General features: G+C 41.7%; 1 protein-coding gene across 2 annotated transcripts; it reads left to right on the top strand.

The window, feature by feature from the left end:
• The first annotated feature begins 9,961 nt into the window (after positions 1-9,961).
• RIOK1 (RIO kinase 1) lies at positions 9,962-33,156 on the top strand. Of its 2 annotated transcripts, XM_063298870.1 has the most exons (19): positions 9,962-10,213; positions 10,263-10,518; positions 11,273-11,434; positions 13,040-13,235; positions 14,542-14,632; positions 17,528-17,597; positions 18,582-18,624; positions 19,911-20,003; positions 21,466-21,578; positions 21,669-21,749; positions 23,270-23,356; positions 25,967-26,104; positions 27,564-27,667; positions 27,972-28,078; positions 29,750-29,815; positions 30,439-30,558; positions 31,651-31,704; positions 32,579-32,743; positions 32,929-33,156. In XM_063298870.1, exons 3-19 carry the CDS (start codon positions 11,352-11,354, stop codon positions 33,037-33,039), a joined length of 1,722 nt encoding a protein of 573 aa, XP_063154940.1. In that variant the 5' UTR covers positions 9,962-10,213; positions 10,263-10,518; positions 11,273-11,351; the 3' UTR covers positions 33,040-33,156. The 2 variants fall into 2 exon arrangements, with proteins under 2 accessions (XP_063154940.1, XP_063154939.1); XM_063298869.1 differs by lacking the exons at positions 9,962-10,213; positions 10,263-10,518 and having other exon boundaries at positions 10,830-11,434.
• The last annotated feature ends 26,208 nt before the right edge of the window (positions 33,157-59,364 follow it).

Consider the following 59,364-nt stretch of genomic DNA (forward strand, 5'->3'; position numbering starts at 1 on the left):
AACAAAAAATGTTCATTGACTGACACTAGATCAAATATAGACCCTATTTATTATACAAGCTGCTCAGTCACCAGGTCTCTTTGATGTGGGAGATCTGTTCTTGGACACTGTCAAGCTTTTTAAATTCCAGAAACAAGCTTGCAGAAACAAGCAAAAGCATATGTGCAATAAAACGTCCCAAGAAATGCAAAACAACCATTAGTTTAGCTTATGAAAAGAGGGGCTAAATAACAATTTGAAAGTAAGGTGGACTCCAGCCTTACCAAGAAAAATCAACCAAAGTTTTGTAATAATATATATGGCTATTACAACTACTGTAGGTCCTATGTTTCATGGAAAATTCTTGTGGATACCCATGCCATTGGGTACCTCCTTGGCTTGCACTCCAGTCTGCCATCCAACCTGTGGCTTAGAAAAGTTGCATCCTAGCTGATGCTGAGGATCACTTGCAGTTATCCATTCTCTGCTGCTCTGCAGGCTGCTTTCAGAAAACAGAAGGATAAATGGGGTCCTGCTGAGCCATTATCATTATTCCCTCCCCCCAGTATTAATGCATGAGACTGAGCCCTGCTTTTTGCTGTCATGAAAGCCTTCCTCATCCTGATAACCACTTCTGTAATAATGGTGAGATTGTCAGGATGGCTGACATCAGGCATGTGATTCCCAGGAAGAAGAAGACAGCAGTACCTAAGCATGGCTAGAAATGGTGCCACTGCAGAAGAAAGTGGGGGCAGAGGTGTTTTGAAAAACTGCTCCTTGCTCTGGCTCCTTCTTCTCCTCCTTCTCTTGTTAATGCTGGGAGGAGGGCCCTTGGCTAGTTGGGTGGGGGATAGACTGCCACTGACAAGCCTATTTTTGCCCTCTTTTCTCCACCATCCCAACTCAATTGTCTAGGGTAGCGGAAGGGCACAGTATGTGGTGGAAGAGGGAGAATCTCACTTTGGGACTCTTGGCTAGAGGAGGAAGGGGTAAGGGCTTCAGGCTTTGCACTAGCAACAAGGAGATATTTCTGGAGGAGAAACTTCATCACCTGCACACATAACCCTGGTGCCTGTCTTCATCACCATAGTCCCTGGGATTGCATGGCACTGCTAGTATTACCTTCTCCCCCTGTACTGGCCTGATGCCCAGGTCATGATCGTAACACCTTATAAGCTGTCCTCAGGGCCATGGATAACACAAATAGTTCCCCTATCCCAATTCTGTGGATATGCGTATGCGTGATCTGCAGGGGAGACGCTTTAGAGCTCCAGCTACAAAGCACACAGGATCTTCATGAGAGTCAAGACTATGCTGACAAGGTTGAGTAGAAGCTGGGCTCTCCTGAGAATTTGTAGCAAGGTGAGGCTTGTCTCAGGCTCTGGGCAGTGGCTCTGGGCAGGGCGGCTGGGTCCCTAATAAGCAAGCAGGGCCCTTAGAAGCCTATTCCCCAGGCGAGAGAGGGAATGGTTGCCACTGGCTGATTTCATGCATCATATGAAGCCATCATTTGCTGAACCTTGTTCTATGAAATAAACTACAGCTAGCTGGGTTCACTCTACCCAGTAGAGTGAACTTTACAGCAGATTAAGCCAAAAATACAAGCAATATTATGTTACATCTCAGTGTGTTGAGTGAACACAATTGGGGGTGGGGGACATAGAGAGGGGGACTGTGGAAAGAAAGCCTACACTCTGGGATGGGAGTTGGTATCCTGGATTAAACTGCTTTTCTGAAAATAGCCTAGAAGTTGTATTAACATTCCTAGCACTTGGTGAAGCACTCTGCTTTGGTCCCATGGAAACCAATGGACAAAAAGCACTTTTTAAGGACTGGATTAGCCTCTGTGGATGCCTAGGATTTTTCTTTCATCTGCTGACCATAACCTGTAATTTTAATAAAAAGACTCCTGCTTGCTTCTAAAGCAACATCTTTTCTCCAATCTGCCCATCTTAGGTTTCTCAGTTTGCTTTCCATTAGGCACCGCTGGCGCCAAAGCTGTCTAGCAAAAGATGGCTTTCTCCTTTGCTTTCTAGCTTTGCAATTGCTCTGGGGTGTCTGATAGTTAGAGTTAAGCGTGCAGTGGGATACAGTAGCTCTGCGGGGTTCTTCTCCTCTGTATTCTTGATATTAACAATTGTGCATAGGCCTAATGATAATAATGCAGATATTTTCCTGGCCTCCTGAACTCTAGAGGATTTGAAGGTTCCTGATACTTACAGAAAGGTGGGCCAAATTGGAGTTCCTTGTAACAACTGTATTAGAAGACCATGCCAGCACAGTAAGGAACATTTTATGGCAGAAGATTGTTATATTGCATACTTCTGACATTTTCTATGGTCAGCTGGAATCAGCATAGCAGGTGGATCTTGGACTGTAGATTAATTCACCATCACTGTCTTCATCTACCTGACTAAATTGTGCCACCTAACTCTAGACTGCAAAAATCCAAATAACCATTAAATGGTGAACACAGAAGTATTGGAAATTTTGCTACCATCTAGTCCAGTGGTTCTTAAATTGAGGATAATATGTGCCTCTCCTGGAGATCATGGAGTAATTTGTAGTTGTGCTTGTTTCTGAGTTGAGGATCCAGTTTGGGGCTGCAGCTGCTGAGTGACTTATGTGAAACAACAGAGTCTAGGGTGTGTGTGTGCGTGCGGGGTGGGGGTAATACCATTATTCTGGATCAGGGAAAAGGGGTAATTGGCTCAAACAGTTTACGAAACACTGATCTAGTGTTTCCTGTTTCTTCTTACAGCCATCTAGTCTCATCCAGATTTTTGCACTCCAGTTCTGGTACCTATGCCGGAGAGAGCTTTTTTAGGCAAAACCACATCCAGGATGAATTCTGGAACTTGCAAAAGTTTGAACCGAGGACAACAAAGGAATAATAAGAAAGAGAAATAATTAAAAGCAAAACATGCATTGGAAGACTTTTTTTTTTTAAATGAAATGTTAACAACTGTAGAAATGACATATTTATGGGGTAACTTTTCATAAGCAGAAACTCCTCTGGAATCCCCAGTCCCTGTTTTGATACTCTTTCAGGTAATCTGCAGACTATCATTGCACAACAAGAAAAATCTGGGATTACTTGGAGATGGTGGGCAATTTTGCCTTTCAATCAACTAGATAGAGATTATGCCTACTAAACAGGAAAAGGGAAAGCAAAATTGCTCATCAGGAGCAAGACTAAAATGATTTGCCCACCTTCATCAGGCTGGAGTTGGTGAACCCAGCCAGTTGTGGCTTAGTCAATTAAACCATAGTTAGTCATAATGTAGTTTGCACGTTTCTATGGATTAACATTTTATGTGGTTTATAAACTATGTGTTAGGGTTACTGCACTGACTGAAACCAGCCAATTGTGGTTTTTATTCAGTTAGGCAACTAGGTCTAAACCTGGCTGGTGGCGTCCATTCCTTCTTGGGCCTCCAGCAGTGAGAAAGATACTTCCAGGCTGCTTATCAATGGCTCAGTTGCCCCACCCAGAGCCACTGCCTGGGAGTAACTCTGAGCCAGGTTCCTGCAAAGTGCAGATAAGAGAAGGAGCCTCTCCCCCATTTCTTGTCAGCTGCTCCAGTGGGGCATCTTTGCCATGAAGCAGAGGCCCTAATAAGGCCACCACTTTTACTTTGAGAGGGCTTCAGGGTGAGATTCTCCTTTCCCCCAATAGTATTAGGGCCTAGGCTTCGTGTTCAATCTAGAGATGATGCCAACATTGCCTACCCCACCTTGTGGGAGTGGGGGAGGGCAGGGGAAGGCAGATCCCATCCTGAAATAGAAATAGCTGAAGTTAGTACATATTCTTGCAGAACTTTAAAAGTCAATTTGAAGCATAGTACATAACTATTTCTCTGATCAGGACCTTTTGCCCTTCAAAAGAAACAATAATGAAAGATAATAAAAGCAATTGTTCTCTGCACAGGAAAATCTCATTTCAGTCAATCCCTAGATCAATTAACCTTTAACAAAGTGTTGCTTCACACAATTAACTTCGGGGCCCACCCCAAATCATATACCCAGAAGCTCTGTAGATCCTCCTGAATGTGATGGGGCTGCATTTCAGCATAAATTATACTCATGACAGTCTAAGTTTTGATGCACTTAGGTAATTTTGCTCAAAATACATTGAAGTAAATACAGAGGCTCTCTGCCAAAAAAACACCTTTGGCCACCCAAATCATCTGCTCAAATATCCAGCTAACATCCTGAGTACATCCTGTATTTCATCCAGGCCAAACATTTCTGTGCAGCAAAACGTGACGTACCAGGCTACTTTTCCTCCAAATAAATAAAGGAAAACTAAGGATGCCTTCTAATCAAATTTGATTCCTTACGACTTCAACTCTGTTGCTGCTTCTGGATCTATGTATTTTTTTCTGATTTCCCAGTCTAGGCTGTAGGTTTGGATTTTCCTGGTGGTCTCCTATTCACATACTACTGAGGCCTGACCTTGTTGAGCTTTTCAGAATCAGCCGAGGTCAGCTGGATGCTATCAAGAAATGGGTTACTGGACCTCAAAACATCTTTGTAGTGCAGCTTGGATTATATAAACATTACAACTGTATTCCTTTTACTGACCAAGCTGACTCTGAAATTTTTCTGTGAATAAGGGATCTGAGCCTCAGCTGAAGCAGAAGCTGTAGGACTTGTAAAAACAACATAAACAGTGCCCTGCTGGAGCAGTGCCTATCTAGTCCAGAAGTCTGTCTCACAGTGGCCAACCAACTACACAGGGATGCCCACTAGTCTCCCAGCAGATGGCCTTCAGAGGCAGTCACGCTGCCTCTGTGAATTGGCCCAACCCTTTTTTGAAGCCAGCCAAGCTGGTAGCTAGCACCACATCTCATGGTAGTGAATTCCAAACTTTGATTATGCTGTATGTTAAAAAAAATTTTTTTTGTATGTCTGGATTCTTCCAGGATTCAATTTCATTGGGTGACCTAATGTTTTGGGAAAGGAAAAATAGCTTGTCTTGTCCATCTTATCCACACCCTGAGTTCCTTCTCATTCACCTCCTTTCTTGACTAAAAAGCCCAAATGTCGCAAACTTAACAGGAGAGATTTAGGGAGGTGTTCTGATACCAACTCAATATGATCTCAACCCTCCATTCCTCACCCAGCCCACCATTAGCCATGCTTCTGGGAATTAAGATTAGCAACATTTGGAGTATAATAGGTTGTAAGGGTAAAGGTAAAGGTTTCCCTTGACATTAAGTCCAGTCGTGTCCGACTCTAGGGGGTGGTGCTCATCTCCGTTTCAAAGCTGAAGAGCCGGCATTTGTCCGTAGACACTTCTGTGGTCATGTGGCCGGCATGACTAAACGAAACGCTGTTACCTGCCCGCCAAAGAGGTACCTATTAATCTACTCACATTTGCATGTTTTCGAACTGCTAGGTTGGCAGGAGCTGGGACTAGCAACGGGAGCTCACCCCGTCACGCGGATTCGAACCGCCGACCTTCCGATCAGCAAGCTCAGCAGCTCAGTGGTTTAACCCGCAGCACCACTGCGTCCGCCACAATAGGTTGTACTCCCCTTTAAAATTGAATGTTATTCACCATGAAAATATAACCCCATTCCTGCAATAAGATGAGCAACATACAGACCTCAGTGGTAATAAAAACAATTACCCTTTGACTGTAAAAGGGAACAGATGTTGACCTTGTAGATACATTGCCTTATTCAGAAATGGATACTTAACCAAAAAGACTGCATTACACGGTAAGGATTCAGTTTTGCTGGACATTTACATTGCAAATCCCTCCCTCCCAAGTTTTGTCTGGAAATAAACATCTGGAAACCAGAACGGTGAATGTGTTTGTAGTTTAATTTTTGAGGTGCTTTTATAAGGCTACCAGATTTGGACTGCAACAATCGAACCACCATAGATAAAAGAAAAGTTTAGAGGCTTCTGTAATCTGTATAATTTTCCTGCCATCTAGTATTTGGAATTTCTGCACCACAGATCTGCATCATCCTAGCTTCTATTTTGGCTACAGCTGTGAAATCTTTCCCTTAACCCCTACATTTAGCTGCCGGGCTGTCTCAGTTAAGAAAGAGCTTATTCGGAATCTAAGTGGGGGAGGGAATTGACAAAGAAATCAGCTTTAAAAGGGTAGTAGCATTTCCACTGTTGGACGGTCCGCAATCCTCCATTCCTGTTTACCTGCCTTTGCCACTCCAGTTTGGCCTCCTTACCAGATAGGGACACAGGTTTTTTAAACAACTTAAAAAAAAATAGTTTTGGTGCTCGGCAATTTGTACTGTATAAGAGGGTGGACTCCTCTTTGCGGGCAGTTGCACTAGCCTCAGTGCTCTTGCACTTGACAGGTGGGGATTTTGCCGCCTTAGTCCCAGGCTTTGTGGTTGTGGCCGAACCCACACGAGGGCCATCTGAGTCTTGATGTCATCTTTCCCACATTTAAAACATAGTTCCTTTTTAACTCGCTGCTCTCTTTCTTCCTCCCATGGCCAGCTTGGTTTTCTCGTCACCGCCTGTATGTTGGCTGGAGCTCCAGTGTTCTTCCCCATTGCTTGAGCTCGTACCTGTCGTCTGACTTGGAGTTGAATGTTTTCCACTTCTCCTGCTAAGCAGATCCATTCTCTCACTGTGCCAGGGTCTCCTCGTCCCAATGCCCAGCATAGCAGCTCTGGCTGCAGCCCATCTTTGAAGTAATCCACCTTGGTAGACTTCGACCAATCAGTCACCTTCCCTGCCAAAGCTTTAAATTCCATAGCATATTCAGACACAGTTTTGGACCCTTGTCTGAGTTGCTGGAGAGCTGTTTTGGCCCGTAGCTTTGCCAGTGGGTCTTCAAAGCATTTTCTCAAGGCTCTCATAAAGTCATCTAAGTTGCTGAGTTCCGGGGCCACCACATCGTGCAACTGCACCAGCCAGTCTGCTGCTGGCCCCTTCAGCCTGGCCCCTACTAAATTCACCTTAGAATATTCCATGGGAACAGCCAGGCTTCTAGATTTTGCATTTGGTCCAGGGTAGTGCCTTGTTCAGGTTCAGAGTCCATGGAACTGGACCTCACAGTCTTTGGTCACATGTCTGCTGACTGGCAAGGAGTCGGTGTGATTTCACCCTCCATCCCTTCTTCCCAGTTTCAGGTACTTCGTCGTTGATCTCCAGGTGGTGTCCATTCCACTCCCTTGATATCTGGGTGACCTGATGGCTGGAGCCAAGATGCTGTCACTTTGGAGTCTCGAGTGACATCCAGCATAATCAGTTCCATGTCTAGCTCCACTATATGGCTTTGTGGAGGTAAGGAGATTCCCACAGCTCCTTCTGTTTCCGAATCTCCATCAGATCCAGCCATCGATCCAGCCACCACCTCTGGTTCGATCGGTTGCATCATTGTCCCTTCTTCCTCCAACAGTATAGCTGGATCTCCAGATGTTATTTTCAACATAATTATGGAATCTGGACTCTCTTCTGGGTACGTATGTCTCCAGGTAGAGTCAGACTGATGATTCACAACTTTATGTGATGAACGCCCACTCAGCTTACCATTAAATTTGATTCATATGTGGTTAAAGTAGAAATCTCTTTAATGGAGTGTAGTGTGCAGTACAGTGAAAAAGTTGCTAATAGAAATTCTCACACTTTCCCCAAGTTAAACAGCCCAATGAGCTCAATCCCCTCCCCCTTGTTTGGTATGCAGCCCCCTTTTTTGTGCCAGTCTGTCCAGTTCTGTGCAGGTGTCTGCAACGGCTCTGCTGGCTGACCCTGAATGCCAGAGATAGTCCAAACAAGATGCTTTCACACTCCTGGCTTGTCCCACTTCCCACTTCTACTGACTCGTAAATCTCAACATGTGTTGACTCCATTCATGCATGTGATTCGGATCAGATGTTCTGGGAACGTTTAATCTGGGACCATGACAACTGTACTGTTCTGTACTGTAAAGGTAAAGGTTTCCTTTGACATTAAGTCCAGTCATGTCCGTAGACACTTCCGTGGTCATGTGGCCAGCATGACTACACGGAACGCCGTTACCTGCCCGCCGAAGCGGTACCTGTTAAACTACCCACATTGGCATGTTTTTGAACTGCTAGGTTGGCAGGAGCTGGGACTAGCAACGGGAGCTCACCCCGTCACGTGGATTCGAACCGCCGACCTTCAGATCGGCAAGCTCAGCAGCTCAGCAGTTTAACCCGCAGCACCACTGCGTCCCTTGTTTTGTACTGTACTATACTATATATTCACCTCTACTCTACTGGGGCCATCTAGTAACTCCCAGGGGGAAAATGAAGGCTTTCTAGAAGGTGGTGTGTGTGTGTGTGTGTGTGGATTTCTTAAATTGTGCTGAGAAACTTTTCCAGGTTGTGGGTCTCCAGAGATTTCTGCAATAGCGCTCCAGGAGATAGTATGGTGAATTATGTGGGTAAGCAACTGTTGACTGCTTCCTATTCCTAAAACAGAAGTGTCAACATCCCTTTGGCTGTGACTCCCTGAACTACAAAGGAGCCAAGCACACATTAGCCTAGCTTGTGGTGTGAATCCAGTCTATCAGTGTTGTCAGTTATGATTCAGGGTGTCATGCAAACCCCACAAATGAGATTGAGTAAACTATGGCTCAGTGCACCATCAGTAAGGGTATTAACATCTCAGATGACCTTTTCCACAATGGCCAATCTATTGTTGACAAGAAAAAAGAACATGAGGAAAGTTGTAGTGAAATAGTGGTTATGAAATATATATACAGTATATATTTATATTTATATATTTATTATTATTAATTAATTAATATATTTATTATTAATATTATATATATTTATATATACGTATGTGTGCACGTGAAAATATATATATATATATATATATATATTTCACACAGCACCTGCACCCAATGCAATGTAATCCTATGTTTACTTGAAAGTAAGTTCCGTTGAGTATACCAAAAATTAAGCACTCGAAGTTTCAGAATGTGTTTCCGTTTTTTATTTTATTGAAGTGTCTTTATAATAGTATCAGGCGTCTACATTCTTCAACCAATTTACGTCGGGCTGCAAAGCTCCAGATGACCACGAGATGGCAAGAAATAACTCTTTAGTCTATTTCGCGCTCCGTCGGATATTTGCAGTCCACATATGGGGGAAGCTCCCGAATGTTAAGTAGTATTCAGGATGAAGCATCTTTCCAAGCTCTCGCCAAAACCAGTGAATTTGTCATCCTCAAATTCAACGAAAGCATGATGTTGGTCCCTGCACCGGTTCGGGAAACGCGTTCTAAGACGACTGCGCATGACCCTCCGAGGGAGCCGTACTTCGCAGCTTGTGACGCTTCGGGCAGGAAAAGCGTGTTGGTTCCGACCTCGTGGGTCGGAAGGTTGGAGTACCCTCCCGCGCGCGCTCGTCCCCGGGCAGGTGAGTAAAATGGATTAAAACATTTGGCAAGTTCCCCCCTTGGCAGTGCGAGAAGCGCAGGAAGTCCAGCAGCCGAGCCTGCTTTTAGGGAAAGGTTGCGCTGGCTTTATGCTGCTGCTTTGGACTTCGTAAATTCCTGTATTCCGATGGACTGGAAAGTATTTTGGATCGCTATTAGGGTTTTCCATTAACTCGAAATGAATGGCTCTTTGTGGTTAATTTCATATGCAAACTGCCTTGGAAAGTTTTTTTTTTTCTGTCCTGAAAAGCGGAATAAACGTGATATCCTCTTGATCAAACTCGATTCTTGGTGACAGTCTTATTGGCGGAAGTGATTTGCTGTCTTCCAAAATGTTTTTTCTGCTTCCCAATCTAGCCTATAGCCCTGGGGTTTCCTGATAGCCGTCCATCCAAGTACGAAAGATACTGAAGCTATCCACACCAGTGAGATATAGAACCATCCAGTCATCGCTGTGGTGCTAAGAAGTCTGGCTGTGTTAATTATATGTCACAGCCACAATGGTGCTATAAATCACTAGTGCAGATAACCTCAACCTCCAAACCTTGTACAGGGCTTAACTCTATGCCATATATAAGTGGAATGCATTTTATTGGAACTCAGGTAGAAACAATACAAATGGCATACAGGCATTTGGTTTTATGATACAACTCTCTATTGTACACTGCTGAACTATTTAGCATTGGCTCGTATTAAAAGGAATGACAAGAGTGCCTTTGAGAAATAATGCCAATTCTCTGAAGACCCATGTTGAGTAATGGGAGCAAAGAATGGCTATTGACAAAAACTGGACTCTGTTGAAATCAGTGCAAGCTACGTATGAGCTACAAATGCAGTATGGAGTAGGTTTGGAAAGGAAAAAGAAGAGGAGGAGGAGGAGGGAGAAATAACAATTTTTGAAAAGATGGTTTATGTTGCTTCTCCTCCTACTTTACCTGAAAAATAATTCTTATGCTTGCTTTAGTATGATTTCAGTATATTCCAGCACTGAGACAGAAATGTGTGATCTTCCTGAAGAAAAGATGTGGAAGACCAATGAGGGGGCTGAAGAAAATGAGAAGGATGGACCTGGGGCTGAAACAAGGGTCCATAGAGAACGAGAGGTCTGGGAGTAAAATGTCAGATAGAGCAGACCAGCAAGTATGTGACAGGAATGATGCCACAGGCTAGAGAAAGAGTGAGTCTTCAGGAGAGCTGAAAGACTGAAATGGTGGCACCAGAGGAATGATTATGCAGCAGGAGGAGCAATATAAACAATGTTATTGCCCTTTTTGTGCTCATTCAAAATCCATCCCATGCTTTTGGGAAGGCCATGTATAGAGTTCAAGTTTGCTGAGATGTAAAGGGGAAGCAAGAGGACATCGCTATGCCTCTCGCCTGACAGCAGATTATTATTATCTCACCCAAATGCAATGTGCACTGAAAAACTGGAAGTCTTATTATCATTTCCTGCCCACCAATCTCTGCTGTGCTTTCTTTGGAATAGCTTCCAGAGTCAGAGGTTCCTGACCACAGAGGCTGGTAGCAAGGAGGGGGGAATTTGATGTTTGATTTTTCCCCTTGAAGGTTGGAGCGACATCAGACAAAGTTTAAACATAGCCAGGGGGAGTGATTTTATGTGCTTGCAAAAATGCCTGAATTTTGCTCACATAAAATCCTCTTCATGTCTCTAAAGGTGCAAATTGTAATGCATGTGTATCAATCTTCATGCATAATAGGACAGCTTATATAGCAAGTTACATTCTACAGGTTATTCACAGATATTGTGTTGTAGTTACACATAACTCAGAACATGCAGAATTAGGATATGCTATATCAAGCATCATTTGCAATGCCTGTATAATGAAGTTTACCATATATACACTATAATGTGCAATATGCTGTCTCTTTATAGCATCCATATATATAAATATTTTATAGAAGACTGGGAGTACAGCACAGGCGGTGTGCATCAAGATCCTTTAACAACAGTAATGAATTACAGAGAAGAAATTATGAGCTTGATAGTCCCAGGACAATTTGATGATGCTGATGCTGATGCTGATGCTTCAGACAGGTAATGTAGAAATGAGCAGTTTAGATGATTTTCAGATTACACAAACCAACTGAGTTTTGCTAGGTAAATCTTGCTTACTTTCTATTCATCGTTCTTGTCCTTTATTATCAGAGACTGGTCCCAGTTGTCTTCTACACATTTAAGAAAACAATTACTTAATTTGCTATGTTTGCAAAGAGTTATTACAGTGGCGTTAAAACAGTAGATAAAAACAGTAGTATTATTGAAACATTAAAGATTCAATAACCAGAAATGCTTGCACTTGTCATCTTGGCATTTATGCTATTTGCCTCCTGCATCCTTATGGTGAGGAAGTTAACTATTATTCTGTCCTTTATTAAATCTATGTTCTGTTTTTCATAAAGAATCAGAGACAATGCATACAAAAATAAAATCCCTTAAACCAGTGTTTCTCAACCTCAGCAACTTTGAGAGATGTGGACTTCAACTCCCAGATTCCCCAGCCAGTAATTCTGGGAGTTGAAGTCTGCATCTCTTAAAGTTGTTGAGGTTGAGAAACTGTGCTTTAAACAAAGCTCTTAAAACCCTAAACCACCAAAAATCCAGTCAGGTTTGAGCTATAAATGTAATGAACTGTTCAGGAAAATGAGGAATAAAACTTCCCTTTCCACTAGAAGGACCCAGAAACCTGGGTGAAGAGATATGTGTCAAGTGGTCATCTGAACTGAATTCCAATAAGGAATTATGTAAAGAGTATGTCATTAGATCTTGGAGTCAACAACAATCAACAATGCCTCCATCTTCTCAGAATTCAGTTTTAGGTTATTGACTCTTATCCAAATACTAGTCCAGTCCCTGTACTGTCTTACCTGATTCAGGTGGAATAGATAGAAAGAGAGAGATGGCTATTATAGCATACAAATGGTCCCTTGTTCCAAATCCTGAAATATCTTCCTCCAGCAGTTTGTTATAGATCAACAGGGCACAAATTGAAGCCTAGGTCTGCCTATAGTTTCTGAAAACCTTGGATACATCCACCAAAGCATCATTAAAAGTTGCCACCAATATATGGGTGGCTATGCTAAATTAAATGAAAAAATATACGATTTATATTAGTATGTACCATAGAATTGCAGATTGTGTCGCACTCTGACTCCAATCAGACCTAGCCAATATGATTAAAGGTTGGGGAGTGAGACCTAGTGTCCAGCAATGGAGAATTTTTACATCCCCCAACTTTTAACTTAGGAAAAGGAAGTTTAGACAGATAATTGTGTTATACTGCTGGCTTGCTGATAGGTTCATGCACCTTCAGGCCCATCCCTTGGTGTCCACTAGGCACCATGACTCATCTGACCTTTTAAATACATTTTTAGCTAAAATAAAAAATAAAAAGGAAACTAGCACCAATATCACCCTGTTTATTTGCATCAATGCTTTTGAATTTAATAAAGTTCCCACTGGGATTGTAAGAAGTATCCCAGGAGAGTTACTGTCTTCTGACAAATGGGTATTTTGTGACTAGCTATGCCCACTGTAGCCCCCTTTTTGTGAATGTGCCCATTGTGTGCTGTCTACATTGTTTTGATACACTATGGAATCAGTTTATTAAAAGTTTACTAAATATTCTTTGAAAAAAAATAGCGAACCCTCACAGGTTGTTCAGGCATCTCAGCAGGAGAAGGTGGTCGTTAAAATGCAGCAGTCACATCTGAATGAGGAAGCAGATGTGGATGAATTTGATGAGAGCTCTGAGGATGAGGAAGATGGATGGGATTGGGATGACGATATAGGGAAGCTGACGAAGCGAAATCCTGTGGCTGGAGGAAGAAACCTACAGGTAAGCAGTGTGTGTAATAAGTGGATTTCTGTAACACTTTTAGATGAGTTTGGCCTGATTCGTGTAGACCACTGAATTACAATATGCCTGTAGTCTTGTTTTGGCTTAGTACAAATGTTAGCATAACATGATTTCAAAACCAGGCCACTATCCTGGGTTACTGCAATGTGTGAATTCAGTCTTTAGATGCTAATGTGTTAAGCTGTTCGCTACACTTGTGGGCATTTTAATTTGAAGCTTTAAAATTATTTTATAGGAAAGTCGTTACAACACATTGGTCAAGTTGATAGTTTGAATGCTTAAGTATTCCATTTTCTCTTGAGTACCAAAAAATGTCATGGCATCTTGCAGAGACTAGCAGATTGTTTCAGGAGTTTTTGTAATTGTTGTTTCTTTAAAAATATATCATATTAATTGCTGTAATGTGTGGTTCACCATCACACACATTAAGTATGTGATGGTGAACCATAGCTTAGTGCTACTTGTACAAATGGCAGGGGGCCCATGCAAAGAATGGGCTTGAGCACTTCCTTCTCTTGTCCATTCACACAGCCCAGAGGAAAAGTAAGCCAGAATTATGTTTCATTTTAGCCTATTCTGGCTTGTTGTTATGTGCAAAACAGATTGTTGTTTAAAATAAACTAGTTTAAGAAGCCAACTAAACAGTCCAGAGGTTTTGATTGGTTAGTGATTGTGCCTATATTTTATTTTATACCCCAATTCCTTGATGTGCATGTGTTGCCAACCAACTAATTGATATAGAATTCTGATCCATTTTTTCTGGCCACACAGGGAGCAAAAAGGGAAAAGGAGATGCATCTGCCAAAATCTTTAGGTTCCCTTCCACTGGGTGCATTTTATTATACTATGGCTCAGAGCTAAAATCAGTGCAAAAATCTCACTGCATTTAGCCTTGCAAAAGTTAAGGTACATGCCTTACGATACTTCCTGCATTTGATGAAATGCTTTTCTTATGCAAGGTGGTACAAATGCTTATGTTCCTATGGCCTTAATCCTGTCTGATGGATCTGGATGGGCCACAGGATTGTGCATATCCTCCTTCTCTAGTGAGATTCCCCACTCAAACTTGCTCATGGTTAAAGTTTACATCAGCACTTGACTGTACATGCTAACTAAGGTTTGTAGGCCTGAGGAATTTGCACATAACAGGGATAGTGCTGGGGACACAATCATGCAACTGGTATGTTTTTTTACTGTTTCTCAAGTTAAGAGTCTGCCAAAGTGATCTGTGCATTTAGAATGGCTATTTAATGGAATTGTAGTTATATAACATCTTTTTTTTCAGGCAAATAAACAGATTCCCAGCTGCAATGCAGCCAAAATGTCTACTCCTACAGATAAAGCACTAAGAAAGTTTGAGAATAAAATCAATCTAGGTAAGTGACCCTTTAGAATTCTAGGATTCCAGAAGGGCTGAATCAGGCATTATTTTTAATAGCTGGAATTCAGTGGATTAATGTGTGTTGTATTTGTCCTGTGAATGTGTTAAAATGACTCTGGAAGTCATTTTGGGAAGAAACCCTTTTTGATTTTTGTTTGCGTCTGTGACAAAATAAAGTTTTGGCTCGTCAACAATAGACTTTTAGTCTCCTGTTCCACATTTCCAATCATATTTTACTAACAACTAAAACTCGATTAAAAAATAATGAAACGAAGAGGGTCATCGTGCACAAATACCTTTCAGGGCAGGCCTGTCTACAGTGTGTCTCAGCTTCTCTTTTTCTTTTATCAGCCATATCTTTCCCTAAAGAGGAAGAAGGGATAGGAAAACACTGCAATTTGCAGAATATAGATGAAAAACAAACCACACCTTTCATTCCTTGGCTTCTCTCCTTTAAGTCAAGTCATTTGAATGAATAATCTAGCCCCTAAGGATTCTTGGTCTATCGTGAAATAATAATATAATCTCAAATTCCAGTGGAGAAATTTTAATAAGATGATGGATGAAGGAGGAAGAGACAAAAGATAGGTAGCATATAAAATGATTTATTCTCTAGCATGGGCTATGCAGTTCTAATGAGAAGATTCATACTTAATATGTTTTGCTTATCCTAGAGTGGAGTGTTGTCCAAGGGTCATATGAAGACCTGATACATTTTTGGGGGAGTGTTTTAATGTTACCTTTGAAACCTGAGAGAGCCTGGCATGGGATGGGAAGTTCCCAGTGAAGTGCTGTTAATTTGATGGGCAGTGTTGACCTATTCTTGAAACACAACTTAGTGCAGAAGCAGAGCTGTTCTGTATATAACCAGCTAATACATTCCAGCATGGGATAAATAAAGTATAAATCAGGGAGAGATTCCTTTTATAGCTGGAAGGAAGTTATCTTCTATATCTATAGAAATATGTATTGATGCTGTTTCATGAGGGATGATAAGGTAGTCCTTGCATTGGAAATTCTGGTGTTTCAGGACAGAGAGAGGCACTTTTATAATCCTGCTACCTTGAAAAAGCCTTGTTGCTAATTAAACCTGGAAAATAACTGGTTAGGATGTCAAATGGGTATTTCTATTATTGCCCATTTTTTGTTAATACTCTTCCCAACCCCAACACACTGTCCTGTCTCTTCACATGCCATAGCAGGTTCTGTCTTCTCTTTCTCTGAGTAACTGTAATCTTCTAAAAAGTCTGTGTGGGGAGATGTTTTGACCTACAGTACAACTCCCATCAGCTGATGCAGCTGTGATCAATGAGCAGAGAAGGTAAGAGTCGTAGGTGAAAACAGCTTAAAGGATCCAGCTTGGAAAAAGCTGCTCTCAATTCTTCTTGCTCTGGGACCTGTGCACTTTGTTGTTACCAGTGACCATGTTACAAACCATGGAGCCCCTTCAGTCTCAGCGAGGAGGGTATAACTGGTCTCTTTAAAACTTCTCACAGAGTCCCAAGAAGTTGCAGGTGCCTGCATGAAAATAATGCAACTGCCTTCTCTTTTCCATATGCATTTTATATGGACAGTGTCAGATGGACCCTCTCAGCTCCCGCCTTTATATCCATATTATTGCCACTTGTGACTAGTACAGTAACTGGAAGCTACATTTGTATAAATGGATTTAGGACTGCTTTTGAACCCTCTGGAACAGCACCCTTGTTGGAGGGTGGGAAAAGGGGACAGGAACTTTCCAGACATGCACAATTCTTTTCTATTTCCACTGATAATTAATATAAACAGTACAGTGGCCTTAATATGACAGACTCTGCATACACCGGGGTTCCTCGACCATGGCAACTCTAAGCTGTGCAGACTTCAACTCAAAGCTGGCTGGGGAAATTCTGGGAGTTGAAGTCCACACAGCTTAGAGTTGCCAAGGTTGAGGAACCTGACATACAGGGTTCTACACAGTCAATATCAAATGGCACTTTTTACAGTGTCTTCTTGGTTGCATTCCCTTCCTCCCTCCCTCATGGAGCTCCTTTCTGTGCCTTCACTTCTGTGCCTGCTTCTATCCTAGGGAGGAGGACAGGAAGGCAGAAAATAACTATTTTCTGGGCTTCCAGGATTCCACCACCATGGTCAAACTGTCCTCACTGCCATCGGGTCTGTTCTCCAAAACCATCCCACCAGCCAGCTTGCTCAGCAGATCCCTCTTTGAGGTCCTGATTACTCTTGCTGGGTCCCCAACTGCAGAGTCCTCCTCCTTGGTAGACCCAGTGTCACCACGGCCATACACAAACAATTCCAGGGATACTCAACAACCTCCTTCTCCATTACTTAATGCTTCTACCCTTTTATATGTTTACAGCTAGAAAACAGATGCTTTAATTAGCATCAAGCTTCTTGGTTTCTGCATGGCATTGATTTTGGCCCACAAAAACCCCTTGATATCACTGCATCATCCCAAGCTCACAACCTTCCACAATCCTCCCAGATTTCAAGCAGCCCCAATCCTGTTCTCTGTTAAACAAGCCTTGAAGAACTGACTTTCCCCAGGCTTTGGACTAGGGGAAAAGGAGTGAGGACTCCCTCTGATATGGCGTTACGTCTGTTTCATCAGGATGACCCTCTCGCTTTCTTCCTCTCTGACGTTCTTCTGTATTTTGGGGGTTTTAATTGTGTACATTTCCCAGAGACATTGAGAAGTTGGGTGGCTTTAGAAATGTAGGGGAAAAAACAGACAGACATATATGCAGTGAAAACAGTGCTGACTTTAAGTGTTGCAGAATGTATTGCTTGTTTTCTAGAGGTACGTTCACAGTGAAATAACGCACATTGTTTTCTGACAGCAGTGTTGAAGCTGTTTTTAAAGAGTGGGATGTATGTGTGTGTTTTCCAGACAAGCTGCATTTTGCTGATTCTGTTATAAATAAAGTTACGGAGAAGTCTAGGCAAAGAGAAGCAGATATGTAAGTAAGCTGGATGTGCAGAAAGAAATGTTAAAGAATTTTTAGCTGTTACAGGCAGTCCTCAGTTAATGACCATTCGTTTAGTGACAGTTCAGATTTACAACGGTGCTGGAGAAACCAACTTACAACCGGTGCTCACACTTAAAACCATTGCAGCGTCCCAGCAGTCACGTGATCACAATTTGGGTGCTTGCAACCAGTTTGCATTTATGACCGTCACAGCATCCTGTGGTTACATGATTGCCATTTTCGACCTTCCTGGTTGGCTTCTGGCAAGCAAAATCAATGGGGAACCATGTGATTTGCTTAACGACCACGTGATTCACTTAATGACCGTGGTGCTTCGCTTAACAGACACCGCAAAAAAGGTTGTGAAATTGGGTCATTCACTTAATGACCGCTTCGCTTAGCAAATGAAATTCTGGTCTCAAATGTGGTCATTAAGTGAGGACTACCTGTACTTGATTGGCATGGGTTTGTAGCACACTCTTAAAATTAATAGATTGATTAATTTATTAATCTTTTCAGGGAGATGGGTTGTGATAAAATTTGAAAAATAAATAAATAAATATTATGTTTTGAAATATAATGTTACGTTCTAAGAGGTCTGCAAAATTAACACTGCAGTCCTGTGGATGCCTCCTTAGAATCTTTTGCCTGGAACTGATCCTCTAGGACTTTGCATGCATTCCTTAAAAGCGAGACCACTGTCAGATTGGTCTGATAAATTAGGTTACTTCAGATTTTGTTTTGGCATGTTCCTATGTTATGGTGATACTGTTTTATGATCCTGAAAACCACCCTAAAGCTGCTGTATTGAAGTCTGTATGAAGTTCCATGGTTTTAATCGTGGGAGAATGTTTAGCTTTTATGTCCTGTTTTTCTGGCCAGAATATTTTCATACTGCTATCGTATTGCTTAAGTGTTGAGGTATTTATATTTTGTTCTGGCACAATGGATCATGAAGTATTTTGTTTCTACTAGGTACCGGGTGAAAGATAAATCAGACAGGGCAACGGTAGAACAAGTAAGTAATGTGAATTACCGATTGTAAAAAAATTTATTGTCAGAATTCAGAGTATTTATCCTTCAAAACGAAAACTGTTCAGCTAGCTTTGTTCTTTAACAGCAATGCATATCATTGTAGTGTTAATGTGGAACCTCTCCTTCTCCATTACACAGTTAGGCTTTATTTAGATGTGTTTTCTCCATTTTATCAGGTGATTCCAAAATCCTATCTGAGAGTGCTTAGAAACTTTTAGCACACTGCTGGTGCGATGCTGGGGGGGCAAAATGAAGGTGAAGAGGTGTCTGCTTCCACTTCACATTGATAGGCACTCTTGGACCATGCTCTGACATCACCATCATCATCATCATCGTCATCGTAGAATACCCTCAGAAGCTGATAGGGGACTAGAGTGGGGGTCTGATGTCAAGTTTTACTCTCCAACTTCATGATCATATCTCTGCCTTTGGAGGAAATATCAAAAGACTTCAGATGCTCTATTAAAGGTCATAGAATTGTAGACTGCCAATAATATAAACCATGATTAATCGGTTGCTTTAAAAAATTGCTTCAGTTGAAATAATACTTAGCCTTTAAGGACAACACATTTATACGTGTGTTTGTGTTTCTCCGTATAGATGGTCCTCACTTAACGACAATAATTGGGACCAGAATTTCTGTCGCTGAGCGACGTGGTCATAAAGCACAGGTTGTTAAATGAGGGTGTCACATGGTTGCCATTTGTGACCTCCTGCCAGCTTCCCCACTGTCTTTGTTTGTCAGAAGCTGGCAGTGAAAGTTGCAAGTGGCAATCGTGTGACCACGGGGATTCTGCAACAGCCACAAGTATAAGAACCGTCATAAGTACCACTTTTTCAGTGCTGTTGTAAGTTCGAACAGTTGTTGAATGAGTGGTCATTATGAGAGGACTACCTGTATTTCTCTGTAATTTCTTATACAGACAAGTATGGATAGAAACACATATTCATTCACAGAGTTGATGTTTCTCAGCACACTTCATGAATCCAGCAATGTAGGCCCCATTCTATAAAGGCTTGTGATGTAGTCAAGTGTATAAGGTTTTGTTCATACATGTTAGTGAAATGCTATTTAAACTTTAAAGCATTTGCAGACTAAAGATTTGCAAAAAAAAAAAAAAAAAGTTGGAAAAAGGTTGGTACAAACTTTATAGGAGAAAGTCCTGGATCAGAATAAATAGGCCTTTCTTGGGGTTTCAGCTTGAAAATGATTTATCCACATCTTTGTAAATAATGAATTTGTTCATGTGTATGTTTTGTCTTTCTAAGGTCCTGGACCCAAGAACACGAATGATTCTATTCAAGATGCTTAGCAGAGGTGTGATATCAGAGATCAATGGTTGTGTCAGCAGTGGAAAAGAGGTTGGCTGAACCTATAGTTTGCTAAAAGTAATTGTGCAAAGCATTTTAAAAAGAGTGTGATTTGTATTACCAGCATTCTATAAACTTCTGAAAAGTCATTTTGGCACAAAGAGGCTCCCTTCTTCTGTATAGGGACTGGGAAGGATTTATAGATACCTAAGGGTTAGCTTTGAAAGATTAAGCTGCAGCAAGGCTTGGACTTGAATGCACTGAGCTTCTCTCAGTTTCAGTTGCAGGGCAAAAGGCTCAGAAGAGACCCTCCCTAATTTCTTGGGCTGTAAAGGGAATTGGGAGAAGAGATACACTGTCAGACTTGCAAGATTCTGTTAATGTAACCTTACAGTAAAGTAAAATTAGCTCACCTGGCTATGTTTCCTGTCTGGTCTACCTCACAAGGCTGACATGAGGAGAGAGAAGCTTCTACCTCCATACTTTTTGTGTGGTTAATTAAACGCCTTCTAAACTTCTCCTAGTGGTAGCTGATTTTAGTTTTACTGTGATTCTTTCTTTTAGCACTTAGGTGTAGTTTCATGAGCTGAGTCCTGGTCTGAGTCCTCATAACCCAGAGCTTAATGCAATCTGACTCTGTATTCTAGGCTTTTTAAAACAAAAATATTGCCTTTGATGTCACATCTGACTTGAGGGCTACGCAGGCAGGCTATCCCTTTGATAAATAATGAGATATTGGAATAATGCTTTAGAAGACTATCTGATGTGGGATGCAGCAACATAATTTGCAGAATTACAATTTGTATCTGTCATTGAGATGAGTGCCTTTTTTCATTCAGGCAGTTCTGCACCGAACCAAGGACACAATCCAAACAGTGTTTTGCGCCTGTGGAAATAAGCTTACAAAATCAGAGAACCATTTGTCCCTCCATACATGCATGATAAAGAAGTATTTGTTTCATGTCATTAACCCTGTGCCATATTTTTATAGGAGTTACACATCCATATGCAAACTCTGCAAGTGTGGTCATCTTTTTTTCCATTTACTTCTGTTCATGGTTCATCTGTTTGGGAAGCTGGTTAGGGATTTAAAGTATTAGCAGAATATTGTTGGTACCCCTGTAATCTTTAAATTTAGCCTGGACAGCTGGTGATTCATGGGTCATGCATCTGGCCCTAAACAGTCCTCCTATTTTTGCAGCCCAGGAGAAGCCAAGATTTTTCAGAGTACCTTTGACTCGAACTATTATGATATACAGTAGATCTCAAAATTAACCCTAACCCTAACCATAAATTACGTTCAATGAACCACAATGGCTAGATTCATTAAATCAACTCAAACATACCACAATGTGAACACAGCCAGTGATCCAGATAAACTGTATTTCAAGTCTATACAATGTAGCAATTAGTTGAAACAGAGTAATTAATCAATCATTGGTTGACTTCTCATATAAAATATGGATATCTATATATTGATCCATTCTTACTATACTTTTTTGTATTTTGCCAGGCTAACGTGTATCATGCCAGCACTGCAAAAGGCGAGAACAGAGCAATAAAGATTTATAAAACTTCTATTTTGATGTTTAAAGATCGGGATAGATATGTGAGTGGAGAATTCAGGTGAGTGTGTGTTGCATACTTGCTTCTGGATTTTACTTGTCTTTTTTTTAAACAAAAGTAAATATTCCATTTCCCTCTTGCCATTCCAAGGTTTCGCCATGGATACTGTAAAGGAAACCCAAGGAAGATGGTCAGGACATGGGCAGAAAAAGAAATGAGGAATTTAACCAGGTAAGAATTTACCTTCTTCTATTTTCATCTTGACTTTCACTTTTGTACAGGATTAGGGGATGAACTTAATCTTCTGGAAGTTAAATAATAGAATTACAAGTTTTTAAGAAGCAAAATATTCAGAAGATGCCATCTTTTCAACCACTTATTCAGAGCAATGTTGGAGTGCCTTGCTCCAGGATTCCTGCTGATCCCCAGAATGCATATGGTCTTTAAAAAGCAAAACAATTTGAATATCTGTGTTTCCATTTTTACAAAATGTTAAAAAAGAAAACGATCCTTTTGTTTTTCTTTTCTAACATGCACAAATGATCCACATTCAGAAATCAGTTTCTGCTCTGACCACGGGGCTGACATGTTCTTAGCAGTTCCCAATATGCTTCTTAAAAAACGGGTCTGGATTTGTTCAAGTGAGGTAGCTATTGTAAGGCCCCACTGTTCCATGCTATAGGTAAGCACTGGGATTATTTTTGCCCTAAATACTTTCAATATGGGGGGTCAAGGTACATGGGTAATTGTAATTAAATAATTTATATAATTTTTTGATTCTTGCCTTACCTCAGCTTCTTTTAAAATGATTTGCCCATGACTTTGCTGTGTTGGTAAAGGCCACTCCTAAACAGGTGAAAGAATTCACTTGTTCAATAGGCTCCCCATCCAGCTGCCAGTTAGATTTCACACTTTTTTGCTAAATACCATCATTTATATTTGGTTTTATTGAGAACTGAGAATGCAGTAGGTATTTAGCTTTTGCAACAGTCTTCTCAGGTCTATTTGAGAATGTGCCATTAGAACCATATTGTCAGCATATAAGAGAATATTAATAAATTTATCATGAATCTTTGCCATATGAGTGTCTGAAGCATACAGGAATCCTGGAATATCATTGACATAGAGGTTAAAGAGCATTGGGGCTGGAATACAGCCCCATCTAACACCTTTATGGGTAGGTATGCCCTGAGTTAGAGAACCATTTATACCCATACGCACTTTCCAGTGGGTGTTTGAGTAGAGGGCCTTAACCAGGAATAAGAGTCTGGGCTCCATGTTTAAGGTGGCCAGTTTCCTCCAAAGAATCTTTCTGCTCAACCAGTTCATGTTAACCCTTGGGAAAAAAAAGAATTGTTTATGTTTTTAAATTGAAGCACATACTCTGATTTCACATTTTAAAAATCTTTTACACTGAAAAGGAAGGAGGCAACTCTGCCAAAGACTTTGGGGAGAAAGTAATTATTTGTTTGGTTAACACTTTACAAACAAAACTTTATATTTGGCCTCTAGGCATGAGAATGAAAATGAAAGGTGCCCAGCAAGACGGGCAGTGCTTGTGAGGCTGTCTTTATGTATTTTCTTGCTTTATGTATTTTTTGACTAAATTGTGATAAGATCAATATTGTTTGACTAAATTGTCTCCTGAGTTTCTCAAGCTCTTTTCTGCACATTGGTCTTTTCCTTTATATAGATGCTATGAAATATACCAAATAATAGCAGTTTTGTCTTCTTGGTTTCTTGCTTGGTAGGTTACATACGGCAGAAATTCCATGTCCGGAACCCATTATGCTAAGAAGTCATGTCCTTGTGATGGGCTTTATTGGCAAAAATGATATGTAAGTATATTCAAATGTTATGTGGCTGGGTTCAAATTTTGTGTTAAGCCATGATTTATTTTAATTATGATTTGTTAGGCAAACCATAGTGGCCAGTTTCACACAGTAAGCTAAAAAAACATGATTTACAGATTCATGCACTTAGAGGCACATTCCCACATACTTCTTTAGAAGGTATTTAAGAAGCGTAGCATGGGAAATTGCTATATAGGAATTCCAGTATTTATTTATTAGTATCTTCCATTGCATAGGTCAGTGTTCCTCAACCTGAGCAACTTTAAGTTGTGTCGATTTCAACTCCCAGAATGCTGGCTGGGGGAGTTCTGGGAGTTGAGTCCACACAGCTTAAAGTTCCTGAGGATGAGAAACAATGGCATGGCTTTATAGAATCAAAGCTTCAGTAGAGTTGTCCCTTTAGTACATTTCTCAGTTCTAGCACACCTAGTTAGAGGTACCCACTGCTGATCAGTACTGTACAATTTTCCCAATGTAAGCAGATAGGTTATCAAAGTAGTAATCTGATAGTTACCAGAAGTTGTCTTGTGGTTCCTTGTTTCCAGAAGGGTTTTCTGGTATGGAAAAAAGAGTGAAAGAAGTAAGCAAAAAGTAGCAAATAAAATAGTATAGAGCTGTTCCTACACTTGGCATGCACACACTTACACACTTCACACACATACATAGCTTACACAAAGAGCTCTGTCTATTTGATCACCTAAAGAAATACTGGTTTCTGACCTGCTGGTTCTCATCAATCTTGTCATGGGATACTGTTGTAATTTTAGAAAATAATTTGGGGAGGGGTCGAGCTGTTACTGATCGTGGAAGCTGATGTCCTGACTCTTGGTACTTTTATCCATCACTTATATATTGATCTCCTAGTTTATGGCACAGGATTGTTTTAGTCCACCCTAGCATGTTTTTCATTTCTATGTACCTGTGGGTTCAGATGGACTTCACTACACTTGAGTATTCACCATATAATTCATTAAGCTCATTATCCATCATGTTCACTAGAAAAGGTTATCCGCTGGGCAAGCCTGCAGAGAGGTCCCACTCTGTAATGATTGCCTATCCTAAAACACCATCAGACTCATGAACAGGTTCATAAAGATATCTGATTTATTAAAGAATAGTATGCAGGATCACAAAGAAAGCTGAGAATGGGAAAAGCACGCCAAATGCAAACTAAAAAACCCTCGGTACAAACGAGATCCCTCCCCCTGTAGAATCTTCCCAGGCTCACAATCCCAGGTGCTCCTAACGACTTCTGCTGGTGTGGTGGAAAAGTCCTTGAGCAGAGCACATAACCCAAACACATGCCATTGAAACGAACACAGATACAGAGCTTGGCACAAGGTTTCCCAGCAGCTCCCTCCCAACAGAAACACGCGTCAGCACCATGGCATGTGAAACGTTACTATGTACAGTACACATTGAAACAGTGAACATGACACACTCCATTCTCTGGTTCAGTTAGCTCTAGTTTCTGTATGTCCAAAATACCCTTCCAACACCCACCCAACCTGGGTGTTTATTCTGCAGGATGGTGCCACAACAAAGAATACTCTCTTCCCTATCACAGTTGAGTGAATATCAATAAGCTATGGTACAGTTAACAGATTATCTTCTGCTGGGCAGGACTGTGTGGAAGTCAGCTGTTTGTTGGTTGATCTGGACCTGAGCTGCTTAGAGCCTTATAAACTAGCAGTACTTAGAAATGTCTCTATGGTTAACTGGTAAACAGTGCAGAACCTTCCATAACAGATGTAGTATTTGTGCAGAAACAGACTGAAATGAGTAACCTAGCTGTAGCATTCAGCACAATCCACAGTCTCCACACTGCTCCGAAAGGGAAGTCCAATTAGAGTGTATTAAAGTAATCCCATTTTGAAGTTATCAGTGTGCAGGCAATAGCAATGTGCAGAATGTTTTGAATCTGCATTGTCTCGGATTTAAAACATCCTGTCCCAAATTCAAGAGCATTATTTCAGATGCGGAATAGCAATGGGCTGATTCAGTCAGCCTGAAACATTTCTGAAATTATTAAAACAGCCCATTTCAAATGGGAAAGCAATTGCTTTCTTCACTTCGTTGTGCATTGTTTGTGTAATAGTATCATTACACACATGGACTAAATTATGGCATATAAGTAAGTTTTTTTTTTTAAATGCGTGTCTGGCTTCCTTTGGATGCAAGAGAAATGTCTGGAAGTCCATTTTGTCTGTTGCATCTGAAGTCCTATTTAATGGGTGTCTATAAAATTGACTCACTGCACATAGGCTCAAGCAGGTAGTGTAAGGCTCTGATTGTGGTATGTGTGAGGCTTGGTCAGAAAGCAGATACCTTGTGCAATTAGGAAAGCAGGTAAACTGATGCACCAGGATTAGATGTAGGGATGTGAAAATTGAGAAAAATAAGAGAGTTTTTCACTCCCCCCCCCAAATGTTTTGTTTTTCCCTTGTGCTTCATACCTCTGCTTATGTGGGAGTTTGTTTTGGCTTTATACAGCTCTCCTTACTGAAAGAGAGCAATTGCAGTATTTAAGGAGAGGGACAGTTGGAGAGACATATAAACATTGTATTCTTTGTTTCTTTTTTCTTTTGCTCCAAGGCCTGCTCCTTTGTTGAAAAATGCCCAGTTATCAGAGTCAAAAGCCCGGGAGTTATATCTGCAAGTCATACAGTATATGAGAAGAATGTACCAGGATGCCAAGCTTGTTCACGCAGATCTCAGTGAATTTAATATGCTGTATGTTTTGCTTCTGTTTTTGTTTCGCAACTTTAACATTGGTACTGGAGACTTATTTGCATAATGACTAAGAACTGGGGAGGGGGGTTACAGTTCTCCCCTCAAGGTAAAGTGGGAATTGTTCAGGTTTTCCTACAGCAGAGGGAGGACATTCTGCAGCTGGTATCTCTCTCTCATTCACCCCAGTGTAAGACTAGAAAAGATCCCAACATCTCTGGGAAGAGATAGCTACCTTGCTGTGGAGAACACACTGTGAGTTCCACCTACCATCCTCATGGTCAGGTTCCATCACATATGCTTTGAATATCAGGATCCCCCAAGGATTAGTGGGATTGCAGGGAAGGGATATAGTTTTGGGGGCCAGTTGGTGTTGCTGTCTGGGACCCTTGCTGGATTCCCAATGTAATTTGCTCAGACAGGTGGGGCTGAGGCTGAGCCACTGTGCTACTGTGTTGTGGATTCCCTGGGCACATTCTGCCCTGAGAGATGTCACAGTTTCCTCTGCCCAGAACAGGGTTATGCAGTATTAGTTTTCACATGCAGGGGCGAAGAACAGTTCACAACTGAACTGCTGCACAACTGAAGAAGCATTCTTTAGCTATCCAGCCCAGACTCACAATCAAGTTAGCCAGAATTGCACATCATCTCACTTTGCAAAGATCCAAGTTTAAAGATTTTAACTTTTGGAAAATTTTGGAAGTCAGTCCAAATCTAGCTAGCCCTGGATTTCAAAATCACATATTGGGAATAGGTTCTTCCATTATCCACCTTCTAGCATTTCTTATACATGCAGAACAGAATGGCAGAACAGGGTGACAGGAATATGAGTTGAGACCAAGCAAATGCCTCAAACATATTTGCCTCCTGTCTGTCCACCTCTTCTTTCAAACTGACTTGCCAGATTGGCATTATTTGATTAGAATGGCAGATTCATTATAGCAACTAAAATTTTATGGCCCTCACTCTTCCAGATGGTCTCCAAATACTTTGATGTTTTCTGAAAATGCTATAATGGATATAAGATATTTGGAAATAAATGTACAGGGAGTCCTTGTTTAACAACCATTCATTTAGTGATGGTTTGAACTTATGACAGCGCTAAAAAAACCAACTTATGACAGGTCCTCGTACTTATCGCATTGTCCCTGTGGTCACATGATCGCAATTTGGGGAATTGGCAACTGATTTGTATTTATGACCATCGCAGCATCCCTGCGGTCACATGATCACCATTTTCGACCTTTCCTTTCAGCTTCCGGCAAACAAAATCAATGGGGGACCATGTAATTTGCTTAATGACATGTGGTTTGCTTAATGACTGCCACCAAAAAGATCATAGAATGGGGTCCAGATTCGCTTAACAACTATATCACTTAGTGACCAAAAGTCTGGTCCCAATTGTGGTTGTTAAGCAAGGACTACCTGCATTGTATTGTATTGCTGTTTTCCCTTTTTCCAGGTATCACAGTGGACAGGTATATATTATAGATGTGTCCCAGTCTGTGGAGCATGATCACCCACATGCTTTAGAATTCCTGAGGAAAGACTGTGCCAATATCAATGGTGAGGAGAAGATAATATTCTTTGTGTGATTTAGCTACTAAATAGAGCTGATCATATTTAAACTGCATAATTGAACATTTCAATCTTAAAAATAACCCTGACGATTTCAACTAAGGTTTTAATTCTGATGTGCTTGGAGATGGGGTGCTTAAAGATGGACTATCCAGGAAAGCTTTTCGTAGTGCCATCCAAAACTCCTGCCATATAAATGAGCTTCTAAATCTTCTGGCACAAAGTTCAGAAGGTGAATTTGGGGCCATCAAGGTAATAGTAACCTTAACATCATCTTTGTTCTTTCTGGCAGATTTCTTTCATAAATACAATGTTGCGGTGATGACAGTAAAAGAGCTCTTTGAGTTTGTCACCGATCCATCCATTACGAGTGAGAATATAGATGCTTATCTTGAAAAGGTAGGGGGGTTGAAGATTTACCTTCTACAGAAAAGTATTCATATTGAAGATCCATACAGATACTCCTCGTTTAGTGACCACAACTGGGACTGGCAACACAGCTGTTAAGTGAAGTGGTCACTAAGTGAAACCACAACTGTGCTTATGATCCTTTGCTTTACAGACCTGCAAAGGTCATAAATGTGAGGATTGGTCATAAAGTTACTTTTTCATCACTGTTGTAACTGAACAATCACTAAACGAGGCAGTCACTAAGCAAGGACTATGTGTATTGCTTCTAAGTCACTATTTATGAACGAAAACAAAAGTATTTGTTTATTGCAGATAAGAGGAGCTGGCTTTTATGAGACTTTCTACAACATGCTATAAACACCTAACTGATCTTTCCATCTTGTTTATGAAATCTGAAGGATATGGATCTTTTAAAAATGCCCTTTTTCAGTGCAGCTGAAGCCCTTGTATACAGGATAGTGGTGAAACATGCCTGCAGCTGCAGAATTTATCAAAAGCTTATGGCACTATCTGGAATCCAGGGGCATTCTTGGAGATAAAGATGATTTTGGAGGCTGATGATCTGCAGCATCTCCTTCCTAATTTTGTTTTTAAAAAAATTTTTTTTTAAGTACAATGGGTCAGGCAGTCTTGTGGACTTCAAGAAGGCTGTGCAGTGGTTCATTGGTGCCCATAAGCATTGTATTGAGCATTGTACATTGAGAGTTTTAAAGGTCAAAACTGGCATAATATTAAGCAAAAGCCACATTGGGCAAGATCCAATGAATCTGGTATAGAATTTAAATTATGTGTACTGATCTGCAGATTCCAGAAAATATCTGGCCTTCACATTTTGGGCTAGTTGATGTTCACAGACTGCTTTTAATGTACTGCAATATTCTAGTCTGGAAATGATCAGCATGGCTGGCTGATGTCCTTTCTATCTGCTTTAGTAAAGGCACAGCTGGCAAGTCAGCTCAAATTAATACAATGCACTCCCAGTCATGTACCTTACTAAGAATACTAGATTCTTCAGTAATTACAAGACAGCTCCCCCACAGCTTGTCCTTTCTGCAGACATAAGGTCCATGTGCGTTTGCTTCAGACTTAGCAGTTGATTTCCATTTGCCAGTTTTGACTTCTGTATCTTGAGCATTCTGATATGGCACAACCCCATAAACGAAGCAGCAAATTCCTTCAAATATGCTTCAAAGGTCCTGTTTCTCCAGGTCAGCTATGGAGCCATTGAAGGTCTAATGGCAATCAGCTATACAACATCAGAGCTTTACTAAAAGAGACACTAAAACTTGGATGGAAGAATGGCTGCTTAGATGGTTTTCTAAGATTTGGTTCCCAGACCAATAAACAACCAGCTGCAAACTTCTTCATTATTTTTTTGGGGGGCGGGGAAACGGTTTCCTTGCCATATCTACAGAAGACTTAGAAAATTAGAGCATCTCCATCCTAATGTGCATGAGCATATATTTCTTCTTAATTAAACATAGTTTAGTTGCTGGAATTCTTGTAACCCACCCATCTCAGTAAATCTTGCTAAAGAGAACTTGGTGAGAATTGTGCTTAGAAAAGAATCACTTTGGTAAAGGCAACTGTCAGAGAACCTGACTAGCTCTTTTGAGTGAGTTTTCTGATATTAGGAACTTATTTCTCAATATTTTGCAGGTAATGGAGATTGCATCTGGGAGAACAGTAGAAGAAAGGTCCAATCAGAATAATGTGGATGAAGAGGTAAGCTGGTGGACTAAATAAACAAGTCATGTCTCTTCTGAGAGAACCTAAACTATTCATCTGTATTTTGATAGTACTCAGGAGCATTTTTATTTTCAAATGATTCATCAAATGTTTTAGCAGACTCTACTTTTTACAGTCTTCAAAAACTGTGATAGTTCATTTATTCCACCATTATAATTTTTATGTTTAAGCAATTAGGGAAATGCAGTAAAGAATCCATCATGTAAATATATTTTACTGAAATCTCTACTTCCACACCATCATTTTTGTGCTCTTTTTTAGCTCTAAGAAATTATCGTTAGTTTGTAATAGAATTAATATTCTTAAATGGAGGAGTGTAATGTAGTTCATACAAGATGTTTCTTTCTGTGTTGGAATGATTCCAACTACACTTACAAAATGTAAGGAAAAGGACACTTAAATATGTTTCTACTTTTTCAAACATGAATTTGAGCTGATTTACACTTTTTGTTCATCCTTGCAAGCATATGCTTCAGACAGACATGGAGTGAGAGACCTATGATCTGTCTCCTCCTGTCTTAGCTGATTAATAGTAACTGGAGAGAATAGGAGTTAAGCAATTTATAATTTATCAGATTGTGCTTAATTTGCCTTGTTAGGTGTTCAGGAAAGCTTATATCCCTAGGACTCTGACAGAAGTTAAGAACTATGAGAGAGATGTGGACATAATGATGAAACTGAAGGAAGAAGATTCAGCCCTCAGTGCACAGCAAGATAATGTAAGCAATATTGGATTGACCAGACATCAAAAGAAATACGCTTATTTATATGTCTGGAATTGCTTAGTACATCACATTGCATATAGGGTTGGATTCAGACTGGCCTTTCCATGAACATAAGGGCTATGCCCAGAGTCATTGAGAGTTGGGTGGCATACAAGTTTAATATATTACTGTAGTTGGTCGCACAGTCAACCAGATGTTTAGCCTGGTTTTGGCATTTTTATCCACCTATCAAGTCCTTCCAAGGACCTGGGATAGGCAGATGATGTTGGATGATATTAAAAGTATTGTTGCAGGATGGTAAGCTGTTCCAAGTAAAGCTGCCTTTTGCAATTGACCAGTGGTGATTTTGTCAATGCCGATGGGGTTATAGTGGTGCTTCATATGTTTTGGGATTGCACTCAAGGCACCTATTACTACTGGTACTACCTTTGCTTTCTTTTACCACAGTCGTTCTACTACTATTTGCAGGTCTTTTTATTATTATTATTAAACATACTATTGCTATTATTTATAGAAGGACTAGTGTTAAAAAGACACTTCCTTCTGGAGGAAAGTCCCCTTTCTCCCTGTATTCCCTTGAGTTGTCTCTCTTGCTGCCCCAAAGTGTCCCAGAGTCGCAGAGCAGATTTCCAGGAGGCATGCAAGGCTATGGGATGAGGAAGAGTTGTAAAAACCATCCTTTTTTCTTCTTTCTCCAAGACACTGGAGTCAATTTAGTATTGACAATGAAAATAGCAAGCTTGCTATTAAGTGTTTTAAATTATCCTCTCCTCTCCTCATTCTTTTAAGAATGCTATTAAGAATCCTTTGGTCTATAAAAATATTACAGTGATAATCTGAAGTTGTCTTTGGACAGAAGCTCAGAATGTAATGCCTCTAGTCTTAGAAACATGTTGAATGATAATGGCAACAAATAATTTTTGGTGCATTGATTGGTGCTTTCTGTCTCACCAGAATGTAATATAGTGTAATGCTGTATACAGATCAAATCAAATCTTTATTATGGTCATAGACCAGCATAAATGCTGTATACAGCTTTGAGAAATCTATGTTCAGATTGTTTTGCTACTGTTTTGTTTTGCACAGATTCTCTACCAGACAGTGACAGGGTTAAAGAAGGATTTATCTGGTGTTCAGAAGGTAAGATGGTGATACTTCAGGACTGTGTTCTTCAGGAATATTCAGATGATAGATTATGGTTAAACCTTTCCTGAGTAGAGTCTGAATTCAGGATCATGCTAAGCCCAACTACAGAATAGCTTAAAACGATGTGCAAATGCAACCAGAGTTTGTCAATCTAGACATATGTCTAGCTATATTTAATTCTTTAACCATGATTTGGCAGAGCTGGAACAAGCTTGCTGGTCACCTGCCTACAACTGTAACACAAACTTTAATTGACAGCTGTGCATTGGATCTTCTTCCTAGTCTCCAGCTTTCTTGACAAATGGTTCTGTTGTTCCATGTTTCTACAGTTTAGAACTGTTCAACAGCTTAAGGCTGTTTTGCTGCCAAAATATATCTGGTCTTTATGTCAATAATATTGATAAGATGTTCTTTCTCCTCTGTACAATTAGGATTTTGATTCATAAAAATGCAGTGCCCTTTGCACCATATTTTTCTAATCTAATCTAATCTTGCCTCATCAAGGCTTTGAGAGCATGATAGATTTCTAAATTTCTCCGTACATGCTTATTATAGGAGTATTCTGTATTTACTGTGAGATCAGATAAAATCCCATATGTGGGGCAATTTGAGTTTATGAAAGAAATTTGTTGTGTCTGTTAATGGTTCATTCAGACATACATATTGTCCTTTGATAGTCCTTGTGTTTTTAAAAACCAACTTAGAGCAACCTTCCACATTTGGAGTTCTTTGCATGTCTTGGTCTTCAACTTCCAGTAATATTCAGCTATTAAGGGACACTGTGAATGAATGCTGAAGTTCACATACCCAGAGGATCTCTGGCTGAAGGCAAGTTTGAAGAAAAAATTAATTTCTTGGTTTGTTGTAGGTGCCTGCTCTCCTTGAAAATAATAATGATGAGGCAGAATCTGATGATGATGATGATGATGATGGTGGTGATGGTAGCTCTGACAATTCAGAGACATGTTGTAAAGAACAGGAAGACTCGGGGCATCATAAAGACCAACCTGCTGAAACAGGTGTTGATAAAAAGGTTAGTAGGACAGCCTTCTTCAATTGGAGAAAATGGTTTTGCGTGAAGGGGAGGCTGCTTTAAATGCCATGTTCATTGTTACATGAATGTCCTTGCCATTCTTTTGTTCTCTAAAACAGAAGAAGTTGGTCAATTTAGTTTCTCGCTTGGGTCTGGTAACTTGTGGCTTCACTTCCCTTTTCCAGGAAAGGAAGAAAATGATCAAAGAGGCTCAGAGAGAGAAGAGAAAACATAAGATTCCAAAACATGTAAAAAAGCGAAAAGAGAAGATTGCAAAGATGAAAAAGGGAAAATAAATTCTGGTGATCATTTTTAAAGTTTTTCACGATTTAGTGAGTCACTGTTTTGGGGCAGAGTCCATTTGGATACACATCAACAGAACACCACCACAGAGTAAACTGTTACCAGATTTTCTTGCTCTTGTGTGCTCATGCAGAGTCAATAGCTCCCACTAAGAACATAGTACTGTAGAGAAATGAAAACAATTTCATAAGCATATTTTTTAAAAAATCCAGATAAATTGATATAATATACAATTCTTCATTTGGTGGTCTGAACATTCATAATGATGCCAAATTGTACACTAACTCATTTCTTGTTTCATGTTCAATTGCTATTTGGGTAGGTTGACATACATGTGTAAATAATATGTGGGAAGGATAGACATAGCCTTACTCATTTACGCCAGGAATGTGCAGTGGATGGCCCTGCAGACATTGGACCGCACCTCCTAAAATCTCTCTTTCCATGCTGATGAAGGCTGATGGGAATTGGAGTTCAGCACACCTAGAAGGTCATAAGTATCCTGTCTGTGATGAAAACTCTTCGTTCTGTTGCAATGCTGAAGACCGTATGAATGATCAGTGTGGGAAAGAGGAAGACATAATGTGGTGCCTGCTAGTGAAAATGTTCCTTCTCATTCTGCCCATCTGCAGCACTGACACTACATTTGGGGGGAGGGCTGCAGAGGAAAGCCACACTTATAAATAACATGGTTTTTGTCAGCTTTCTTTCTTCATAGATTGTGCAAGTCTATGAGTAGAGTGACCTTGCTGTGATCAAGGGACTACTTCTGTAACTGTTCCTGATTTGAGCTCCACCTGCTTCACTGTGCGGTGAAGCACTGTAAGGATGCTTACAACCTAAGATGACACTGGAGACCAATAATTCACGTTTATTGTAACACTTTTTTTAAAAAGCTGAAATCAAGGTCAACAACCAGGCACTGCTATCTTCTTCAGAACGTATTTCTGTTAATGAGGTAACCGAACTTTACCAGACTGGTTTTGCTCTGATTAAAAACTACAATTCTTGGCTCAGATGTTTAAGGAGCAGCAGCGTTTTAACAGTTGTCAGTGATATTTATCCATTGCCAGTGGTGTCATTTTCTTTGAAAATAAAACTCAAATATTCTGCACTATGTTGTATGTGGCTTTAAAAAAAAATCTACCACCCTCTGCCCAGTTTTCTAGGAATAAACACAATGAGGTTTCACTTAGAAATATATTTGACAGCACTGTTTTCATTTTTAAAAAGCTTGAATTGCTTGGTTTGAGAGTAAAAATTGGGCACTGTGGCATTCCAGATGTTAAATCAATACCCAGCACTGCAGCAGCCAGCATAGCCAATTCAGAGGAATGCTGAGAATTAGTTTGCCAATATCTGGTTCCCTACCCATTTTAAAAAGGGTAATATAATTGTGATGTCAAACAAATACCAGTAGTGTGAAACTTGTGACAAAGAACATTACTTCAAAACAATTGAGCTATGGTGTTTTATAATAGATGACTGTTAAGCTTATTAAATACAGTCTATCTAGAGGTTCTTGGTTTAAACTGTCCATTTATTCCAGACCAATTGCAGCATATTTTATATGACTGTTCTGAGGTTAATGCTGTATCCATTCTTCTGTTTCAAGGGTATCTGATGTAGCTTTTGGGTAAATGCCTAATTTGCAGAACACTATATAGGAATACTGTATCTGGGCTGCAGAATTCTAGAGGACAACTAGATGGCAGCAAAGAGATACAAACACCTTAGTTTCCTGCCATTCTAGTGATGCTCTGGATTTTTGCAGCCCAGATATGGCATGCATATGATAGAAGATGTCCAGCAGAGACAATTTTCCAATTCAACATTTTGACCAAATTTCATAATTTGGTTCATTTTATGGGCCATGTCCTCCACAAAAGAGAGCCTATACTTTTATGATGACCAGGAATCATGTATAATTCACACATGTATTAATGCCATTGACTTGCCAAAGTAGAACGTCTCCTCTTAACAGATTCAAAGCTTTGGCCTCTCTCAGCCTCTGCTGGCAGTAATTCTGCTAAATCTCTCAACTGAATGGGATTGGATCATACAGCCAGGTGATCTTGTCAGAAGATTGCTTCTTGCCTCTTGTTAATTGCTCTGCCTTCCCTCTTTCAATCTAGAAGGCAAAGTGAGAATAATTATTCTTAGGGTGGCTTCAGATACTGTACTAAACCATGGCAGGGGGAGGGTTAACCATGGTTTGATGAGATGGAATCAGACTGGTACATACATAATGCTAAGCAATAAATTGTGATTTACAAACCAAAATGGCAGGACTGTACATGAAACAAAACATTTTGTTCTGTATTCAGAATAAAACGGCTACACTCAGACTGTGCAATTTGGTATGCTCTATGCACCCCTGCACAATTCCATGTATACCTATTGCTTTGTACCTATATGCATCCATTATTTTTTCCATGGATCTGTGCATCGATGATGAACGTCTGCAGGTTCTGCTCCTCCCTTTTTTCCAGACACACTCTCCTGTTTTGTTTATGAAAAGGATTGGATTAAGACAAAGTGAACTTTGCAGTTTAAAGAATTAAAATAAAGTTAGTAGAGATAAACATCAGGGATAATTTTTATCTTTCCTGAAGGGCAGATGGTCCCTTTGTTGCAAGGATATCAAATGAATGTGCCTGCATTATTTAGTAGCCATACACACATTTTTTCAACCTGGTCCAGTGCTCTTCATAGCAAGCCAGTGATCTTCAGAAACACAGCAGATGGAGCCTTTGTCGTCTTTTCATTAGGCTGCTACTGAGTGAACCCTCAAAGAGTTGAGACCGGACTAACAAGGTCTGCTTTAACCAGGGAACATTTTCTTCAGGCTGCAGTGCTTCCACAATCTGCACCCCACCCCGCCACCTTTCCCCACCCACAGCTGGCATGCTGAGGCCAGGTATGGTGGAAGAACGAGGAACCTTATGGACACTTAGCTGGAAGTTACACACTGAAACATCCCTTTCAGAAGCTATGCAGAGGGTTGTGCTGATGATATTTTTTAACAAATGGTCAAATGTTTTCTCATACTACTTTCTAGAGAATGCCCTGGGAAAAACTGAATGTCTAAATGATTCCTTCCATGTGAGAAACTGAAGAGTCATCACACGCCTTATGTGTAGGTGAGAAAAATTGGACCCGCATCAGAAGATTTAGAATCAGAAGATTGTGATTGCTTCACAGTCTTGTCTGAACTAGCAGATTTACCTACAAAGATAGTGAGATTATTTATTCCTCCATTTGTTTCACATGGAGCTAGGTCTGAAGAAAGGCAGTCTCTAGCTGACTAGAGGAAGAAAAAAGGCTTGTAGAGAAAGATCAAACGTGTTGTGAACATTACAAACTTTTGTTCATACAAGGAGTAACATCTAGTCTTATTTCCATTTTTAAAAGGACTGCCTATGAAACTTTACTGGGTGCTCAGCTTCATTCTTCTTTTCAGAAGAGAAGGCTACTGGAGTGCTTTGGTCTGTTTAATTAGCAAAGACTGAACGGGAACGCTTACCTTTTATGGAGACATTTAGCTACCTATGATGTTCCTCTGCTTCCAAATTCCACATAAGGAGATACTTGGACTATAAATGGGTCCTATTTTGATGTTTTCAATTGGGCAGAATCCCTCAGCACACCTCGAGGCATTAGTTTAGGTGGCACATTCGTATGGCACAGACAGTTCTGACCTTGCATCTGGCTACTTCTTCCTGCCAGTTCAAAATATCTGGAAGAACCAGGTTGCTTATTTAATTAAAGCATTATAGAATATATAACATTAGTTTAGTTGCAGCATACTTAATTGGAGCTAGATAATCCTGAGCAAGTATTTTTCGCATAGCACATACATGCCATGTTCTACCCAGCATTCTTTGCATCTAGGAGGTACTCTTGACCATTGGAATTGGCAAATGGTCATCGATAGAGTGTAAAGATTCTTGATTAGTTCTTGGGCCTTGCAATTTCAGGAGGTGGGTGGACCTACTGTGATGTGTCATGGTTAGTTGAAGCAGCCAGAGCTGCCTGGTTCATACATAGTGAGAAGCCATGGTTTACAGATCAAAATGGCCAGATCTGCACTTTGTACTATGCCAGGACCAAACAAATCACATTATGACTAAGCCCAATCTGTGAACCAGATGGAATAACTGGTTTCAGGTACTCAAAATTTCAGCAAGTTGTTAGTTTCTTTGTACAGGCACAGACAAGCTTAAGGGAGGAAAGAAGGTATATTAATATACAGAACTAAACCTACAGTATTTAGAAAACACCAATGATGGTTGCTATGACAGAAATAAGGTAGGATAATAGGAAGCATTTTAGGGGTGAGAATGGGTGGCAGGGAGCCAACTTACTAGTTTGATTTCTGGTAAATAGATGCTTTGTAACTGATCACACCCAATTTGACAACCATTTTGTGAACATTCTAAGTAGATATTTCATGATGGTGCCCGTAATTTGCTCTCAACATTCCAAATGTTCCCATCAACAAGCAAAAGGATTGCCTACCTGTAGTTTGAGTATTTCTTTGGCTTTTCATACATGCGTTGTTCCTCATCTGCCACAGTGCTTATGTTACTTTCCAGATTAGGCTAGAATGCTGTACACAATGGACAGCCATTTGATGTCCAATGGGCCAAATCCATCTCCCAGAACAACTGTCTTTGGCTCAAGCGACCCTACCAAATTTTGAGGCATGGCAGAATAGGTTGCACAGTTCTTCTTAAAAATAAACATAGTAGTGAGTCTTGGTACACACAATAATTGCCTGTATTAGCAAAGCGGAACTTAAGTTCACTGGTGTACTGACATCAACACAGGAGCATCACAGTAAGAAGGAATTGATATCCATGATAGAAGCCTTGCAAAAAACAACTATTTTCCAAATCCCCAAACCAGTGGAATCAAGAATTACGTCTGTACACGTGTACAATGATTTTCTTGCCTTTATAGCAGAGGAGTGTATGTGTGAGTGTGTGAAAGAGAGAGATAAAGGAACTGGTTTTAAAAGATATATAGGCCTTGACCCTATTAACCTTTTGTAGAGCCTGGAAGATGTGACTTTTCTCCCATATATTGGGCCAGGATAGTAACTCAGCCCATTCTGCTGTGAGAATGAGTGCTTGTTATGCCTCACCTCAGCTATGTGTGTAATTGTGCTTTGTTGTGTTGGTTTTATATTATGTTTTGATTTTGATTGGTTTTTATTTTTATTGATGTACAGTATGCTACCCAGATTCATAAGTTATGATTTGGACAGCCTTATACATTCAATCAAGAAAGAAAGAAATGATACTGGGGTTTGTGCAGTCCAGGAGATGAGGAAATAAGAAGTAAGTGCTGAGCCTTTTCTAATCCCTTCATTACAAGTTACTTCTGACATAATACTCACCATTGCATAGTTATTAAAGGTGTCATATTTATCCAGGAATGATTGAACTTTCTAGTTTTCCATGCATCTGAGATACATTTTATTATAAAGCATGAAAATGCATGTTATTTTAACCCAATTCTGTGCATTGCACTGGAGGAATAAGCATGCCAGGCACCGTATCCAGTTGGAACTGGGAATGTCACTCAACTGAAACGAAGTCCTGTATGGAAGACCAACCACTTTGAAGGACTTAAAATGGCTCCAGATGGAAAACAGCACTTTTGAATCAGTGCTTCAAAATACAGCCATAAGTACATTTACAATGGGCTGGGATGGCAGAGAATAAAGTTGTCCATCCCTGCCCTCAAGAAAAAGTGGGCAACCCATACTGGTGATGGAGCAAGCAGAAAGGTTGGACAGGCCAGTCACATTTGGAGAGCCACATATTTCCTACTCCTGAGAAATAGCAGAAGACATATTATTATTATGATTAACATAAAGGCAAAATATACAAAATGAAATGTAATAGATTGAAAGAAGCAGGAAAGTGCCCTGAGTATATTAGGTACAAAGGTACCTTATTCTGGTACCTAAACATGATTAATTTAGAAAACCTGGCTGTTTAGGATGCTTATTGGCTAATGATGGTATCAAGTATCAAGTATTCTTGTGTCTTATAACCAGATTAATGTTTAACTATTGGAAATAATTTTAAAGAGAAGGACTGATTTGCAAATGTACAAGTGAATGAAGTTGATATTCATCACTTATTAATTTTAAAAAATTCAAAAACAAGACAAAATTGCTAACACCCTCCTACAGACATACACACTCATTTCCAAAATATATTGTGTACATTTGTCTGGCAGTTAAAACAAAAACAAAAACAGGCAGTTGATAGAAAAGGGTTGCAACAGAATTGCCATCCAGCATTCCTCTGTTGCATTTAAAAGCCTGTTGCTAGCTGTGATGATGAAAGGATAGCTTGCTGGCCATTTTGCAATGAGTTGCAGCTTTCAGTAGATCTAAGTATGGTTGTATATTGTTAGGGTTGCTCAAGTAGAGAAAAAGGAGGGAGCTTTGGAAACATCCAGACACACACCAGGAATAGGCCACTCATGGGGTAGGGGAGAATCCTGCGGCAGCAAAAATCTCTACATAAAAAGGAAGAAAATAAATTGTTGCTAATACATCTCTCCAGTCTTCAAGGGAGTCATTAAAAAAAGAAAGAAAGAAAGAAACCCTCCCAACAACAGCCTAGTGCTTTACAGTGTGCAGGTTCCCTGTGACAAGAGAAAACTGAATTCTTGCCAGGTCTCATCATGTGGACTACAGTGGATGCAGGCATAACTGCAGGCACTTGCCATCAAGCAACTCAGATCCATCATAATTGAATTGCAAACTAGAATCAGTAATGTGCTGATCATCTGCAAAATAGTTTGAGCAACTGCTGTGAGGGGACCAGTGGAGTCTCAAGCCACTTTTCCCCTGTAAGGACCTTTGGACAGAATCTTGAACTAGGGAGTTAAGAAGTGAAACGAGGCAAGAGATCACCCCAATAGGAAAACAGAATTTCACAAGCTCTGCAGAGCTTCATAACTGCAAATGGGAAGGCAGCCTTTTTACACTTTTGGATACCCTACAGAATAAATCAAGGTGGCTGCTGAATACAGAAGAAGACATGAAAACAGAGGTCTGGATATGATTTTGGAGTGTTGCAGAGTCAGAGAGTCCTTCTTAGCGACACTGCTCCTCTTCTTTTAAGCTCCTTGGTTGCACAAGCAGCTGTGCTGAGAACTGCATGCAGTTCTTTTTAGTAATAGGTTTCCCCATCTGTAATGTTTCACTCACAGTTTCATCAGAACACCAGGTGTAGGTGTGCCCCGAGCTATGTTAATTGCTGGAATTAAAATTGCTGCCTAAGTGGTTTTGGGCAGCACTGGATGAGCTGGTACAGCAGCTCTGGACAAGGTGTGCCTTGTATCATGCTTATCACATGGTGTAAGGAATGCCTAAGACCAAATAAAAGACTCAGACTCTAAATCAAGTTTAAGCTCTGGCTTTTATTTAGAATAGAATGCACACCAGTAAAAAGCTGAGAGGGAAGCGCGCCAAAAGTTGAATTAAATAGTCTCACGCCAAACAGCGCTCCACCCCCACACTCCCCGGGTGTGCCCCATGAGTTCCACGGAGTGACCGGCCATCAAGACTTGATAGGTGAGAGGTCGTCCAGCCCCATTCGCCCCGGGCGTCGCCCTGTTTATCTTCCTGCGAGGTAATGGTCCATTACCGGGCGATTAGACCTCGATATTCCTCGAAAGCCTGGACGTGCCTTTTCCGAACCTCGCCCTGATCCTTTCTTTATCAGGGGCGTCGATGGCCGATTACCGGGCGATGGGACCTTGTTTGTTCAGTAGATCTCCCAACCCCATTACCTTCTTTGTCTGGTTTATCGCCTGCACCTCTCCAGTCATTGACATGCATCCGCGCTTTGTCATGTGAGCCGTTACGATGTCACAAACATTGCAACGGCGATCATGACATACCGCCCCCCTGAAGAAAATCAAGCCAAGGGCTTGGAGGGATATGCAACATGGAAGTTGCAGACTAGCTCGGGGGCCTGAATGTCACGGGCAGCGACCCACTCGGGGTGGGGAAAATGTTTCCAGTGCACTAAGTATTGGAGAGAGCCACAAAGCTTGCGGGAGTCGAGAACCTCCTTAACTTCGAAGTGCTGCTGTCCGTTGATCATGATGGGTGGAGGGGGGGGAGTGCGTGGATGCCACCGGGAGGGGTCACTGGCCGGCTTGAGTAAGCTGCAGTGGAACACAGGGTGCAGCCGCTTCAAATTATGAGGTAGATCCAAATGTACCGTGACCAGGTTCACAATTTGTGTAACCTGAAAGGGGCCAATAAATTTGGGGGCCAGTTTCTTGGAAGGCTGAGGTGACTTGATAAATTTAGTGGAGAGATAAACCAGGTCCCCTACTCGAAAAGGTGGCTGTTGGCACCTGTGCTTGTCAGCCTGAAGTTTGTATGAGGTCTGTGCCTCATTGAGGGCATCCTTAATGACGGGCCAGGAGTCTGCGAGTTTAGAACCCCAATCACAGGCCGCCACTACCGGAGACGGGGGCTGTGGGAGCTCGGGAATGGGAACGAAGTCCCGACCCAATACTACCCTGAAGGAGGTTTGTCCCGTGCTTTGATGCACAGCGTTATTGTATGCAACCTCCGCAAAAGGAAGCAAATCCACCCAGCTGTCCTGGTGGTAGTTGATGTAGGAGTGGAGGAATTGTTCAAGGGTGGCATTGAGGATCTCAGTAGATCCGTCAGTCTGGGGATGCCAGGAGGTTGACAATGCTTGCTCGGTGCCAATTAATTTCAGAAAAGCCCGCCAAAACCGTGAGGTAAATTGTGTGCCCCTATCGGTCACCAAGTGAGAGGGGCAGGCGTGAAGGTGGTACACGTGCACCAAAAAGAGCTTCGTCAGCTGTTGCACCGATGGGATAGAGGCACAGGGGACAAAGTGAGCCTGTTTGGAAAAATAGTCTTTGACCACCCAAATGACTGTTTTCTTTTGACTGGGCGGTAAATCCTCGATGAAATCCATAGAGATTTCATCCCAAGGGCATGAAGGGTTAGCCACGGGCTGCAGCAGCCCCTGGGGTTTACTGGACGGTCGCTTAGACATTGCGCAAACAGGGCAGGATGCCACATACGTTTTGACATCCTTCCTCAGCGAGGGCCACCAAAATTGGCATCGGGTCAAGTGGAGGGATTTGAGAAACCCGAAATGACCAGCCTGTTTGCTGTCATGAGACCGGCTGAGGATAGTTGATCATTGCGAGTCAGGGACGTATAAACGTCCCTCCACCCAGGCGAGGTCTTGTTCCATGGAAACCTTGTCAGGGTTAGCAAGGAGCCAGGGATCAGACTTTAATGCGAGGGCAAAATCTGCACGCAACCCACCCAGCATCTGTGGTTGCCTGCGGCCCGGAGTGGGCTGCACCGGAGTCATTTGCAAGGGGGGGGGGGGAGGCTGTTCCCAAGCGCGGCTCCGGGTGACAGCGGCCAAACCCAATTGAGACTCAGAGAGCACAGTCCCCATGACGTCGGAGACAGGCTCCGTGTCCTGGGGCAGTCGGGAAAGTGCATCTGCCAAAAAATTCTTCTTCCCCGGAATAAACTTCAGCTGAAAGTTAAAACGGCTGAAAAATTGAGCCCAGCGAATCTGCTTAGGGCTGAGGCGCCTGGGCATGCGAAGCACCTCAAGGTTGTGGTGGTCTGTCCAGACGTCAAAAGGGCAAGTCGCCCCTTCTAAAAGGTGATGCCAAGCCTCCAGTGCCACTTTTACTGCAAATGCCTCTTTTCCCCAGACATGCCAGCGCCTTTCCGTCTCGGAAAATTTCCCGGAGAGATAGGCACAGGGCTTCAAGAGTCCAGCAGAATCCTTTTGTAATAGGATAGCCCCAATTGAAAAATCAGAGGCATCAGCCTGAACGACAAAAGGCCGTTCGGGGTCGGGATGGGATAAAATTGGCTCCGCTGTAAAGAGAGCTTTCAACCAGTCGAAAGCAACCTGACAGGCGGGAGTCCAATTGAGCACGGCCCCTGGGTTTTTTACCTTGCGTGTTTCCCCGACACCTTTGGTCCGCAACAAATCAGTCAAGGGCAGGGCAATCTCCGCGAACCCTTTTGCGAAGGATCTGTAGAAATTTGCGAATCCCAGGAAACTTTGGAGCTGGCGCCGGGTGCGCAGGCGCTCCCAGCTCAAAACAGCCTGAATCTTTGCAGGATCCATTTCGATGCCCTTATCTGAAATCCTGTAACCTAAGTAATCCAGGAGTGACTTATGGAATTCGCACTTGGAAAGCTTAGCATAAAGTTTAGCGTGCCGAAGCTTGGTGAGAACCTGTCTTACCAATCTTTCGTGTTCTCTCTCAGTTTTGGAGTATATCAGGACATCGTCCAGATAAACCAGTACTCCTTTAAACAAATGGTCATGCAGAACCTCATTAATTAGTTGCATGAAAACCCCCAGGGCCCCTGCAAGACCAAAAGGCAGTACCTTATACTGGAAGGAGCACAAGGGACAGTTAAAAGCTATTTTCCATTCATCCCCCTCCCTGATGCGAACGCAGTAATACGCCTCGCGGAGGTCAAGTTTGGAAAAAACCTTTCCAGTCGACAAGTGTGCCAACATATCTTTCACGAGGGGGAGGGGGTACTTGTTTGACAAGGAGGCTGAATTTAACCTGTGATAGTCTGTACACAGTCTTAGGGTACTGTCCTTCTTCTCATGGAACAGAACGGGCGTTCCAACCGGCAAGTTTGCCGGTTCGATGAAGCCCCGAGCGAGGTTTTTATCGAGGAAGTCCCGCAACGCCGCCAATTCCTTTTGTGTCATTGGGTAAATTTTTGGCTTAGGCAATGGGACATGAGGGAGCAGTTCAATGGCACAGTCCGTTTTGCGATGGGGGGGTAACTGGTCCGCCTCCTCCTCCCCAAAGACGTCAGTGAAGTCTGCGTATTGTTCCCGCAACCCCTCCATGGGGGAAGCGTGAACTTGAGGGGCGACAATCTCAGCCCTCCCCACAGTCAAAGTGAGGGATTTCCCCTTAGCAGGCGCCTGGTAGAACCCATCCTCAAACGTTATCGTACAGGTCCTCCAGTTAATGTAGGGATTGTGGTAAGTTAGCCAGGGGATTCCCAGAACCACTATAGGCTTGCCCACTGGGGTGACCACGAATTCTATGGTTTCCCTGTGCGTGCCATAGAAACCGTTTCTAAGAAGAGAGCGCTCCAGCCTGCCTTCAAAGTTGGTGATAAGGTCTACCTTTCCACCAAGTTCATTAAATCTCCTCAGCCCTCTAAAAAGTCGGCTCCCAAGTTTGTTGGTCCTTTTCCCATTGTTGGGGTTATTAACCCTGTTACATTTAAATTGGACTTGCCACACAATCTGAAACGCTTACATCCTGTTTTTCATTGCAGTTTGCTCAAACCTGTCAACCTCTCCGATTGCTGGCATGTCCAACCCACACCTCCTGCACCCATCATGATTGACGGTTTCACCGTTTCAATGTTCCTGGTACATCGTAACGTTTCGCATGTCATTTCCCTGATACGTGTGTGATCTCGGGAGGGAGGAGGATTCCACTTCGGGGAGTTATCATCTGTTGGCTGCTGGTTTGGAATGTGTTTGGGTTATCTCATGTGTTCAAGGTTGCTTTCCCAGGATCAGTGGAAAACGGTTACCAGCACTTGGGAGGGGGGGGGGGGTTGCTGCAGTTTGGCGAGGGGAGTGATTACGTTTCGAGCCGAGGGTTTTTAGTTTGTATTTGGCACGCTTTTATTCATTCTCAGCTTTCTCTGTATTTGCATACTATTATTTTAATAAATCAGATATCATTAAGTACTTGCTTGTGAGTCTGAGTATATCAGGATAGGCAATCATTACAATTTGTAGAGTAACATTCCCTGTACCCTGGGTGGCCGCCCCCCCCCCCCCTGCTGTGGAACCATCGAGTTGCTGGAAGATCAGCGGCTTCGGGAGAGGGAAACAGGGTAAATTTAGCGCAGTGACTAGGTTGGGGTGGATCAGGCATCTAGAACACCCGGAGTCCACCAAAGCCCCGACTTCGATGGTCTTGGAGCAGTAGCTCAGTTCAATTTTTATGGCCAGGATGGGACAGTCCGCACTCACCCTGGTGGTATCACACCCATTCTCCACCACCTGCCCAGCGGCACTGTTTAGGACAGGTGGAAGGCGTTTTCCGCCGGCTGCTCCGGGGTGGCCAACCCATCCCCCGCGAGGTAGACGTCCTCTTCTTCGTCCGGGGTCGCTAGTGCCCGTCAGCCATCGGGGAGGGTTGGGTGGTTTCTGCGGAGCCTTCTGCGTCAGTCTAGGTGGGCGATCCACCATCCTAGCCTTGTGGCATTCTGCCGCATGGTGACCTGCCTTACCACACTTGATGCATTGCTCACGGGCAAAGCGACATTGTCTTTCGGCGTCCCATGTCGGGCCCGACTGTGGCACTGGCCCTTTCCCACTGGGAGGATGCCTGTCTCTCTTAGTCGCCAGCATGAAGGTGCGCTGGGCGTGTTCAGCCTTCCTGGCAAGACAGATCCAGTCATGCAGTGAGTCCGGATTGTCTCTGTACAGTGCCCAATGCAACACCTCTCGATTGAAGCCATCCTTAAACGTATCGATCAGGGTGGCCTCCAACCATTCAGGGACCTTCCCTGCCAAGACCTTAAATTCTAGGGTGTAATCTGCGACCGATTTCTGCCCCTGATTGAGTTCTTTAAGAGCGCCTTTAGCCCTCTCCTTCGCCAGGGGGTCTTCAAAGTACCACTTCAAGGTGGCCAGGAAGGTGTGGAAGGTAGCCAGGGCTGGGGCTCCGGACTCTGACATTTGTATGTACCAGTCCGCAGCTCTGCCCTTAAGTTTTGTGGCAATAGCCAAGATTTTAGCCCCTTCCGATGCAAAACAATGTCCGTATTGCTGTATGTAATTTGTTGCATTGGTTAAAAAAAATGACAGGTTCGTGGGGTCGCCATCAAATTTTACTGTAAAGTCTTTAGTGATCCCACCAACTGGAGAGACCCCAACCTGTGAGTGAGTAGGGGTAACCCCCACCGGAATAAAACCATGGGGACCTGGGAAAAAGTCCTGCACCTGGCCCCTTCCTCTCGGGGCCAGCGATAGGGTGGGTGGAATGCCGAGACCCCTCCCTGCACCCTGCGCAGCAGCGCTCTTTGTGAGCTCACTCACCACAGTTGACATGGATCGCATGATGTGTTCTAATGATTGCACCTTGGACTCCAGAGCCCTGATCCTGTCCAGTGTGACAGGATCGTCCATCCTCGGTGCTGCCGGTTGTTGCCCGATCGGCAGTCCTGCAAATTTCCTCTCGGGCATCTGGGGGTATTGGAGTCTCCAAGTGGTGTGGGATGTCCCCGGCCGGGGGTCCGCTACGCCGTCCCACCTGAAGTGTTGTTGACTCATGACTCCCGCTTCCATTGGGGCCCTCCACTCCGGGCTGGGGCTCCAGGCTCTAAACTGGGGTGCGGTGTGGGTAGGGAGGGGGCTCGTGTCCCATCTCGGGAGCGCCGATTCCAGAAGCTGTCTGGTCACCTCCCCCACTTGCGTTGAGTCCTTCGCGTCTCCGCTCTGAAGTGCCGACTCCAGGATCATCCCCGGTTCAGTCATTGCTAGTTGCTTCTCTTGCAAAAAAAATTTTCCTGGTAGAGGCTAGCGAGATTCGTTCTTAAAAGACTCTCAGCTTTATGTAAGGAATGCCTAAGACCAAATAAAAGACTCAGACTCTAAATCAAGTTTAAGCTCTGGCTTTTATTTAGAATAGAATGCACACCAGTAAAAAGCTGTGAGGGAAGTGCGCCAAAAGTTGAATTAGTCTCACGCCAAACAGCGCTCCACCCCCACACTCCCCGGGTGTGCCCCACGAGTTCCACGGAGTGACCAGCCATCAAGACTTGATAGGTGAGAGGTCATCCAGCCCCATTTGCCCTGGGCGTCGCCCTGTTTATCTTCCTGCGAGGTAATGGTCCATTACCGGGTGATTAGACCTCGATATTCCTCGAAAGCCCGGACGCGCCTTTTCCGAACCTCGCCCTGATCCTTTATCAGGGGCGTCAATGGCCGATTACCGGGCAATGGGACCTTGTTTGTTCAGTAGATCTCCCAACCCCATTACCTTCTTTGTCCGGTTTATCGCCTGCACCTCTCCAGCCATTGACACACATCCGCGCTTTGTCATGCGAACCGTTACGATGTCACAAACATCGCAACGGCAATCATGACACATGGCCTGTGAAGATTCTGATTTATGAAAAGCATTCAACGGCATCAGGGCTGACTGGGAATAACTTTAAAAATTCAGATAATAATTAACGGAAATCTTCCTGGAAACAAAACAGTTAAAGACTCACTTTCCCCATAATGGGCCATGAACATACCTGGTAATCTTTTTTGCCATGTCCTCATGATGTTGCCTTCATCTCATCCCTAGTCCATGAGTGAGGCAGCTTAAAGTTGACCTTGCAGTGCCCTTTTCTCCCAACACAATATTTGCTGTGGATATGAATCTGGTATGCTGACTGGAATTAGGATCTGCTAAGATCCTGTGGCTGCTATTCACACACCCCTCCCTGCTGGTCAGTGGTCACTGCCTTCCATGTCTGTTTCAGCATGGACTGCAAGAGGAATTGGTCCCTTGGCTTCCACAGAGGCATCTGCCTGCAGGACACCTGACTGGCACTTTCCAAAGCATTTGTCAGGTTTACACAAGATTTTTAACAAATTAGCGCTCTTTGGAAAGAACACTAGATCTGTTTTTAAAACCACATTTAGCACTCTTCTGGAAGAGCACTAGACAAGTCTTTAAAAAAACAGAAAGAGTGCTAGTCCTGGGCTGCATAGAAGGGTGGTTCTCACTAGGAAGGACAGCTGGATTGTGCCAGCTGCATATTGCTAATTCTGTCACCACTGATTACATTGCAATTTTCCACATTTTCTGCTGACAAGGAATTTTATGCAGACTTTTAAAAACATTTTTTCATTACTTTTCTTACTTCTGAAGACTGACACATGAGTGCTTTAACTGCTACCCTGACTGGTTAACAAACCCATCACCATGCACTATGGTTACTTACTTACTTACTTACTTAGGTATGCTGCTCCTGGTGGGAGGGACTGTGCCATTTTGCCTCACCTGTTCCAGATTTAGTGGCACCAGGGTCATGATTTGGCTTTAGTTCTCTACTGCAGCAAATAGACAAATAAACATGCCCGGTGATCAGATATGCTAGTGGTCACATAGCAGGTGAAGGGTGGTAAGGAGTGAGCTTTGAAAATTAGGCTTTCTCCAGACACATATAGCCCTTCCTTATTATTACCTGACTGCCTGGCTAGAAAGGAAGCTTGTACAATTCACTGAGACAAGGCTAGCTCAAGGCATTTTGCTGCCTGAGGAGAAGAAGCAAAGGTCATCTACCCCAAAAAGAGATTAGTACTTAAGACTAATGATCAGGGTGTTTTGGGAGCTGAAGCAGAAAAATCTCCCAGGCAATCTTTTCCTTCTTAGCAGTGAAAACAGAATAATAATATTGTCTCTTAATTCATTAGATGGAAAATCGGGGGGGGGGGGAAGTGCCTTATTTTGCCTTTTGACTCCTCCAAAAGAAACAATAACCTATTACAGCAGGAATGTTATGGTTTAATATAGGCTTTATCTGAAATATTTGTGGTTAATTTCATGCTGTGGGATATTGTTGAGTATGTATCTCCTAATAATGCACCACTGTTTCTTGACCCTGCAGCTTTGGCTACTGTAGGTTTTGGAACTTGTTTGTATAGTGTCTGAGGCCGACACAATTGGACCTTAATCCATGATGAGAAAACTTTGTTACTACTGTAAATATTGGCAGGTGGATGCCACACCCTGTCAACACCAAGTCTAGCAAATTATTTTCAAATGTAGGCATACCAAGATCTTTTTCTGAACCAGCTGATGCTCTAAGGCCACATACTGAAAAAAAAAATTTTTTTTACAACTATTTCTGGGACCAGTTTAAAGTAATGGTCCAAAGTCCTAAATAGCTTGGGACCAGATTCCCCCCAAAACTGCCTTCTTCCATATATATGTATACATTGGATAGAACAAATTGTTTGCAAAGAGGAAAAAGCAAGCATTAAAAAAACCTCAGCCAATAGGTAGGCAGGAACTCAGAACCATCACAAACCTTTAAGAAGAAACAAAGGAATGTGTTTAAAAGAAAATATTAGCTTTTGCAGCAAAAACAATATTTAGTATCTTAAAGACTAATGAATTTATGCCAAGGACTCAAACCCAGAAAAGGACTCAAATCCAGAAAAGCTTATGCTGTAACAATTTTGTTCATCACAGAAGTATCAGAAAACAGCTGTTTTTATCCAAAATCCTGGCTATGTTCACACGTTGTGCCTAAGCCATAACTTTGTTGTTGTTTATTCGTTTAGTCGCTTCCGACTCTTCGTGACTTCATGGACCAGCCCACGCCAGAGCTTCCTGTCGGTCGTCAACACCCCCAGCTCCCTCAGGGACGAGTCCGTCACCTCTAGAATATCATCTATCCACCTTGCCCTTGGTCGGCCCCTCTTCCTTTTGCCCTCCACTCTCCCGAGCATCAGCATCTTCTCCAAGGTGTCCTGTCTTCTCATTATGTGGCCAAAGTATTTCAGTTTGGCCTTTAATATCATTCCCTCAAGTGAGCAGTCTGGCTTTATTTCCTGGAGGATGGACTGGTTTGATCTTCGTGCAGTCCAAGGCACTCTCAGAATTTTCCTCCAACACCACAGTTCAAAAGCATCGATCTTCCTTCGCTCAGCCTTCCTTATGGTCCAGCTCTCGCAGCCATATGTTACTACGGGGAACACCATTGCTTTAACTATGCGGGCCTTTGTTGTCAGCGTGATGTCTCTGCTCTTAACTATTTTATCGAGATTTGTCATTGCTCTTCTCCCAAGGATTAAGCGTCTTCTGATTTCCTGACTGCAGTCAGCATCTGCAGTAATCTTCGCACCTAGGAATACAAAGTCTTTCACTGCTTCTACATTTTCTCCCTCTATTTGCCAGTTATCAATCAAGCTGGTTGCCATAATCTTGGTTTTTTTGAGGTTTAGCTGCAAGCCAGCTTTTGCACTTTCTTCTTTCACCTTCATCATAAGGCTCCTCAGTTCCTCTTCACTTTCAGCCATCAAAGTGGTATCATCTGCATATCTGAGATTGTTAATGTTTCTTCCAGAGATTTTAACTCCAGCCTTGGATTCCTCAAGGCCAGCTTGTCGCATGATGTGTTCTGCATACAAGTTGAATAGGTAGGGTGAGAGGATACAGCCCTGCCGTACTCCTTTCCCAATCGTAAACCAGTCTGTTGTTCCGTGATCTGTTCTTACTGTTGCTACTTGGTCGTTATACAGATTCTTCAGGAGGCAGACAAGATGACTTGGTATCCCCATACCACTAAGAACTTGCCACAATTTGTTATGGTCCACACAGTCAAAGGCTTTAGAATAGTCAATAAAACAGAAATAGGTCTTTTTCTGAAACTCCCTGGCTTTTTCCATTATCCAGCGGATATTGGCAATTTGGTCTCTAGTTCCTCTGCCTTTTCTAAACCCAGCTTGTACATCTGGCAATTCTCGCTCCATGAACTGCTGAAGTCTACTTTGCAGGATCTTGAGCATTACCTTACTGGCATGTGAAATGAGTGCCACTGTTCGATAGTTTGAACATTCTTTAGTGTTTCCCTTTTTTGGTATGGGGATATAAGTTGATTTTTTCCAGTCTGATGGCCATTCTTGTGTTTTCCAAATTTGCTGGCATATAGCATGCATTACCTTGACAGCATCATCTTGCAAGATTTTGAACAGTTCAGCTGGGATGCCGTCGTCTCCTGCTGCCTTGTTATTAGCAATGCTTCTTAAGGCCCACTCAACCTCACTCTTCAGGATGTCTGGCTCTAGCTCACTGACCACACCGTCAAAGCTATCCCCGATATTGTTATCCTTCCTATACAGGTCTTCTGTATATTCTTGCCACCTTTTCTTGATCTCTTCTTCTTCTGTTAGGTCCTTGCCATCTTTGTTTTTGATCATACCCATTTTGGCCTGGAATTTACCTCCAATGTTTCTAATTTTCTGGAAGAGGTCTCTTGTCCTTCCTATTCTATTGTCTTCTTCCACTTCCGCGCATTGCTTGTTTAAAAATAATTCCTTATCTCTTCTGGCTAACCTCTGGAATTTTGCATTTAATTGGGCATATCTCCCCCTACCACTGTTGCCTTTTGCTTTCCTTCTTTCTTGGGCTACTTCTAGTGTCTCAGCAGACAGCCATTTTGCCTTCTTGGTTTTCTCTTTCTTTGGGATGTATTTTGTTGCTGCCTCTTGGACAATGCTGCCAACTTCTGTCCAGAGTTCTTCCGGGACCCTATCTACTAAGTCCAGTCCCTTAAATCTATTCTTCACCTCCACTGCATATTCCTTAGGAATATTAGTGAGCTCATATCTAGCTGATCTGTGGGTCTTCCCTAATCTCTTTAGTCTGATCCTAAATTGTGCAAGAAGAAGTTCGTGATCTGAACTACAGTCAGCTCCAGGCCTTGTTTTTACCGACTGTACAGATGTCCGCCACCTTTGGCTGCAAAGGATGTAATCAATCTGATTTCGGTGTTGTCCATCTGGTGAAGTCCATGTATAAAGCCGTCTCTTAGGTTGTTGGAAAGCCATAACTTACTTAACCATAATTTCTTGAAGAAATCACAACTGATTTGATTCACACAATACACTATGATGTAAACAACTGTTTACAATACACAACAGCTAGATTCATACAAACCAAATTAGGACTTAATATTTGAAGCAAACCATTCTTTGAATTCTTTTTTTTTTTTCAAACCAAAGGCAAGCCATTTCTTTTCAAGCAACAGTACATTATTTTTAAAAATATATTAAAGTCACTAGGTGGCACTGGACTTAATTGCATAGGACAACAATAAGGATTTTCCTGTTGGCATTTTCTCTTGTTTGTCTTGCTGGTATTCAGTGATCAAAATTAACATTTTGATGCATTGAATTAGAACTGGAACTAATTTTAAAGTAAAACTCAGACATATTTGCATGCATGTATTTTGGATGGGCCACTTAGCTTAAAATGTGCAGTTATTTTAAGTATCTGCTCTCACTCTTCTTTGTTTATGTAGAGAAGGTCAAAGAGAGTGGGCTAAGGAGATAAAGCAGGCTGATTTATGATTGAATCTAAGGATACTCCTACAAACTTTTTATTTGCAGTCTGACAGACTGCTCGTTTGTGCGAAAGAAACTTAGGTTACTTTGAAAAGTCATCTATACTGCCCTTCCCTTAAAAAAGAGATCACAGGCTGGCTCACACAAGGCAATATGATGCTACAGAATCTAGCGTTTAACTCTTAGAAGGCAACATAGCATAGTAAAGTAATAAAAAATCAGCAGACTCATTCTCTAAAAGTAGCTTGAGTAACACGTTGGTAAGATGGTATGCCTGGCATTGAAAAGAGAGGCGATTCCACATGTGGGATCAGGGATAAAGGCATGCCTCTGTTCCCATCCACTTCATTTCAGGGAATGTGAAGACTCTGAAGCAAGGTTTCCCTTTTTTTAAAAATAAGAATTTTATTAAGTTTCAGACAAAGATAAAAACTACAAAGAAAGAGAAAAAAGGAAAAACTAAAAAGGTGTGAAAACACAAGATATATATTTTTTTAAAGTTACAAAAAGAGGTGACTTCTGACTTTTAACAGCAAGGATATACAACAATTTTGTACCCGGAGATAAGGCAAGCCCCCGCTCTCCTGGCCGAAAGGGGCTCAGGACGTGGCTGTGCCACCTCGCTCGGGGTGGAAGGGGGGATAGTTTGTCCTAGGGGTGGCTGGGACCTTGGCGTGGCCCCAGGAAATTTTAACAAGACTGTGATTTCACCATCTTGGGTTTTAGATTTCATATTTTATATTTTAGAGCTTTTACTATATTTGTATATTTATATTTTATAATGTATCTTTTAATTGATATTAATTTTTACTGTTTTAATTCATCTGTAAACCACCCAGAGTTGTTTTCAAGATGGGTGGTGTAAAAATATGATAAATCAAATAACTAAATTTTCCATAATCAATCCCTTACTCTATATTAAACCAAAATCACATTATTTGTATAAACCATTCCATTGGCACATTATAGAAATCAATAAATGCAGTTGCTCCATCCCCTTATAGTAAAAGAAAGAAAAAAAAATACACATAAACCTCCTTATCAACTCCCCTCCCAAAGATAATATCTATTTAATTATTTCCTTCCTACTACTTTTCTGTACATTCCTGTCTACTATAATATCAAACTAAAAAGCATATAAATTGTCTAATAATACAACAATTTTAATAAACTTAGTCATGGCAAACCCAAACCCAAATATTATTTTTTATACCTTAGTAATCTTAGTCCAAATCATTGAAGATAAATGTTATGCTCCCAGACAAATGAAATCAGCCAAACCCTAAAAGCAATCTAGATAGATGTTCTTAAACCTTTATCCCACTTCAAAATAGACCAAAGCATTTACATGTCCCCACGATGCGCACAGAGATTTTTTCTTATAGAAATCAGCCCAACTGCCCCCCTCAAAAACTCCGACTTCTCTTCAAGAAACCTCCCATACATAATAACCCCTTCTTTTCCATGGCATTCCATCAGGGGATCAGTTTCACTTAGAGCTTGCAACTTGATCTCTCCCTTTAAATTCTTCAGCTCGACTATCCAATCTTCATCCAGCATTTCAACAGAAGCCAAAGAGACATTTCTGTTGCTGTTAAATTCTTCAGTTCCATCCAGGACATCCCCATCCAAGTGACACATTTTAAAGCTCATATTTTCCACAATGTCCTGAATGCCTTGCATAAAAACTTGGTAAGAATCAGAAAGAATCTGTTTGAAATCTCATCGGAAGTCAGAGAAAGTTTCTTTAAGATCCTCTGTGCCTCCAGCAGTAGATTATGATGCCCCCTAGGAGCTTAACCAGCAAAAGTGGAGGATATGAAAGAGTTACAGAATATGTTTATACAAGTAAAAGTGATAAGTGATAACCCTAGGGTTCCATGAGAGGTCACTATGAATTCCCTATTTATTTAAATCATGATTTAGATCATGATTTATTTAAAAAATTATTTCAAATCCGGGCAACTTCACATTAAAGAGGTAACTTTCATTCTTTATTTTTAGTTTAAGAACACTGTTAATGCATATATACAGGCCTATGCATGAAACAAATATAATAATTTTGTAACTTCTGGCCTATTTGAGCCTGAGTGTGCAGGGGTTCCCTGAGGCCTGAAAAATATTTCAAGGGGTCCTCCAGGGTCAAAAGATTGAGAAAGGCTGCTCTGAAGTGCGACTTGGATGCTGATTGCCTGGAACAGACAGCTCAAGGGAGAGAAAGCAGGCAGTGGGGACCAGGCAAACTGGACGGCTGTTGAAGGCATGTATGGATGGGCAAGGCCACCTAGATTTGCTACCAATACAGTCTACCAGTGAGGGCATTCATCCACCCTTAGCCTCTGTTCAGATGAAAGTATTTAAGAGAACAAACAAATGTCTCTCTGTAGTTTGTGGCTCAGGCCATGCATTGTGCTAAGCCCTGTTTTGTTTTCATAATGATCTGAACAAGCCACCATGTCTAGGTTTACACGTTGCACTGAACAAAAAAACAAGCCAACGAACTAGGTCAATGTGATGACGTATGATGATAAGGTGCAGTGAGGTAATTTAAATCAAATGTAGAGAAAAAAATCTCAACTGATGTGAATAAATGTCAATTTTTGTTATGGCAATGAATCTAGATAGCCACGTGCAGATTGAACAGCCTGTGTGCTCTGTTTCAGTAATTATCACTCAGGTGCCTTAAAACAAACAATCTGGAACTCGAAAACAGGCAGACCTCGACAAGAAGCAAATTGCAACTGGAGGAAAAAAAATGTCCACATTTTATGTTGCTGCTGGAAGGAAGAGCCCAGAAGAGCCCCTGTGCTCTCTCTATCTCTACGCAGCTCAGCTGTGAGAACAGCAGAGATAAGCAGCTGCTGAAAGCTACACAGCAAAGAGAAGGGCTGGGAGCTGCTCCTTCTCTGGAATGAAGGTGTGGTCCTGGAAGGAGTCCAGTCCCAGTGGCAGGGATTGCAAGACACAGAAGATCAACAGCTCAGGAAGACTTCTAGTTGTTCTCTGCCTGGATCTTATTATGAGTGATCCTGAGCATTTGCTCCCCACCAAGCATGAAATGAGATCCCCACTTCCCTCTTTGATGAGCTTTCCAAGCAGGGTTTCTCAGCCTGGGCCACTGTAAGATGTGTGGACTTCAACTCCCAGAATTCTGCAGCCAGCGTATATTGGACTACATGACTATATGATGCCACTGGCTGGAGCTACTGGAGCTGCGATCCAAGACATCTGGAGGCTACTGCATTAAATTCATACCTGTATCAGCACACTGAAATTTCCTGATGCTGTCTTTATTCATGCTGAGTTCCAGTGTCATAGTAAAGTATTATTTGTTTAGGTTTTGCTCAGTGTATTGTGGTAATCCCTATATTTATAAATCATGATTTATGGCTTCCCTTTGTTTATTCAGTAAACCATGGATAAAAAACTGGTGCCATCTGGATTTTTGCAGCCCAAAAACTGGTGCCATCTGGTAATCCTAGCTGAAGCATTGCTTAATGGTTTATTGAATAAACAAAGTGAAGCCATAATCCCTGAGATAGATAGATGATGATAGATAAAATCTCTTTTACAATTGTCAAAAGTTAGAGATAAGCAACATACAGAAACTAGTCTATATTGGTTTGCAATTATTTTCAACTGCCTTACTTCTGTAAGAAGCCAGTTACACAATTTAATAGACACTTTTCCAGCTGCTTAGGTCAATCCTAGAACCTTCATTATTTCTTTCTCTGTATTTTGGGCTCCTGTTCAGAAAATGAGAGAAATGTGAGCAGCTTTCTAAACTCCTGAGAGATGAACTGCTGATCATAGGTAAAAATTGGGAAGCATACAATGAGCAGAACTGAGGAAGAGAGGAGAACTGAGAAGAGTTTGATAGGGAAAGACCAAGTAGATAATATATTGATATGCAGAAATGCCCAGATTTAAGCTTGAGCACATCCTGGTTAATCAATCTTCCCTAATCTGGAAGATATTTGGAGTTAACTTTCATCATTTGTGATCATAGGCTATATTGCTGGGACTGTAGGGTCTTCAAAACTATACTGGCTTAGCTGCTTGCCTAAAAGCAAGCAGTGATAGAGCCTGGAAAACCTATCTTGACACCATAATTGAGCAGGTCCTCACCTGTGTGTCCACCTGGCTGTGTATTAGTGAGGACGCCTATGTAAGAGCATCCTGTATAGAGAGGAATCCTCAAGTAGGTTCACATCAGAAGCCAAATATTCTCAGAGACTCAAAAAGATTGCAATAAAAACATTTTAGGGGAGGATGTATAGATAAAAGGAGGAGGAAAGTATTACCTGCTTAGCTTTTGCAGGCCATCTGGACATCCACCAAGACTCACTTCAAATATTGAAAGTCTTTCAAATGAGCCGAGCAGTTTGACAGCTCCTAATAATGTGTTGAAAGAGTTGAGAATATTTATTTAAAAGATCCACTTGGATTGTATGTAGAAATCAGATTATTAAAAGACCTCATATCATATGCTGCTTGCTAAGGTGTTGCTTTGAAGACCTGTTATCTTTAAACATCTGTGTAATACAGAGACCTTAGACAGGGGCAATTTCTCAAGCATTATTTTTGCACAGTGAAAGATGATGTAGTGGCTGTTAAATTTTTTCCTGATCTGAAACTATTGAAATATATAGATACACTCTGTGATCAGAAAGTTGGCACATCTCTCACTCCAACTGCCTGCAGATAAATCATTAAAATATATTTTAACCTTAAGGACAACAATACATACCATATTGCAGCCACAATCTTGACTTTTTACAACAACCTGTAGACATCCCTGAGGTGACATACTTTTCTATGCCAGGCTTGAATTTAGACCATTGTTCAAAGGTGCAGTGGCCCTAACCCCCTTCCAGTGAGACCAGGATATCTATAAGGTTAATTTGACTATTCGGATGTTCTCTGGTAATAGGAAAGAGACAACAGGTGCTAATTTTAGAGCTGATAAATACACAATATTTAATTCTACATTTACCCGCTCCATCCTTTATTGAGGGATTCCTTTCACTCCAAATTACAGGGCAGAATGAAGACAAAAGGGAGAAGCTCATCTCCCTGTATAAGGTTCTTTATTAAATGCTTCATTTCACACCCTGTTTTGCAGGTATCATTCCAGAATACATGGACTGATGCCAACTCAATGCCACTGACTTGAATATGTGGCCTGGCGTACAGTAATTTCTAGCAGAGCACCTTATGGGGCTTTTAACTCAAGTGTGATGCTCCATGTTTCAACAAAGGCATTTTTGTCCTGTTATGTCTAAAAGGGTATGATTAAAAAAAAAAGTGAAGATGGTGGCTGCAATCGTGTGATTGAAGCTCCACCTGTTTTTATGTGCATATGCAGAGCTTTGATCAGACTGCTGTGGATGCCATCTTGAATTTAATCACACCCTGCAGGCACCCCTGGGGTGACATGCTTTACTATGGCAGGCTTGGATTTAGACCATTCTTCAAAGGTGCAGTAGCCCTTGCAGAGGGACCAGGAATAAGATTATAGGAAGGCACCATAGCTAATGCTCTTCTTTTTCCTTAAGTGGTGAAAAAATAAGCAACAATGTGCCACTTGCTTTAGCTCCCACTCTTTGCTAGAAAGGAGTAGAGATGTTTCATGTTATAAAAATAAAAATAAAAATAAAATGATACATACACACTTTTCGGTGACACACATGTAAACAATTATGCCTGATATACGTCTCCAATACAGTGGAGCACAATGGAAATCCATGGTCTGTCACTTTGTTTTTGTTTGTTTGTTTCAATAATTTACACAGCTCCCCAAGTTGCAAATAGATACTCTAGGCATCTGACCTTAGATTAAAAACACAAAACCAAAGAGCCAATAAACATTTAAAAAATAATATAAACCAACCAAGGACAAGCCACAATCATATTAATATTTCTAAAACCATTTCAGGGTGGGCTCATCCATCATTTGAGGAAAACCAGGTTTCCTGAAGGGCCACCCAAGACGGGAAGGTCATGACAGAGAGGTCAGACTAAATGCGATCCCTGGGGAAGGTAATGGCAACCCACCCCAGTATTCTTGCCGTGAAAACTAAATGGATCAATACAACCAGAGATGCGTCAGTATACCATCGGAAGATGAGACCCTCAGGTCGGAAGATGGTCAAAATGCTACTGGGGAGGAACAGAGGATGAGTTCAACTAGCCCCAGACGTGATGACGCAGCTAGCTCAAAGCCGAAAGGATGACTAGCGGCCGACGGTGCTGGTGGTGAACGGCGAATCCGATGTTCTAAGGATCAACACGCCATTGGAACCTGGAATGTAAGATCTCTGAGCCAGGGCAAATTGGATGTGGTTATTGGTGAGATGTCAAGATTAAAGATAGACATTCTGGGCATCAGTGAACTGAAATGGACTGGAATGGGCCACTTCACATCAAATGACCACCAGATCTACTACTGTGGACAAGAGGACCACAGAAGAAATGGACTAGCCTTCATAATTAATAGTAAAGTGGCTAAAGCAGTGCTTGGATACAATCCAACAAATGATAGAATGATCTCAATTCAAATTCAGGGCAAGCCATCTAACATCACAGTGATCCAAATATACGCCCCAACCACAGAGGCTGAAGAAGCTGAAGTAGAGCAGTTCTATAAGGATCTGCAGCACCTACTGACAACACGCCTAAAAGAGATGTTATTTTCATCACGGCAGACTGGAATGCTAAGGTGGACAGTCAAATGACACCTGGAATTACAGGTAAGCATGGCCTGGGAGAACAAAACGAAGCAGGACATAGGCTGATAGAATTCTGCAAAGACAACTCACTCTGCATAACAAACACTCTCTTCCAACAACCTAAGAGACAGCTTTATACATGGACTTCACCAGATGGACAACACCCAAAATCAGATTGACTACATCCTTTGCAGCCAAAGATGGCAGACATCTATACAGTCGCTAAAAACAAGACCTGGAGCTGACTGTAGTTCAGATCACGAACTTTTTATTGCACAATTTAGGATCAGACTAAAGAGATTAGGGAAGACCCACAGATCAGTGAGATATGAGCTCACTAATATTCCTAAGGAATATGCAGTGGAGGTGAAGGATAGATTTAAGGGACTGGACTTAG

Source organism: Candoia aspera, chromosome 3 (assembly GCF_035149785.1).
Source record: "Candoia aspera isolate rCanAsp1 chromosome 3, rCanAsp1.hap2, whole genome shotgun sequence".
NCBI classification, from domain to species: Eukaryota; Metazoa; Chordata; class Lepidosauria; order Squamata; family Boidae; genus Candoia; species Candoia aspera.

Bases quoted from the DNA above. Each gene is read 5' to 3' on its own strand.
- RIOK1 (XM_063298869.1), top strand. From the start codon at position 11,247: ATGTGCAATATGCTGTCTCTTTATAGCATCCATATATATAAATATTTT. The intron at 21,579-21,668 runs GTGAGTGTGTGT...TGCCATTCCAAG, and splicing joins TATGTGAGTGGAGAATTCAG to GTTTCGCCATGGATACTGTA. The intron at 29,816-30,438 runs GTAAGCTGGTGG...TTGCCTTGTTAG, and splicing joins AGAATAATGTGGATGAAGAG to GTGTTCAGGAAAGCTTATAT.